The sequence below is a fragment of the Gastrolobium bilobum genome, unplaced genomic scaffold (genome assembly GCF_033153095.1).
Source record: "Gastrolobium bilobum isolate Gb01-03AN ecotype WA unplaced genomic scaffold, APGP_CSIRO_Gbil_v1 utg13926, whole genome shotgun sequence".
NCBI classification, from domain to species: Eukaryota; Viridiplantae; Streptophyta; class Magnoliopsida; order Fabales; family Fabaceae; genus Gastrolobium; species Gastrolobium bilobum.
The window spans coordinates 73,782-145,362 of record NW_026895376.1 but is presented as its reverse complement, the minus strand read 5'-3'; the positions used below and the strand labels follow the sequence as shown (position 1 = coordinate 145,362).

The window sequence follows — 71,581 nt, the reverse complement described above, 5'->3', positions numbered from 1 at the left end:
AATTGCATAACTTTATTGCATTTATTGGCTCCCCGTTTATTTTTCTTTGTCCTTGCTAGAGAGGATTTTTTATCCTCCTTTTTTACTTTGCCCTGCCTTTTCTATCTAATAATATTTTTTATTTTATCCAAAAAAAGGACCTACAGCGATATTCTGTTTTGATCATTTTGTAAAAGATATTTCTTAATGTGAAGTGATTAAAGCCACATGAGTGCTAATCTACTATGATATACTTAAAGATTTCCTGGATTAAAGGATTCTGTAACAAATAAGTATTAGACGAAGCCTCTCAAATAAATTAAATGGATGGTTTTGTTGGTAAAATTTGTTGTTTTGGTACTTGCCTTTTTGTGTGTCCAATTAATGTGAGAAAACTGATTAATGTCTAATAATAGATTTGAGAAATAACACTTGGGGAATGACATCACAATTTCTTGAACATTTTGGAAAAAACTTAGAAAGAGAAAAAAAATTAGAAATCATATAATGCTGTGTAGACCATAGTAATCTGTTAGATGATATGTTCTTGCATCATGATTTCCAGTTACCCAAAAAAAAAAAAACTTTATTTCCAACTTATGATATAGCTCAATAAGATACTATTATTCTATTTTTCATGACTAGTATGAATAAGACATGTTACGTACCTGTCTTTATGCAACATAGGTTCTTGATGACACGAGGAATATTTATTGTACAAGTTTGAGTTGTTACCCATTGGTACGGTCAATGTTTACTCCATTGTATTACCAAATTTTATGCTATATTCTGTATTATATTTGTATGTAGGTAACTTGTCGTCTTCTCGGAGTGATCCTTGAGGAAAGTAGTCCAGAGGAGCTTCAGGTGGTTTGATTTTCCAGTTTTTGTATCTTTTTTAAGACATTAATGTGGACAAAGTTATTAGTGTGGTTCATTCTGTTCTTGGCAGAAACAAGCGACTGTGAGGCCCGCTACGCTTGAAGTATTGTTGGAAATAACAAAATTTTGTGATTTATATCTCATGGAACGAGTTCTGGATGATGAAAGTGAGGTGTGTGTCATTTGTCAGCCTACATCACATCCATCATGTCTTAACTCTTATCTGATGACCTTAATGGGATTGACGAGCAACACTTCATTATATGAAGCTTACTTTTTCCATCTTCCAACTTAGTTGATGGGGAAATTTTTTTATAGCCAAAGATTCTGTGAAAATGAACTAAGAAATTGTATTGCTGCTTGAGGTGAAAACTCTTACACTAGGATTCCTTGTGTGTGCAACTGGTATCGTTTCCCTTGTTGATGTCACATTAGATATATGAATCTCCAATATAATTTTCTTAACTCTTATATTTGAATTTGGCTGGCTTATCCATCTCAATCCCACCATGCAGCACATATAGCAGCTTATTACCATGGGCCTGTTTGTTTGTGCTTTTTTATAAGAGAAACAGGTCTTTTCAATTAAAAAACAGGTCTAAATTTTTTAATAATAATTAAGTAAGTTTTTTGGAAAAAGAAAAAACCTTTAAAAAAGCTGTTTTAATGCTTTTCTCATATGCTAGAAGCCTAGAAATATTAACTTCTGAAAAAAGCTATATCAAAAAAATGCTTTCTTTTCAAAGCTTATCCAAACGCACCCTATATTGGAATTAGTAATTTGATTTTGAACTTGTTGAGATTGTACATTTCTTACAGTTGTTAATGATCGTGTACAAACTAAAACTGCTTCTTGGCCTCCCTGTAGTGTTTCCCATGTTGCCTTTCTATTGGCGCATTTTTTGAAATTTAATACGGTTTTTGCTTTATGTATCATTATTTCTGCAGAAAAGAGTTCTTGTAGCATTAGAAGATGCTGGGGTATTCACTTCAGGTGGTTTGGTGAAGGACAAGGTATTTGAATATGCCTAAAGAAATATACACTTTTGTTCTTTGTAGAATTTAACTATCTTCTTGCAGTGGCTTTGCTGGGCACTTTGTCTGCCAAATGCTATATACATAAGTCTTTTTGCACTTTATGAGGACATTGTTATACGTGCAGGATGCATATTGATGGGCAGCATAAGATTATGTTTTGATAATATTTAAAAATGTATTAATATTAGTTCTGACAGTGAACACTATTGGATTGAAATTTTGTATTCAACCTTTTTATATGGAGACATGTTGATCGAAGATGGCCTAAATGAATTTATGCTAATTTAGAAAGTATATGTAGAGAGAAAAACTTTGTATACGGTTCTTTCCCAGATGAATGACAATACATGTGGGGAGACCCAACACAAACTCAATGTAGAATATTGCCCTAGAAATGGGGTCTCATTTTGTTTAAAAAATAAAAGTGTCAGTGATCATTTTATACTTGTTTCTTAGTGTTCTTTTTAAGAAGTCGTTGAAACCTAAAGTTCTGTAGTATTTGGTCCCGTTGGTTGTGACTTTATCCTCATCTGGTGTGCAAAATTATAACTGTTTGATTATTATGTTTGGTTCAACAATCATGAAAAAGGATTGGAGAAATGTTGCAAAATCATATGGTAACAATGTATATTCACTGGATTCTGATTTGTTGCACATATATATCACAAAAAATTTATCTACTTTTTCCTCGGATACCTACATGCAGGTCCTCTTCTGTTGCACAGAGAATGGACGGTCATCATTTGTTCGGCAATTGGAACCAGATTGGCATATCGACTCAAATCCTGAAATTATCTCTCAGCTAGCTGTATGCTACTATACATTCTCAACTTTGTTTAGCAATTATCAAGTTCATGCTCTAATATGATAGCCATATTGTTATATTTTTTTTGGTATAAAATATCCTAATGTATATCATCTAATGATTAATACTTATCATGTTGCAGAGATTTATCAAGTATGAACTTCATGTCTCTTCTTTTAGAACCGAACGAACTGCTGCTAATGTGTTCACTGCTCCGTCCCTGGAACAGTTCTTTGGATCCATATGAAATTCAAACAATTAAAATTGGGATGTTATTCATAAATTTATACTAGTTTGTTGCTATTTGCATATTGGATTCCAATGTCACCATACATGTTTTTTTCACCTTAGACATTTAAGAACTAGGTTAGATATTCAAGCTTAGTTGGTGCTCACCCTAGGTAGGTGAAAGACCTGCTGTGTATCTCTGTAAAATGCTTTAAGGAAGAAATTTCTTTCGCTCTCTTTTTTTCTTTTTGGGATTTTGGTTTGAAATTTGTGCTTTGGAGTGGATCTCATCACATGCATACTGTTATATTTTGATCATAGTTACATGATATGCCATCATAGACAATTGTTAATGATCATCCTCCTAACTTTACCGGAAAGTTTATTGGTTCTTGAATCTTTGATTGTGAAGTTACGAAACCTTTGTTCTTGTAATTGGTCCTCTTTCAGGTTGTTGCATTTCGATATGTCGAAAGTTTGTGATGGCCAATCCATAATGCATGTTCAGTTTGTAAATTTTTTTAGTAGTTTGTGTAGGTTGTAAAACTCCAAATTCAATATCTCATTTTTTTTAGTATTTTGTAGATGAGTTTGTGAGTAAAGTGTATGTCCAAACAATCTTTAAAGATCACATTTATTGTCTTTCTTATTTCTTCTGCATAATGTAAGGGTATGAAAACCATTCGTATCTCTTCATTTAACAATTTAAACTTTTGGGAGTTGGTGGTGTACTTGTTCACGCTTCATGTATTCTTTCGCACTCAACAACTTCATATTCTGAGAGTTTCTTCACGGCAAATACAATGATTTTAAATTTAGTCACAAAAAATTTGATTGGGTTTTTACCATTTGAGTTTTTGTGGAAAACTTCTGATATACTCGTTGGAGTGGGAAAATACTGACATTTTCTTTTAGAGGTGGATTTTTCATCCTCTATAAGCATAATAATAGGGGAGTGAATCCTAAATTTTACTTAACTTATCAACAAAGCTCGGCATAGTTGTTAAATGGTTAGCTTTTTTTACGTATGTTGATAAGGATTCAAATTTTGGCTATGTGTATGAAAAATGTTTTGTTGGTAGAGGTAAAATTTATTTTGGTGATTTCTACGCATCAAAATAATTAGTCTTTGGTTATCGGTGGAAGGATATCTTGAGAAAACTATAAAAAATAAATAAAAAAATTAGGTAATTTGGTAATGTGAAATTTGTGTTTATCTCTTTGGCTCATATATATTAAATTGGTGGATTTTAATCATCATTAATGAAGAAAGAGATAAATACAAAATTTTTATATAATTAAATAATATAAAATTTTAACATAAAGAGTTCATTTTTTATATTTTGAGTGTTAGCATATGATTCACAAATAAGTATTTAACGCAGCGATTCCATGGCTAAGATACTCTTAAAAAAGATTCTTCTAGGATGAAGGAGTACGTAATAGAACATTTGTCTAGAAGATAAAGATACCTCTTATTTGCAAAATATTAAATCATTTTATTATGTAAAAAATAAAACTGAATTCCCTTATTATTCAAAAAGTCTTACACGTGGGATACTTGGAAATCTACAATCACAACATATAAAAAAATAAAATAAATTACTGACAATAATTATTGACCGAAAGTGAATAATTATTTCATCTCCAAGCCTAATTATCATTTCAATAATTAAAGGATCTAAGGTTTCAGCTATTAAAAAAAAAATCTAAGGTTTCTCATATTATAAAAAGATAAATTTATTTATAAAAAATACGGTTTTATGTACTTTTATATATGTACACAGAAATACAATGTGAGAAAATCAAAAATATACCAAATGATGGTAATTTACTTGGTATCAGAAAATTAAGTAAGTAGAGTAAGAAAATATGTTCGATTTTTTCTAGTACTATTTTTGAAAGGAATTTAAAATCTTAAGTTTGAAACCTGTCCATATAAAACTAGTCGCGAAGGGACGAAGTAAATGAAATATTTCAAAAATAAATAAATAAAGAGAAAAATGTTTCTTATTTTAAATGACAGAAATTTATGTCATTTTAAGAGAGATACAGATACAGAAAATTTGAATTTTAAATTAAAAAAAATCACCTACTTTCACTCTCCCATGATTTTCATTTTTCTGTGTCTATCTCTCTACTAAAATGACATAACTTATGTCATTTAAAATGACAAACAAGATACCCATAAATAAATAAATCAGAAATACATAAACACTAAACCCATCATTAAATTAACATAGCCCTAACATGAGTCAAGTCGTTGAACCCTCTGAGTCTCAGGGACGGAGCTTCTAAAATTATTTCGTAGTGCGAAGTGATACTTCTCACTACTTTACACTTTTCTCATTCAATCTTCTACTTCAAGGTAACTTTGATTCCCCTCCGGTTTGCGCAGAACGTGAGCAATTTTCTCTCTCTCTCAAATTTTTTATATTTTTACGATTTTTTTTCTTATTATCTGGTTCGCATTTGCTCAGCAACAACACAGTTGGCACGATTTTTGGGAAATTTAGGATTTAGGGTTATGTCTTTTACGCGAAGGAATTGAAGGCTGATATTGATTATTTTTCTATCGAATCATTGGTACACAGCATTGTTTTTCGCGTTGAAATAGTTCAAGATGGTTGAACGAAAGCAGTTCAAGACGAGGTTATGTGTGCTCTATCAGAGAGGACGCTGTACGCGCCAAAATTGCTCCTTCGCACATGGGAATGCCGAGCTTAGACGATTCCCTGCCTCATATAATGGTATAATTTTCTTCTTTGCATTGCCCATTTGTGATTCTTTGTTTTTTTTTGTTTCTGGTGGGTTTGTTTTGTTGAGTCTATATCTTGTGGATTGAGGTGAGTGGGACATTTGATATATGGTTGATGTTTGTTGAGGGATGTTTGATGTTTGCATAATGCATTGGAAGCAAGGCACGACAGTTTGATTTTTGTTACTTGGATTTTGGGTGGCAGTGCCTTAGACAAATGCATAGCTTGTTAAGGCCTTTTGTGTGTAATAGTGTATGATAACAATTTTCCTGAGTGAAGAAAGAAGGTTATTTGTTTTGTGAAGGTGTCGAGCTCTTTTATTTGAGTAGAATTTTATCACCAGGAAAAGTGGGAAACCACATCAAAAATAAATAAATAATGGACAAATTGGTCTGTCCGCCAGTAGTTAATCATTAAATTTTGTAGGGCATTTTAAACTAAAGGTTTCTTATTGCAATTTATGTTGCATGCGGTCTGCTTGAAAAATAAGGTGAAGCTTAATAATAAAGACTGGATTAACAGAAGTTTTCAGAATGTTAAATATTGCCTTTGAAATCATCACATTCATCGTTCTCCTTCTCGGTCACTATAGTTGCTTTATATATATGTAATACTGATTGTTGATATGTTACCTATCAATTTTTTTCTATTTATGACTTCTTCCACTCTTATGTGGCTTTTTTGTCACCATTAATGCCATGCTACTATAAGCCCGTTATAACAACAGCTAAGACTGAAAACTCACACCCATTACATTAGGTAGTTCCCTGTCTACAATTCTTATTGCTCGCTCATAGGTAGAGAAAAATATTGGAGATGCTTTTAGTATTAGTTCATTGTTATTTTCTTATCATTATTTTGTCCATTTTTCTTTTGGGAGGAGGAATCACGAAAGAAGTAATTTTATTAAAATGGAAAGGCGGAATGGAATGGAATTGATATACCGAGGAGTATAACACTTCATAATAACCTATCTTTAGCTTTTGGTAATTCGTAATCATAATCCTTTATTTTTTCTTTCCCATTTTGTTCTTTTCATAGTTATCAATTGTGTAGCGGCCCACCCCAAAATCAATAGAGGTATAACCTCTATAGTGAAGTCCACGTAAAGGCTACTACACATATATAAATGCTCAAAAATAAAAATTACCCAAAAATTATGCTGCACATAGGCATCATTGGATGATGCCATGACTTGAGTGGGCTTGCAGCCTTGCTGGAAATACTGGAGCTGAACAAAGAGCTAGAAATTCTGGGCAGATACTTGCTGGAAATTTGAAAAATATGTTAATTCGACAGCTCGGGATAAATTACAAGCAGACGATGAGTCCAGCTTTATCTTCACATATGGTATGGGTTAGGTGAAAATAGAGGAACTCACCTTAGCTAGTTGTGTGTCATTACCTACATTGATGAGTGGGTTGCTGGAAAACAGAGGAGATAATTCACCGATGTTGATCTGTCGTAAAAAACATAGCCAAAGAGAGGAATGAGTGGACTTGCTGGTAAATCACCGAAAATGAGTCACAAGAGTGGAGAGAGGTAGGAGAAAGAGGGAGAGAGGCAAGAAATTCGAGATCGAAAGAGAAGCATACTACATAGGATTTGCAAGTTAAAAAGGGGGTGAGTCGAATATATCCCCGTAAAATTGATTATTGCCCTTCCTTCAGCGTAGCGTCGCAATTGTGTTGCTACGGCTGTGATCTATTACCCTGTGTTTGCAGCCTCTACTAAAAACCATCGCGCCACGCAGCGGAAATAGCAGTTGGGTGCATTACCTGCACTTGTAGCCATAGATGAAAAAAGCGGCGCAATAGAACGCAACAATACTGCATCGGTAGTGGATAGCAGGGCTTAACCACAACAAACCGCACGCAACACTACATTTTAATGTTGCTTGCGGCAGTAGCAGCTGATATTTGCAGTAGCATTTTGCAGGAGTAGCGGCGTGATTTCAGCGCTACTGATGGAGGAAGAGAAATTTCTTAATGTTAAGGGTATTATTGTCCAATACTTTAATTTTCTGGGTAGAAAAGACTTTTACCCCTTTTATTTCTGAACCCTACCTTGTTTACAACTTCAACACTCCAAAATATCAATCTACAGCGCCGCCTTTGTTTCGTTCTCTCTCTCACCCATTTTCTTGCTTCAATCTCTCTCTTTCACCCATTGTCTGACAAGTCTATGGTGACACAACCTCTTTGACTAAGGCAGAACCTCATCTTGCAGATTCTGTTTCAATCTCTGGCATCCATCATTCTCTCTTACTCTGTTTTTTGTATTTATCACCAGTGTGAAGGAGCAGTTCTCTCTCTCTCTCTCTCTCTCTCTCTCTCAATTTGTGGCAAGGGAAACCCAAAAACAATATTTATTCTAATCTCCGATGGGTATTATTACTATTATTAATATATGTGATATATCAGTCTGAAACATATTATTAATCTGTTTTTATATATATATTATAGAATATATTATTAATCTGAGTATATTATTGATATGAATATATATTAATGTTCTATAATATATAATCTGAATATATTATTGATACGAATATATATTAATTTATTTATTATTTTATATTGAATGATTATAGATAATCAGACGGTCAAACCCACACCATCACAATTATATTAATATTTTAATATTAATATTTTAATAAATGTATTAATATTATATGTGTAGCATAATTTAAGTATACCATTTATGCGGACTTTCCTGTAGCAGTAACGCTGCTACCTGCTATAGCATTTTTGAGGTTGTCGCTACCGGCTGCTACCCGTTATTAATAACTATGCTTGTAACGGTATAATGAACGATAGTGCTGCTATTAATAACCTAGGTTCTTTTATAGAGTTTTACAAGGTAACACTTTTTTATCTGCTAGATGTTACTTTTTCTCTCTAAATTTAGGCATTTAGTGGATAATTTGATATGCATTATAACCATAATTCAGTCATTAATTAGTTCAATTATTCTTTCGATTTTGATTCACTACTATTATAAGTATTGCATCTGCTTTGATCACATACTACTCTTGTTTTTCCTCTTAGGAATTTTTCTCGAATAACTCCACCCTTGAGTGGAGGGCAATCAATCAGAGCAGAGCATATAATATATATTTTTTAGCAAATTTTATTTCCATCAAACCACCCGGTTTTTGTTATATTTTCTTGTCTCTATGTCTTTTAATGCAATTTTATATCTTCACCATTTAACCTTTTCCTTTTTTTTTTATTACTTCCTTCCTACAACAATGTCATGCTATATTTCTTTTCTGGATGCCGAGTTCAAAAACATGTTCTCGAATGAAATATTTACACAATTTTGAAGAGCTCACCATGTTTCTTCTTGCAGATATAGGTGACTTGTAGATATGTCCTTAGACTATTTGTAAGCCACTAGTCCTATGTCTTTCCTTGTTTGTGGTGTGGCATCTACATAAACCTAAAACTATTATTCCTGTGATACAAAGCTGTTTAAATGTAGGGCAGTCTAAATCTCATCCCATATTTCTGATAACATGCTGTACTTGCATGGGAAAATTGACTAACGATAAGAAAACAAAGCACTGCATGAAGAGAATATCCTGAAAGAGAAAAATGGGAGGAAATAAATTATTAAGAGACGTGTTAACACTTTCACTGAATTTTGTGTAAACTATTTATTCACATCCCCAGCTTCTTTTGTTGACACACTGTTATTCCATTTGTTTATCACTTTAGCTGGATTCCATATTCTTAAAACACTGAGGATCTGGATACTTATCTGATAGACTGGTCCGTATGTCAATTGATTCTGTGTAAGCAGATACAGAAGCTTAGATATGCAATAACAAATAGCCTGTGGGATTAATTTTGGATTAATTTATTCAATGTGAGGACATCTGATCACATTATCTTGTTGAGACTGTTGCATTTCCAGCAATATGGATATTTCATTTTAATTGAGAGATTCTTCACAATGGATTCTGCTGATTGGTTTTTCTTAAAGACAATGCTGGTGTTGTTCATGACATTGTATTTTCTTGGCAATGTTTTTTATGCATCATTACATGAATATGTGGAACTACAGTGCCTTCTGAAGAATCATGATTAGGCTTACATGGATATGGCTGCTAGCATTATATTTTGATCAGAAGCAAGTTCAGTGAATTTCCCAATCATTTCATATATAAATTCTACTGCTTGACTGTATGGAGCTTATGGTATTCTTTTTGGCTGATACTTCTGGATATGGTATGGCTACTTGGACAAAGGCAAAATGGAATTATTAGTGGAGATGATGTCAGGAGAAACCAAATCTTATATCATGGGTGTGGATTTTTATTTCTTAAGCATCTTGGATATATCTCTGAACTTGAGAATGTATTATATCTTACTTCTCAACAAGATGAGGATGTGAACTGTTCTTAATCCATTGCTACCTTGATTACACTTCAAAGATATAAGCAACATACGTGGGTTTTACTATATCTGTCATAATATGAGGGTGCTAGTTTCTATCGCCTTTTTGCCCTTACGTGGGAGGAACTATTACTATTCATTATTATGTTTCTCTTGTTATTCCAATTAATGGTAAGCTTGGTCTCATTATCATTTTATGTTTTCTGTTTGTATCTTCTGAAACATTTGTTGCTTTCGATTTTAGTCTGCAATAGTGGAGCTTCTTTTATTATTGCAGGTAGGAGAGACTATTTAGGTAATGACTTGAGGGATAAACTTGAGAGAAGGCATTTATCACCTCGAAGGTACTCACCAGCTCAAGATGCAAGGAGCCGCCAGACCACTCGTGGTCAGACACATCTCTATATTTCTGCTTGCTCTCATTATTTTTAGTATCATTTATTAATGGGTAATGTACTTTTGCTGTCACTGCAGAAGGGAAATTTTGCAGTAACACATAGAAAGCTAGGATATGCCGACGGATCCTGGCTTTTTTGTTTTTTTTTTTAAAACGAGTGGGTCCCACTTTTTTTGTTTCTGCCACACCAAAAAAAGTGGTGCAGTGACAGCAGAAAAAAGGCACCCTTTATTAATATTGGTGAACCATGGAGGTGCAGTTTCACTATCACTTAAAAGAATGGTTTTTATTTCCATGATGGCAATTTTACTTTTCACATTCTGTGAGACTGATGTCTACAAAACCTTGAATGTTTCTGATATAACCTTTTTTTAGGTTTTAAGAGATCTGTAAGAGATCTTCAGAGACATAGCTTATTTCTATATATTTTGTCGTTGATTTTCTGTAAGCTATGAAGAATATTCATTGCTTCACTATGTTATGAACCTGTTTACCTGTGCATAAATGGGAGTTTGCATTTGTATATGTGGTTTTATTTCTCTGTGCACAGTATTATGTATCTTTGTGCTGATACACACACACACAGAGATATGCACATGCTGTTTTAATTAATGATTTTGTCCCTTTTATCTTTCCTAATGTTCCATGAATTAAAAATTGCAGAATTCAGTCCCTCAAGATCTTTGGAGAAAAAAAGGTGAATCAACATGAATCACTATTGATAATCTTTTGTTGTTGAATGTAAATGTACATTAAAATGTGCTATATTTGAGAGAGAAAACTGAGATTCATAGTTCTATTTAGAAAGAACGGATCGGCATTGATTTGGGAGAAACAACTGTTGAAAGGGGGATGGAGACTGGAAAAATGATGGGGGGAGACTTGATACGAATAATAAATAAGAGATGAACAAATTCAGAAGAAACATGCTAAGCACTCCAAAAGTGATAATATGTACTTCGTCTGCCATGAAATTTTCTACAGTTTTTAATCATGAGCTGATGAATATGAAGTTCCAATATCTTTGTTTTTTTTTTTTTCATTGTTGTTGGCTTTTGGTATTAATCTTCAAAATTATCCTTCATAACAGCCCCATGCTGTTAGCATGACAGCCTTATTGTTTAAAAGTGTTTTTTTTTTTTTTTCAATAATTACAGTGTTAGCAAAGTTTAAAATTTGATACCAAGAACTTGGTGAGGGAATTTATTGTATTGAAATTCCGTCCTCACTCCCCAGACACTTAATGACTGTAATGTGCCTCTCTTGGGCAAACCTTTATTTGTTCCTCTAATATATTTCATTTTGTTTCAGATCCTTATCCATGTTTTAGTCTAAATATCAGTTATGGCTGTTGCAGTGACAGAAGACATAGGAGAAAGCAGGGCATTACTCGCCAAAGTGATATTTCTGGAAGTTTGAAAGCCTCAGATAGAATTCAAGATCAAGTTAAAGAAGGAAAATTGCTTTCCTCTGGTTCTAGAAATACTCTTGAAGAGCAGGTTTATAAATTATGTTTAATCTCTATCACAAATATATGCAAAATATTCCTTTGTTTGTTCTGTGGAATCTCATGTTTGTTTTTATTCTTGGAACTGTGTGCAGCTGAAGAAAGTACATTCAGATATCAACACTCTTGAGAACCGAAAATTCCAACTAGCAGTTAGTTTCATCTCTTGCAGTTGCATTTCTTATCTTCTTTCTGTGTTTTGTCTTTGTTATCATGACATCTAAAAACATTGGTTTTGTAATGTAACCTAATTTTTTCTTTAGTTTGTGGACTTCCAAATCATTTGTTGGTTTTACTGAAACATATTTCTTATATGGTTGCACAATGATGCTTCCTGTCTTTTAAGGCATTGACTAGGTTTCAGCTTTCAATATGTGGAGTTTTATACTCTACAATCAAAAGACGTCTTGGCTTCATTATTTCTTAGTGTATATAACTATCATATGTTGTTAATTAATGATCATAGGGTGTCTTTTGTTATATTCTCTCTCTCTCTCTACCTAGTTTATTGTAAGCATTAATTTTGATTTACATCCCACTCCTGTAGTGTAATATTTGGTGGCTGAAGTTATGTGGATAGTGTTTTTAATGGAAGGAATATTCATTAGGTTTTTGTGGTTGGTATCTATGTTTTAAATAGTGATAGGGATTAATTAAACCTTAAGGCAGTGTTGTAGAAGCTTAGCCGGAGTGTTTTTTTCAAAATTATACAAACATATAAAATATGATTATATCAGACAAAATTTAATATATAAAATTTAACTTAAAATAAAGCATTGTAGTTTCCTCTCTATATTAAATACACTATTATGATTGATAAGTGAAGTGAACTTTTTTCTTAAATTAAAAATATGCTTTGAGAAAAGCAGTAACTATTAGTATCAAATGCAATTAAAATAGGGCCCAAAGGTGGACTGATAGTCATAGGCGACATCTGTAGCACTGCAATTAGCTATGGCTTCAGTACATTGTTAACTATGTTTTATTATAAAATAATATATCAAAATCTAAAAGGATGATAATAGTTTAATACATTGGAGTTTTTCTGGCAAGCTACAAGGTGTGCCTCTGTGCACTCCTTGATTATGCTTTTTAAAACAGGTTGTTACTTGCCCGCTGATGAAACTCAGAGTACGTCTTAGAATTTTTTTTTTTATTTTTTATTTTATGATTATTGTTATTTTTCCCACTTCTAGATAGCCATATTTTGCTTTTGTTGTGGAGAGTTTGAGCAAGTTTGTGGAATTAATTATTATATCCCCTGTCTGGTATAGTTATCGATGGGAAGTTGGGATGGGATGGCAGAGTACTTGCTTTGTAAGTTTAATCCCTGTTCAGAGAGTACAGATTGGAGTACAAAGTTATCTTCAGTGGTTTGATGCTTAATTTTGATACTGATATCGAAGTGTTGTTTGAAATGATGTCTTGAGAATATTAATGAAATTCACCCTCCAATCCATTGGAAAAAGAAAATGTGTTGTTTTTTTAGTTGTTGCTAATTATGCTGTTGGAGTTGGAATTAAATTCAAATCACATTTTTGACTTGGGATATACAAATGCATCTTTTTAAAGGTCTACCTAGATGAGAGTGTTCAAGAAGTGGATAGCCTTAATTCTAGAATTCAGGAACTTGAGGCTCAATTGTGCAAAGAGAATGAGGAGTGTAAAAGGTACTGGAATGTTTCAAAATGTATATGGTGATAATTTTTATTACCCCTCTCAATTACTTTGACCTTTCTTTATAATGATCTCTTTCCTGGCATTTCTTTGTTTCTTTGCTCTCCCTGGAAAACTCAGAATTACTTCAAGAATAAGGAAGTTTGTTAGAGAACACAATCATAACTCACAGTTACAAGATGAACTGAAGAGGCAAGTTACCATTTTCCCCAACTTTGTGCTGTAGTATGAATTCATGTCTTTTGATGTTCTTTGTTTTCTTGAATGCATTCTTTGTTTATTTATTTTTTGTAAACTCATGTATTCAATTCGCTTGTTTCATGTATAGGTCACAGGTCCGACTCCAAAGGTTTGGAGATCAGCTTGTCTCGGACATTTCTAGAATTGGTGCCAATGAAGAAGATTTAAGCATTGATATTGTCAGCAATGGTGAGAATACTGGTCTTCCTGCAATCATCAAACATAATGTGGAGCAGAATGATGTATCTCCCCACATGAAAAGACTGCATGTTGAACAAGATGCTGTAGAAGAGTTGAAACAAGGTATTAGTTTTGAAAACTATTGTGATTTTGGCTGTTTCTTGTTTACAGAAATACTGTGTCCTTTGTAATAGGGACTGAATCAGAAATTGGAAAAAATAGGAAGAAAAATGGAAATTTTATTGTTAATGCTCCTCCCCCTAGCTCTGAATCAGTGAGATTCCAGAGTCACGAGGACAAGAAGGAATTACAATGGTATCTCACTTGACCCAAGATTTTGAGAATTCTGGTCTCTACCTCCAAATCCCAACTACCGTAAAACAAAATCCCCCAACATTCTCTCTCAATCTCTTTGTAAATACAGTATGATTTTATTGAATGAACCTCCTCTGGTAATCCCCCAACATTCTCTCTCAATCTCTTTGTAGCCTGTTGATTGGAACCAGTCTAGAATAGCTGGAAAATACAGTATGATTTTATTGAATGAACCTCCTCTGGTAATCCCCCAACATTCTCTCTCAATCTCTTTGTAGCCTGTTGATTGGAACTGGTCTAGAATAGCTGGAAAATACAGTATGATTTTATTGAATTAACCTTCTCTGGTAGCAAGAATGAGTCTTGCTTGCGGAAGAGATAGCGGCTTATAGTATTATCTCCCTAACAAAAGCCTAATTGAATCTCTCAATCCCGTCCTTTATATATTGGTCCAAGTTATTCACTTGCTGCACTGACTGTCTAATAATTATTTTGCATTTCAGTTACAAGTCAGTTAGAATAATTCCAACTTCTACAGCCCGCATGCTTCTTATTCCTTCTAATATAAGTTGGGTTATTGGGGGTTTACTAATTGTAAAGAACCAATTCAACCCAAAAGCTTAAGCTATTGGGTGAGGCTACATCAATGGTTTTATATATATCTCAACACGCCCCTTCACACGAGAGTCCACTGGGCTTGAAGGGTGGACAATGCACTGGCCCACCTACCTGTGCAAAGAAAGAAATTCCACTAGAAAGAAAGTGGAGGGCGGTGAGGATCGAACCCGAGACACGAGGCTCTGATACCATGTAAATAACCAATTCAACCCAAAAGCTTAAGCTATTGGGTGAGGCTACATTAATGGTTTTATATATATCTCAACACTATCACCTGTCTGCCAAAATCTGTTTTCTAACTAATAATCACTCACTCACTCTAACTCCCTTAACTGAGAGTGGCCTAATCGGCCCATTGGTCTCCCGCCCTATGTCTCCTAACATATACTTTCCTAATTCGGGTCTGCTGGTAACAATTTGCTAAACAAAAGACTTGGAGGCTCAAAACTGGAAATTTCTTCCATCTATATGTGGGGATGTATCTGTCAGACCGCCCATACTCAAGCAAGTATCTGTGACCTTTTCTATATTGTGAAGAATAATGCAGAGTTGTCCGTTAAGGGCTTATGTTTTATAACTCATGATTTTGGACCACAAGCATTTTGGGGATTGTTATTCAGTGGTTAATTATAAATGGACTAGTTTCACCCAATTCTCATATAGTCATATGCTTGTTTCCTGTTAATATTCAATAAGAACATAAAAGTATACATGTGTACAGGCTGTTCTAGCTTAGTCTGTGTTGCCTTGGTAGTAAATATTCAATTTTTGCTGGCCTTGCACTAGAGATATGGCAGACTGCTTGATGCTGTTGCAGATTGCCAAAATCATATCTTCATAATTTTATCATGGATTTTGATTGTCCTGTCAAGTGAATGTATCTGATAATTAAACTTGGATACTATTTTGATCGTTAGCTTGCTTAGGTATCATTTTACAATAATTTCATTTGGAGATAAGCACATTTCATTTCAGCTCGTGATTTCTTTATCATCGTGTTTTGCTGAATATGTTTCAATTTTTCTTTTAATTTGGCCACCAGTCATTTTACAATAATTATCATCGTGATTTTTTTTTGGGTTCATTTAGCACCGACCCCAACTAATTTGAAATAAATGTGTTGTTAATTTTGGCCACTAGTCATGGTTATTGTAATTGCACTTTTGATATTTTTTATGATGTATCTGTAACATGCAAGCAGATAGATTGAAAGATGGGCATTTTGTTGAGACAGCAAGAACCAGAAAACGTTCTCGTTGGAATTTGGATGCTGAATTGAATGACAGGGGTAACGAGGGTTTTGAGGCCCCAAACAACGGAACTGAAGTTAATAGGCCCCCAGATCTTGAAGGCAAGCACAAGAGAGGAAAATGGAATTCTTTTAACAATTTTGGTTCAGAAAAGGTACAAATTCAATTAATTTCATGGTAGCTCTGCCTCTGCTCTCTCGATAAAATAAACCTTGTTTTGATGTGTTGCATTCTTCATGTTTTTGTTTCTTTGGTAATGCCCTTTTCTTTTGTTTCATACTTTCATTCACACATTAAACAGCTGTATATCTTGCGTGTCTTAAATAAGATTTTCGAAAGTTCACCATTGTCATTGCAAATGACCTTTTCCATTCTTAACCATCAATATGCAGTTGAAGGAACCCAGGATTGAAGTACCATCAACCAGCATGGCAGCTCATGTGGTTGATGAGGAAGTTGAGATTGAACTTGATGATGGAACTGATATCAATGAAACTGCAAACACAGTGAATGAGAATGGGGTGGCATTTGAAGTGAAGGGCGTATCGCTTATGTTTCCCCCAGCTTTGATTCCTCGTACCAATTATTCACAGGTTAGTTCTTCTCAGGGGTACATTTTTCACTGCCTTAAAAATTAGCACTTTTAGCAAGCATTTGTAAGAGTGTTTTAACTTCATGTGCAGTATGAGGGAAACGACGAGCAAGTGGATGTGGGTGTGGATGGTCGTGATGAAGAGGCAGCGGGGGCACATGTGGATATAGTTTAATTAATATTAGTGATTTCTAACTTCTTTTGGTGGCTTAAAAGTAGTTGTTGAAAGGGTCAATATCTTGAACATAGTATTTTCAAATGGGATAGGATGCAAGATAGTGGAACAAGAAAGAAGTAACTTAAATATTTTTTCTATGTTGGATGTAATGATACATTTTGTATTAGTGGATATAAATTGTTATCCAATGCTTTCGTACATGCCATATTTATGGTTTTGCTTAAGCTGAATGTCTCTATTGATTGTAGGACTTGATGATGCTATATACCATGTAATCCTCTGATGTTTATGCTCTTTTTTCCCCCTGTTCTTTTAGGCATTGGATTTGTTTTTTTAGTTACAAATCCATAACTTGCAATTTTTACATTTTCTAAAGGTTTTTTGGTTCTCCGTATCAAAAAGATTACTAGGGATTTTAGATGATCAAATTCACATATATACTGCCCCTTTCTATTCGGTCCGTTATATCTTTGTAGGGGCTAGTGTCCAAGATCCTGCCATGATTCTTGTTTCGGATGGCCCAAACACTGTAGCGGCCCAGCTGTTCAGGCCCAGTCCTTAGCTCCAACCTGCGTCAGCCCTAAGGGCTGACGTGGACCCTCTCATCTCCCAACGTTGCAGCACGTCCAAGGGATACACCGAAGTGTCCCATCTTGGGACGCTAGCCCCCAAAAGCGACCGCCACAGGCACCTTAAAGGGAAACTACCCTTTTGCCCGGTGCTGACATCGCCAGACGCAGAGGGCGCAGCGCTGCCACAATGGCAGCGCCAACACGCCTAACACTGCCATCATGAGAGTAAACCCCAAGGAAGGTTGACCCCCTCCTCACCAACCCACACCATTTTCCCTATAAATAGCCCCCAAGGGCACACCTTGAAGGTATCTTATGTATCGTTATATTGTCCATTTACTTAGAGTCATATTGTCATCTTTACTTATCCCTTGTTGATTAACTGCTATTACTTGGCACAATACTCCTTAGCTTGGTCTGTACCTGTGCTAAGGGTATCATCCATACAGTGACTCATCCCCAAAGGGAACATAATGAGCTTATAGATCCCAACGGTGCATTGGCGCCACCTGTGGGGAACTATAAACTTTTATTCTCATTCTCCTACCAAAGATCCGTCTATCGGATTATTCCCGTTTTTCTACCAAACAACCGCAAGACGCATTTTACAACTAAACATGGTTGTCACCACCAGGAGAGCAGAACAAGCCAGTGCCATAACGCCAGAAGGGCACGTACAAACAGTACGCTCAAACTCCCCGCCATCCATGCATTCAGCCCCAGCTGAGCGAGCCGTTGGCGAGGCCCTTCCCCTGGTGCTACAGTCTGTCGGTCCACAATTACCAACAGCTGGCGCTAGGATAGCACAGCAGAATCATCACGTCGCCATGCGTGAAATGCAAGGGGAAAATTTGGTCTCAAACCATCCCCCACCCCCGGGAGTTCATTTCGGAATGCCATTTCCCACAGCTATTCCGCAAGCTGTCCATCTCGCCCACCGTCCACTACCGGCCCAAAGTCAACCCGTGGCAATATACAATGACCATCGGGATCCCGTGGTCGCCCCGTACCCCCCTAGACCTTACACACGTAACATGGCTGCCCCATTCCAACAACCTTACCAGGCTGGCTTTCCATTCCATGGTTACGCCATGCAACCCCATAACCTAGTCATTCCTCAACCCCAGGCATCTTGTTCGAATCCTAATCGGCAACCGTATGGCGCTCACCAAGCCTTTCAGCAAGCCCCAGTCCTCTTATACTCAGTAGAAGCCCCACAAATACCTCATCCTCAACCAGACCAACATATGCACAACCCCAATATCAGAATAACGCCTGCTCACACGTCAGGGCGTAACAAACCTTTGACCGACAGCTTGAGGCTGACCCTCATACCCCTCGGGTTCAAGGGTCCTTCTAACATCACCACATATGTTGGCGACACCGATCCTTTTGAGTGGATCCAAAAAATCGAAGCAGCAATGACACTTCATGGCGAGACGAATCTCCTCATGTGCAGGACTTTCCCAACACTTCTGGGAGGGAGAGCGCTGACATGGTACACCACCCTACCAACTGGTAGCATTGCGTCCTGGGACGATCTAGCAAGCAAGTTTCAGTCCCATTTTGCAACCAGCCGCCCTGTGCCAAAGTCCGTCCATTCCCTTGAAAAGATTCGACAACGATCTGGTGAGTCCCTCCGATCCTTCCTAGACCGTTTTGATAAAGAGGCCCTACAAGTGCAAGGCTTAGATCCAAAGGTGCAGGTGCACATACTCCTGTCAGGCTTGCGATAGGGAGAGTTCGCATACGAGCTCGCCCGCCATGAAATTACTGACTTGGAAGAAGTCAAGAAGAAAGCCCAAGAATTCATGAGAATTGAGGAATACAAAGGGAGTCGAGTGGATGACTCCCACAATCAAGAAAAAACGGTCAGTAAAGGAAAGGAAAAAACGGTCAGTAAAGGAATACCAAACATCCACCCGTTCCAGTCGCCCTTCAGGGCGAGACACATCAGAACGCAGATCACACAGTGTCCTGCAAACCGAATACAAAGAAGAGCCCAAGAGTAACCAACGGCCGCAACAGCCAACTAGAGAAGCCACAACATACTGCAAATATCACCGCAGCAATGGCCACAACACGGAGGAATGCAGGCGCCTCAAGGATGAGATTGATGAACTCATCAAGGGCAGTACTCAAAGGCGTGGAGGTGATAGTGCCCGTCCTGCCGGAAATAGAAGGCGACACCGTGATCGTAGCAAGTCGCCAGAAAGGAGGAGGACCAATCAGCCCAACGCTCGATCCCACCGCGAACGAGATAGCAGAGAAAACTCGCCACAAAGAACCAGAGCCCAAGCAAGCCCCAGCCGTGGAGGAAGGCGCAGGGAAGAAGAAGAAGACTCAGCTGTCATCAAACATTGAGTGATTAACATGATCTCTGGTGGATTGAGCGGAGGGGGAAAAACGTCGAACGCCAGAAAGAAACACTTGAAACAATGCTTGGCGGTTGCAGGCAATGTGATCAGCAAAGTAAAAGACGATTGTGGTCCAGCCAGGCCTAAAATCGTTTGGGATAGTAGCGATTTGGGCGACGTTCTCCCAGGACATGACGACCCACTCGTCATTCAAGCAATAATCGCCAACTTTGGCATTAATCGTGTATTTGTTGATCACGGCAGTTCTGCTGATATCTTGTTCTTACCATGTTTTAAGGCGTTAGGATTTACGGTTAATGATTTAACTCCTGTCACAGGTGAACTCTCAGGATTCAATGCTACCACCACCAAGCCACTGGGAGTGATAAACTTACGTCTCTCCCTTGGAACACCGCCAACTTCGCGGTCTGCAGACATCCAGTTCCTGGTGCTTGACACGCCATCAGCTTATAACGCCATTCTCGGCAGAAGGATGTTCGCCGCCTTTGAGGCAAGTGTCTCACACCCTCATTTGGCGATGAAGTTCATAGCCAGAGATAATAAAGTCGCGACAGTGCGAGGAGATCAAATAGTAGCCCGGAGCTACTACAACATATCCTTGAGACCAATGATCAAGGTTACCTTCAAAGATGAGATGGCACCCCAACAGAAGACAACCCCACCAGCAGAAGGAAGTCCTGGCGAGATGGGGAAAGAACACAGCCAATGCTTCTTAGTGGAATTCGACGCCAGGGACGATCCTAAAGTGGAACACGCCAGACCCACGCCAGATGGAGCGTTGGAACACGTTGTGTTAGGCGATGCGAATCACCAGACTACAACAATTGGGGCGACCATTGATCCCGAAGTGAAAGGCATGTTGATCCAGCTGTTAAAAGATAACAAAGATTTGTTTGCTTGGAAACCGTCAGATATGCCAGGTATTGACCCAGAAGTATGCTGCCACCGTTTGTCGGTGGATCCTAAAGCAAAGCCAGTTTCACAGAAGAAGAGGAAGTTTGGTTTCGATCGCCAGAAGGTCATTGATGAGGAAGTTAAGAGACTCCACGACGCCGGGTTCATCAGGGAAATCAAGTACACAACTTGGTTGTCCAATCCAGTATTGGTAAAAAGGCCGAATGGCGCGTGGAGAATGTGTGTTGACTACACTGACCTCAACAAGGTCTGCCCCAAGGATGCCTATCCTTTCCCCAACATCGATCAGTTGGTCGATAACGCATCAGGTTTCAAAATGTTATCTTTCATGGATGCATACTCTGGCTATAATCAAATCCCGTTACTGGAGGAAGACCAAGACAAAACGGCGTTCATCACCCAGAACGCCAACTACTGTTATACGATGATGCCTTTCGGATTGAAGAACGCTGGGGCCACGTATCAAAGGATGATGAACGAAGTGTTCAGAGACCTGATCGGTAATTGCATAGAAGTCTATATTGATGATATGATCGCCAAATCAAGAATGCCAGAACAACACTTGTCAGACCTCCAAGGCGTGTTCGAAAGATTGAGGAAGTATAACATGCGCCTTAACCCCAGCAAGTGCGCTTTCAGCGTTCCCGCTGGCAAATTCCTAGGCTTCATGCTTACGGAACGAGGCATAGAGGTCAACCCTGACAAATGCAAGGCAGTCATTGAAATGCGAAGCCCGCAAACAATCAAAGAGGTTCAATAACTGACTGGAAGGTTAGTAGCTCTCACCCGATTTCTGGCAAATTCGGCACATAAGTCTCTTCCCCTTTTTAGCTTGCTTAAAAAAGGGACCACCTTCCGGTGGTCGGAAGAATGTGAGAAAGCCTTCCAAGAGTTCAAAAGGGCTCTCTCTTGCCCACCAATACTCGCCAAACCAGACCATGGAGAGATGTTGCATTTGTACCTCGCCGTAGGTACCGAGGCGATCAGTGCAGCCCTAGTCAAAGAATCGAAAGAAGGACAAAAGCCTGTCTACTTTATCAGCAAAGTTTTACAAGGAGCTGAGCTTAGGTACCAACAAGTTGAGAAGGTTGCATTGACACTTATCTTTACCGCAAGGCGATTGAGACCCTATTTCCAATGCCATCTAATCACTGTCAGGATCAATCAGCCAATCCGTCAAGTTTTGCATAAGGCCAACTTGGCCGGAAGAATGATGTCCTGGGCGATAGAGTTGTCAGAGTACCAAATTGCCTACGAACCAAGAATCGCCATTAAGGCTCAAGCCCTTGCAGATTTCATCGTCGAAATGACGCAAAGCCCCCTTCCTGAGAATCAGACAGCAGAAATGCCTTCATCTGGGATATGGAAACTATATGTCGACGGCTCGTCAAACACCAAAGGATCAGGTGCAGGGATGATAGTAGAAAATCCAGAAGGCGTGGCCGTCAAACATTCCTTGTCTTTTGAATTCAACGCCACTAATAACCAGGCAGAATATGAGGCCATGATAGCTGGCTTGCTCCAAGCAAAAGAAATGGGAGCCCGACGTCTCAAAGTCTTCAGTGACTCCCAGTTGGTAACCTTTCAAATCTCCGGCGAGTACCAAACCAAAGGACCATTGATGTGCAGATATCTAAAAAAGGTTAAAGAACTAATTGAAAGTTTCGAAGGCGTTGAGGTGGAGCATATCAGGCGTGCTGAAAATACTCGGGCAGATATTCTCGCCAAGTTGGCGAGTACCAAAAGCCCAGGTAACAACCGATCAGTAATCCAGCATAACATGCCAAGCCCATGCATCGTCATGAGCATCTCAAATTCGGCCTAAGAGGTCGCCGAAGAAACCTGGACAACACCCATTGTCAACTACTTGGCTGAAGGGGTCCTAACCCATGATCGAAAAGAAGCTCAAAAAATAGTGCGACGAAGCGCACATTTTTGCCTAGTACAAGGACGGTTATACAAGCGTGGGCTCTCAACCCCACTCCTGAAATGTTTGAATCCTAGTGACGTTCAATACGTGATTGAAGAAATCCATGAAGGAATCAACGGCCACCACATGGGCGGTCACTCGCTAGTAAAGAAAGCATTGAGAGCGGGGTTTTACTGGCCGACCATGGAGCGAGACGCCCATGAGCACGTTAAGAAGTGCGAAAAGTGCCAGAAGTTTGCTGATATACACAAAGCACCACCTGAAGAGTTGACGTCAATCACCTCGCTATGGCCTTTCTACAAATGGGGAATTGACATTCTGGGCCCTTTCCCTATAGCGGCTGGCCGAGTCCAATGGTTGATTGTCGCCATAGACTACTTTACCAAATGGGTAGAGGCGGAACCTTTAGCTACAATTACGTTCCAAAAAGCAACGAGGTTCTTCTGGAGAAGCATCGTCTACCGATTCGGCATTCCCGGAGAAGTCATCACAGATAATGGTACTCAATTCACCGACGCCAAATTCCGCGAGCTGATGAGCAGTCTACAGATCCGACATCATTTTGCCACAGTTGAACACTCTCAATCCAACGGCTTGGTGGAGTCGGCTAACAAAATGTTAGGGAAAGGAATCAAGAAGAAGTTGGAAGGGAACAAAGGAGCATGGTTAGACAACCTTGACAACGTCCTATGGGGATACAGGACAACCGCCCAGTCTTCCACTAGAGAAACGCCTTTCAGGCTGACTTACGGCACGAAAGCGCCATGATTCCTATAGAGATCGGTGAACCCTCATGGCGACGAGAACACGTGACCGAGGTCGCCAACACCCAAAATTTAAAAGAAGCATTGGACCTGCTGGACGAACTAAGAGGATATGCCACTCAATCCGATCGCCAGACGAAAGAAAGATCAGCCACTTGTTACAACAAGAAGGTCATTCCTCGAAGTTTTGAAGAAAAAGATCTAGTTCTTAGAAGAGCAAACGTTGGAAACAAGAACGCCTGAGAAGGAAAGCTCGCCCCAAATTGGGAAGGGCCCTATCAGATAACAAACAAACTGGGAAAATGAGCTTACTCCCTCGAGACACTGGAGGGGAAAGCGATCCCAAGGGCGTGGAACGCGGACAAGCTCAAAAAGTATTATAGTTAAAACGACATGTAATATTGTCTGCACTCTTTTCCTTCCCTACGTTTTTGTTCCAATGGGTTTTACGGGGAAAGGTTTTTAACGAGGCAGGTTTGCAAGTTTTCAATAAATAACAACGCCAGTTCACAAATTCTATGTCAAAGCAAAAACGCCCAACTAACGGGATGGTTCTCACCCCCCGCCACGGTTGGACTGGGATGGTTCTCACCCCCAGCCAACGCCCAACTAACGGGATGGTTCTCACCCCCGCCACGGTTGGACTGGGATGGTTCTCACCCCCAGTCAACGCCCAACTAACGGGATGGTTCTCACCCCCGCCATAGTTGGACTGGGATGGTTCTCACCCCCAGCCAACGCCCAACTAACGGGATGGTTCTCACCCCCAGACAACGCCCAACTAACGAGATGGTTCTCACCCCCGCCATAGTTGGACTGTGATGGTTCTCACCCCCAGCCAATGCCCACTTAACTAGAGGAAATATAAATGATTAAGAAGTCAAATCAAAAGCACGAAAGGAGAGGAAATTCATTAATATTTTTAATGGCAAGAGTACAAGCCCGCGGTTGACATACCAACCACAGCAAAAAAGCAGAGAAATAGCAATGTTACTAAGCCTATGTATTGGTCGTGACCATCTCAGCATCTTGCGCCTGATCAGTCACGTCCTTCTCAACTGCCTGTGTACCCACCACCTGAGCTGGAGCGTCCACCGCGTGCTCTGACCCAACCGAGCCAGTAACACCACCTCCACTCGCCATACCAGGGTCAATCAAGGTCTCGCTGATAAGCTCGATTAGCATGCCACGCCCAGCATCCTCCTCCTCGTGATCATCATCACTACCAGCATCAGTGGTTGGAAGCATTCCTCGCGCGCCTTCGTCGTCATCAGTCTCCGGCGCCACCTCGACCACCCTGATGGCGTCACCCCCAAGGCGCTCAATAATCTTGCCATCCTCCACCTCATAATCGGGAGTGAAACCGGTCAAATCGGCGTCAGGGTACCTGACAGAAACCTGCTGAAGGGCGTTCTTAAAAGAATGGTACATCAAGTTAGCTAGAGCCTCCTCAAGTTTTTCCACCTGCCCTGTGGCTTTCTTGAAGTCCTCATCTTTGGCATGGAGGCTCCCCTGCGCAGCAAACAGGTTGGCAGACAATTGATCCCTCTCAGTTTGGAGAACCTCCTTCTCTTTCTTGATGGCTTCCAGTGACTTACTCAAGTCATCCTTCTCGTCAGACAATCGCTTGACCGCTCCATCCGCCTCCTTCAGCCGTCCAGACAACGACTTGATGGAAGCTTTCTTGTCAGCAATCTCTTTGCCGAGGCGCCCAACCTTAGCAGTGAAAGAAAATGGCCTTGAAGGTCATAGGCATGTGAGGATGAAAACAAAATTTTCAAAGAAGAATTACACATACCATATCAAGAAACATGTTTTAGGACATAGATGTTACCTTGTTTGCTTTCCAAAACTTGAAGATGATCAAGGTGAGGCTTGAAGATACAAGCCCTCTAATGTTGATCCACACCACCCTTTGTCAAGACGGAAGAACTCTTCTTCAAGGCCACCAACGAACACCAAGGGAGGCAAGCTAGGCGTCCCTAAGGGAGAGGTAGGAGGCAATGTTTCAAGGTGTTTAATTGAGTGAATTTTCAGCAAGAAAAAACACAAAAGTGGCGCATGGAATTCACTTAGAAAGTGCTAGGTAATTTTCAAAACTCTATTAAGAAAAACCTCACAAAAGGATGACCAAAGGACATGAGAGAATGAGTGAATAAAAATCTGATTTCTTCACCTCAAAAATCAGCCCTATGTAGCGCACACTAGGAGAGGAATGAGTGGAGTTGTTGCAAATCAAATCTTACCAACAACCTCCTATCATATCCTCATGATATCAAGTGCATATCTCAACAAAAGTCTGACTTAACAACCATCATATGGCCAGCCATATGGTGCGCCCCATTTAGCCTCAAAACAGTCAAGATACATTGAGCAGTTGCATTCAAACTTGAGCCAACTCACTCACTTATTCTCTCAACAAACCAAATCTGATTGGAGCTCATTTGGTTGATCCTATGACCATCACAAGTCCCCAAAATCAGCGCCCCAAATCAGCCTTAGATGATGCCCAAAGATCTCCTCTTGATACTTGGGATTTGTTCCAACAAGATCTTATCTTTTCCTTTTGTTATGAAACAACTTTTCATAGCCAATTCAAATTCAAATTCAAACATTTAAATTCAAACGTTCAAACATTTAAATTCAAAATTAAAATTCTAAATTTAAATTTAAATTCAAAATTCAAAATTCAAATTCAAATTTGAAATTTCAAATTCAAAATTAAAATTCAAAATTCAAAATTAAAATTCAAAATTCAAATTTCAAATTCAAAATTCAAAATTTAAATATTTGATAATTAATTTAACTAATTAAATTAATTAGTAATGTCTTGGATCATCAAGCCCATTACATGATCCATGCGCTCTTTTCCCTTTCGGTGGGCTTCCAAACTTCTTCTTGGGCTAACAATCATTATTAGGCACAATACCTTTAATGCTATATTATCATGACAATAAGGTGTTAGTGTGTGACCCATTAGGCCGCTGACATAAATGGGCTTGGGCCCAACAAGCCCACAACCCATCTAATGACAACACAGAGCACTAGCAATGTTTTGTTGCCCCAGAGCTAATTAGGTTAATGACATTGTAACACCCCGTTCTAGAACCGGTTTGTTAACATTGCATTATGATATTAAGCGCAGTTACAATCACATGGGTTCAATAAAAATCCGGTTAAATTTTTCTTTTTAAAACATGCCGAATTTATAATGACCAATTGCGTGACCATAACCATATTACTTTGCGGAATAGTGAGACTAAGCTTAACATCATATTCTCATTTTATTAGACCATGCATCGTTAAATGTCTTCATCTCTTTTATTATTAAACTAATTCTATACTTCCTTTATTATTATAAAAGATGACATACATATAGCAATTGGCTTTCAAATGAAATCCTATACATGGTACAACTACATGTCATGTATAACCCAAAAGAATGCAACATCTTCATGCATCTACTAATCCAAATATGGCCACTTGCCACTGGAGGCTTGTAACACCCCGTATATATCCGATAATGTTATCATACTATCGTATTAAGCAGCGCTTAATAAAAAAATGTGGAATATCTTTTTCTTTTCAATTATGATGTCATTATCATTACCAACTTGCTTATTAATCAATTAATAAAACATCGCCTGTATGCAATTGCAATAAAACAGCTAACTGAAAAATACCTCATAACATAGATAATATAAGTGTGGCTCTAGTCACGGAACTACAACAACGTAGACCGGACCATCTAACAGTTTATACAACTCCAATCTAAAAGTACTAACATAAAGTGTCATGGACAATCCCCATGCTCACTCAAATAAGGCAACACGACCAACATCAGTCTCAACAACCACATAATCATAAATAGCGGAAAACATAAACAGCATCCATATCCAGTCATGGCAGCAATACAACATAATATCATCAACTAAGCTCTGGCCTCCTGCCGCCAGAGGCATCAGTCACCAAACTACCGGAACCTGAAATAAGCATTCCCCAAACGTGGGGTGAGATCTCTAAACAAGAAATCTCAGTAAGACAAGGGGTCCTCAAGGATCTTCCACCCCAAGCTCACTTACATGTGCAATATAAGCTTAAAAGCAGTTCATCAATATCATTTCTAAAACAGTGCAATGCAGCAGATAATCATGCCATGTATGTCAATTCTATTCTACTGGCCAGAGAAATGCAGGATTTATATACGTCTAATACCCACAAATAGTGCAAGACGCTACTTGCATCCACCCCGGATCACCGTCTTGTATGACGCTACATACTCAGGCTTACCGTCAAGATGGAACAAGACATGCATATTAAAAGTCATTACACATAAAGCTCAACAACATTTCAAATATCCAAAGCATGTAACACAACATGCATATAACCATACCCCCATGGGACATGGTGGAACCACAACATGGCTAAATCGAGGACACGAAAGCTTACCTTGTAAGCTACTATCCAAACCAAGAGTCCACACAGCTCAAGGCCCACAAACAGCACAATCACAATCTGCCCATACCATAATTACTCATCAATAATCATAGCTCAGATTACATTAAGTGATTAAGTCTTTCTTACTCATTTTAACTCATTACATGTTGTTTCTGCAGGAAGTATTCGAATACTCCACGAGTAGTATTCGAATACTCCAGCTCTCCAGAAAGTATTCGATTACTTTCACTTAAGTATTCGAATACTCACCAGTATCCGAATACTTAACCCCCCAGTATCCGAATACCTCAGTATCCGAATACTAAACTTTACTGTATTCGAATACTTTCCAGTATTTGAATACTTCTTCAAAGGTAACCGAATACTTTTCTTCCCAGAAAAGTATTCCAATACTCCAGCAAGAGTATTCGACTACCTGATGAACAAGTATTCGAATACTACACGAAAAGTATTCGAATACTTCTTCAACAGAATGCAGAAATTCGAGCCCACTTCTGCATAATCCCAAATTTAAGGGTCCAAACGCGATTGGGAGTCCAATGACTCCCTAAAAAGATATAACCCAACATGTTATGAACCCAGAAACACATTCTTTTACTCAAATGGTTAAAGTTCCTCTTTTTAATAGATTAAACAAGCTTTAGGCCTCAAAATGATACTTAGGTGATCATGGCTCGCCTCAAGAGCTCAAAACTTCGAAAATGAAGCAGAAAGGAAGCCTCTAATGCAACTCCAAGGTTCTGACTTCACAAGGCTACGAAAATACACTTCAAGCTAGACCCTTTGTGCCAAAAGGTGGCTTCTTGAAGCTCAAGAAGCCAAGAACAAGGTCACACAACCCCAAACCCAAGAAGACAGCCCCAAAGTCAGCAATTTCACCTCACCACAGAGGCCACAAACTCAGAATAACACACTCCACACCCTCCCAAGGCCAACACTCACAAGCTACAAGTGTTCAAGGTGTAAAGCCTCTCATAAAAATGGTGTCTTGAAGGATTTTTGTGAAGAAAACTCAATGGAACAGTGAAAAGGGAGAGGAGGCAGCAGCCACACACACAACCCACGCATAGAATGGCTGAGTATCAGCCTAGGGTTGTGTGCAAGTGACTATATAGTCCACTTAACACTAACCACACAGTATTAGCTTTAATTGCTACGCTTAGCATTTTAATCCCAAACTTTGGATTCTTAACCTACTCAATTTTACAAGAATTTTCATATTTTTATTATATTTTTCCGAGCACCTTTCCGGTACGCGCTTTTCAAAGCCAGTACCGGTTTCTAGCACCAGTTCTCATTATTTGGACTTGAAACTCGTTTTACAAGTCCTACATATTATTCTAGTAATTATCAGGCACTTATTATAATTTTTCGGGATACTTTTTCGGTACACATTTATACCGACTAGCAGAACCGGTATCTGCACTTTTCTTTCGAAAAGCGACTTTCAGCATTCGTATTCACTTACTATAATCATTAAAGCCTCATAATAATTATTAGGGTCAATTATGGAATCATTTCCTATTTTCTCATAATTTATTAATTAAATTCCTTAATTAACGGTGCGGGTTCTTACAAGGCTCCTGCAGCATCCTTACCTAAAAGGGGGTCCCCACAACACGGGGTGAGATATACGAATATATTACAGTAAACCAGGGGTCCTTGGAGCATCTCTCCACCCCATAGTTCAATAACAGTGTAATAGCAATAACAATAATAATGCAATACATACATATCTATGCAAAGTGTAAATAACATCTCCAGGAGAAATCCCTCGAGCTCTCAAGCTGTCCTAAGGATACTCAGATGCAAATAGTCCTACTGGCCAGCTAAACTACTATGTATGATTTACGCATCGTCATGCAACATACCAACATAGGGAACCACCATCTTATGCCACACCAAATGCATACAAATACGTATAACAAAGCATTAAACTATTTTATTGCATTTATATACACAATCACAACCTCTACCGATTCAGGGCTTGGTGGAACAGTCAAGGGAATTACACCCAAGGTCCGAAGGCTTACCTCAAAGCTTCAGTCAACCTTTGTTCTTCACCAACAGGTCCAGCAACCAATAAACTTTGGTTTCAAACTATAGCTTACAAGGTACACACCTACACCAAGGTGCCATAGCATCAATCATGCAATCCAATGAATATTTACATATATCCATTAATACCACAACAACTCTACATTATAACTTAGCATGAGCTTACCTATTCCAAGGAGCTAATCAAGCTCCATTGCTTGCTCCAACGGTTGGTCAATTAAGGTTGGTCCAATTGCCTTAATCCTAGACAACACAAGGATACAATCAATAACCAACCAAGCAATGGTTCAACAATGCAAGAATTTCCACAATTCCAAGCATGACATTTTTGCAATTCTCAAAGTATTAATCAATGACTACCTAAACTCATTTTCACCGATTAAATGCCATTACTAACATCTTTCATAACATACATTAAGCTCCATTCTTCCTAGAACGTAGCTAATTTACTCACACTATCACAAACCCAAAACACTATTCATCTAAACCCTAACTCATGCAAAATCAAGGGATTTTGTGTGAAAGAGAGTGGAACTTACCACCAATGATCACACAACAATGCAATGAGCGTTCCTCAAGCTTCTATGGAGGTAGAAGCCAACATATCTCTCAACTTTCCATATGGGTCGAAACTTTGGGGAAAGAAATCCCACACCACAATACTCCCCACTAAGAACCAAGCTAGGATTATGAATGAGAGCGAGATTCTAAGTGATTTAGGCTTTTGAATCAAGGAAAATGGTTGACAATCACTCACCCAAGGTTTTCTCCTCCCACTTCTCTTCCCTTTCTCTTTTTCTTCTTCTTCTTCTCTTCTTTCTTCTCTTTCTGGCTTGACGGGAAATGGGGGGGGTTGGGTTCTTTTAATAGGTTAGTCACTTAACATAGTTAAGTGGAAATCAAGTGGGTACGGGTCCATCTATCTATTCAACTCCATTAATTACCAAACTTTACCCAAAAGTCTGGAATATTTTTCTAGAAATATTTTCACTTTTATTTTTATATTTTGGGTACTTTTGCCTGCACCCATTAATACCCCTTAATTTTCACCGAGTACACTTTTTACCTCCAAAGTGACTCCAATTCATTTAATTAAGTCTTATACTTAATTTTACCCACTAATACATACTTAATTATTTAATTACATGTAATTTACTAATTAATTAGGCTAGGGCTATTATAGACATAATCATCATATTACACATATTTGGTTGCCGTATCATATGTATTTCCTTTCGTCTCGGTTACCTTCCTCATTAAACCTAGGGTAAGGAAACGTATCAACCCTTGCAGTTTAGGGTAAGCTTTATTCGAAATAGGGAATCTTCAATTTACTGACTCTAATAGCAGATCATCTCATGACCTCTTTTACTATGCATAGATTCCCGAGTCCTTGTAAATGTCATCCTGATTTCTCCGGTTTACAGATAACCTAATCTCTCACAGAGATTTGACGAATTCCTTCAGCTTATCACCCTAGCCTTGTGCTCTTTCAGGACAAGCCCAACAGTGTACCTATGAGTCTCCATGTTTCAGTCAGACGAGGTATACAGTCAAAGCGTGCCTTCTAGAACACAGTCTAGGTAATAACTTATGGTCTAAGGAAAGACATACCCAAATATAAAGAGACTACTCTAATGATACTCTCTGTGAGATTTCCTCATAGAGTCTCTTTGTGGGTCTGTTCAGTGCGAGCTATACCCTTATAGGCCCACCCACGACTTCAGCTAAGACATATCCATATCTGTAGCAAATGAGGTCTTTACCTTGTATCCAAATACAAGTAGATAAGTCGTGCTAGCCTTACCCGAGATCATTGATCCCCATTCTCAGTGTCTCTAGACTAGGAACATAGAATTAGGAATAAACGTGCAGTATCCTTGAATCCTCATAATCATGATCTCATCACAGATATTCAAGAAATACATGTTCTATTCCAAGGGATTTATCCAGTTTATTCGTAATATATTAACAATAATATCGAGACAAAATATGAAACAGGATAAAGAGTGCTTATTATTTATTTGTGACAAAAAGGTCCACATCTTATGTCCTTATTTAATCAAAAAGATTGTCTCTAGGACACATATATACTAACAAGCAGTAAGACCATCCACCTGTCGCCCAAACTCATCAAGGGGATCCTCTTGTAAGGAGTATCGTTCATCAACTGCAAGGGTGATTCATAAACTGTTGACGATCAAGGCGCTCAGGCACCACCATCTTAGGACGCCTGATGTTAGGAAATCCATTGACAAGGTCCCTCTCAGACAAGCTAAGGGCCCTGCCAACGGGAATTGCGGCAGGAGGAGGAGGAGAATCTTCAGCCCCAGAGATCACATGGGGTTGATCGCCCTCTCCAACGACCGAAGCATGGTTGACCGCCTGGTCACTCTCACAGGTACTACCACCAAGATGTCCACCCTCTGAAGGTTCGTGGCGTGCTGCCTTAGAAGCTCGAGGCGGTGTCAAACTTGCATCTGCGCCCTGTTTCAAGCCAGACCCCCCAAGGGCAGACGATCCGGATCCCAGCGTCGACTCGCTGGCTGAAGAGTTACCCGCCACACCAGTAGGCTCCTTAATGATAGGGTGATTGGCTCTTCTCTCCAATTCTCCAGCAGGAATGTCAACAGCTGTACGAACTTTCTTCTTCTTGATCGGAATTTCTTTATCCTTTCCCTTGCCCGTATCCTTCCTCTTCGGAGCAGGGTTAGGCTGAGCTTGAGGAGTCACGCCTTGCCGGGCTTTCAGCTTAGCAGCTGCCTCGTGTGCAAGTTTCAGCATTTCCGCCGCCATGCTTCCAACTGCAAACAGTAAAGGAAAAGTTAGTAAAGACCGCCTTTCTGGATTAAGTCAAGCGTTAGTAAAGAAAAAAAAAGATCATCACAGACGCCAAAAACACAGAACGCCACCACACCTCCATGGCACAACACTTGCTTCGAAGGCCACCGGTCAAGACCTTCCTTTACCTTCACAAACCTGTCAACCACTCGTATCTCCTCAGGAGTCAAGCTTCCAAGAGCAAAAGAATACTAACCAGCGGGCGTCTCGTAATGAGTCTTAGTCCAATACAGGGGAAACCGACACTCCCTACTCGCCCGGTCAACAAAAAAAGGAAGCTCTCCCTCGCCCAACACCGGTTCGATCCAGAAAAAAGTGTGTCGCCAGTTCTTATACAAATTGGCATAATGGGGCAAATATTGATCCTAGCACGTTGCCCGCCTTCAACGAAACCCAGCCAAGCTTCTTCTTTGAAGGAGACACTTGGAAGCAATAAAAGAACAACCGTACGGATTATTCCCATCTGATGTATCGGCATATACTCTCAAAGACTCGAACAAACGCCCAAGTGTTTGGATGCAGTTGCGAAGGCGCGACCTGTAAGTGGGATAGTACCCCCATCTCAAACTCTGTTAGCGGAAACCTCACTTTTTAATCTGTGAAGTGAGTCTTATATACCATGAACCGCCATCGAGATTTCACCGTATTACTAGGCGCGTCACAAGCGCGACAATCACTCCTGACCGCGAACGGTTGCCACATAGCCTCATTGGCGCCGTTTTCAGTAATGGTGAAGCTAGGTTTAGATTGGTAGTGGCGACGCAAAATGTCCCGGTCAGCGTAACTTGATGACAAAGTAGCTACCACTGTGTCGACCCAGTTCCTCACCTCGAGACAATCGTCCGACTGAGACATCGCCATAAGTCAAGAAAGTATCTTTAAATCCTACCTGGGAGCGACAAACACACAATTAATCCTCAATACTTCACCAACGCCAAGAAGACCATTGCGAAGGAAAATGAGATTCCATCTCGCCCTATCCCTCACCCCTGTGACTGCCAACACCCTCCTTACCAGCTACTATAAGAAAAAATAACTAACACAAATAACTTACCATCAGAATCAGAAGTTTCTGAAGAGCTTGAAGAGTAAAAATTCGAGTAGCTTAAAGAAGAAGGCCACCAAGCAGGCGGTATTTTATAAAGCCCCAGATCTTCATATATGGCGTCCTACACACCATACTTCACAAGTCGCCCATCTTCCGAGTGAAATCTACCTAGTTGGTTGTCTGTGGACTCGTCATATGTACGGTGATGGAAGGACGGGGAAATATTAGGAATATGGCCCCGTGACGTGCTCAAAGCAACATGGGAGTCAACAGTCGGGTGGGAAGGCTTATAGTAATACTCTATGGGACGATTTTGTGGGAGACGGTTAATAGAGGACAATGGCCGAACAAGTCACCCTGCTCCAAGGGCAGAACGCCGTGAAACGTGGCGGTGAAAACCTTTCCTTTGTCCGCAAGTACGAACAGAAGACCTTGAACCACGACGAGAAGGGCGAGTCCTAACCCCTTCACTGGAACCTCCTGACCGTCGCCTACCAGACCCAGTAGGCCGACGCCTACCAGACCCAGAAGCGGTCTCACCACCTGACACTTGGCCCTCACCACGCGGTCGAGAGCCAGATGCTTCACCCAAATAAGGAAGCACAGGCCTTAAAGCCCATTCAGGCAAGAGACTCCGAATCTCCTCTTCAGAAAAACCCATAAGTTCCGGAATTCTACCATGGGGCAAAGACTCTACCCCAGGGACTAAAGAACGATAGAAGGGAAAGCTGCTGCTTTCCCCACGCTTAGCAAGATATGCCTGCATAGCTGGCCCCACCGTACAGCCTTCGAGTGAGCCAAAGGCTTCATCAAACTCTTCCTCCTTAACCTCAACCCCCAACTCCGGTAAAACCAACCCAGGAACATCCATGATTGTTACCGTGCCCAGAAAAAGAAGAGGAGAAGCTATACAGAAAGAAGCACAAAGGAATATCAAAGGAGAAAGAGTGAGACACTATACCTGAGATAAATGCAGACAGTGAAGAAAGGAAGACCAGCTCGAACGCTATGGCAAAGAGAAAGGAGCACAACGTAATGATAGAAACAGGAAGAGTAGGAGTTAGCGTGAAGAAGGCCCTCAGGAGGGAACAAATCTCCTTTTTATAGAAGGAAGGAGAGCAAGATGGCGTACACGTGTACTGCCTTTTGATATTCCGACCATGAGATGTAGTAACCGTCAGTCGATGGGCGGTTGTGATGAGGGGCTGGATGGTAATTTCAAGGGGATAAGACACCCTTCACGTCGCATTAATGCGTCGTGCCTCGAAACAACGCAGTTACTTGCAATGATGAGGAATCCATCATTATAACTCCTCGAATTCCACTAAACACCCTTCGTGTCAGAAGGGCGAAATACCCAGAGTACCTCTGGAAGAGCGAAAGACAAAACTGTTGCTATTCCCGCAACCAGTCAAGGACGACCAAAATCCCTGAATGGGCGACACCAACCGGAGGACGCCCAATGATTGCGACTTGGCACCAACGCAAGTCTGCTACTATATTTGAGTGGCGACACCACGTTGATATCGCCCAACGATATCGTCTGGACACCAGCTAACAAAGATTACCAATCACGGAGATCGCCGAAAAGGTAACGCCCAAAGACTATAACTTGGCACCAACCTACGCATGCTACCAAGCTGGGGGGCTCCTGATCCGGATGGCCCAAACACTGAAGCGTCCCAGCTGTTCAGGCCCAGTCCTTAGCTCCAACCCGCGTCAGCCCTAAGGGCTAACGTGGACCCTCTCATCCCCCAACGTTGCAGCACGTCCAAGGGATACACCGAAGTGTTCCATCTTGGGACGCTAACCCCCAAAGGCACCTTAAAGGGAAACTACCCCTTTGCCCGGTGCTGACATCGTCAGACGCAGAGGGCGCAGCGCTGCCACAATGGCAGCGCCAGCACGCCTAACACTGCCATCATGGGAGTAAACCCCAAGGAGGGTTGACCCCCTCCTCACCAACCCACACCATTTTTCCTATAAATAGCCCCTAAGGGCACACCTTGAAGGTATCTTATGTATCGTTATATTGCACATTTACTTAGAGTCATATTGTCATCTTTACTTATCCCTTGTTGATTAACTGCTATTACTTGGCACAATACTCCTTAGCTTGGTCTGTACCTGTGCTAAGGGTATCATCCATACAGTGACTCATCCCAAAAAGAACATAATGGGCTTATAGATCCGAAACGTACAATTCTAATTCGAAAGTGTTCCATCTAGGCTATGATGCTAATGCAAGAATGTTTAATAGTGCTGATATAATTTTGAATCCGATTCTTTAGCTGAAAATTATTGCATCGAAGAATTTGTCAAGTTTTGACTTTTGACAAGTAGCATTGGACAATCTTTGTTTTAATATTAAGTTGTTATTATACTCGCAAGCTTAGAAACAAAGTTATTGAAATTTTGGATAGATGAACTTAACTTCGATTATCTACACAATTATTATAATAATTTTTTTGTTTAGTCTTTATGCTTGCTTACCAACAACAACTTCATTTGCACTACGCGAATCACCACTTGCGGTTTAGAATTGCGTGAATAATTGATAAAATAAAATAAAATAAAAATCTCAAAATAAAAACTTTTTTTTCTAAAAATAAATAAATATTGTTACTATTAATTAATGTTATTAATGTCATTATCATTTTGTTTCACTTTTATATCAATTATGTTGATATAATGATTTTATTTATTTTTACCGGTTATTATTTCTCATATTTAATATATTAAATATAGAAAATCATAATCATACAAAGATAAAAATAAATATAAAGTATTAAATATAAAGAAAAAAAAATTGTTAAAAAGTTAAATTATAACTGTTGAATCAATATAATTGATCTAACTGTAAAAGAAATGATAATTACATTAATAATAACACTAGTTGGGAGTAACAATATCCTATCTTCTTCTAAATAAACAATTCACACGTCATGAAGTAATTCATTTAAAGAATCTTATCATTTTTAAGAAAACAAGAGAGTTACTGTCAAAAGATTTTTTAAGAAAAGAAAGAAAAACTGTTTGGAATAGCAAAAACCGAAGCATTTTTTCAGAGTGCCATTCAGTAGCTGAGAACCCACATTCAATTCAAGTTTCAATAGCGCATGACTCACCTGGTCACTCGTTCTCAACTCGCCCGAGTCACGCCGTTCATTCATCCTCGTCCCAAACCTTTACCCAAAACAACAATCCTTCGTTCCCAACCCAAAACCTTCGCCCAAATCTCAACCAAAACCCTCGCCGTCCGCCACCGAACACAGCCTCTCCTTCGGCCGGCGATGGACGCTCAACCGCCGGATTCCGGTGCGCCCGCCGTGGAGGGCGAAGACTTCATTCACATCGAGGATCTGAGGATGGAGAGCTTGTCGGAGAGCATGGTTCGAATCGATGAGCCCTCGGATGCCGCCGCTGCTTCGCTTTCTCCTGAATCCCCGGCGGACTCGGATCGCCGTCCGGCGGTGCTTCCGGATGAGCTCTCCAGAAACGTTCTGGTCCTTTCGTGCGAGTCCACCGCTGACGGCGGCGTTTGTGACGTCTACGTGGTCGGCACCGCTCATGTCTCCGAGGTGTTTCTTCTTTTGATTTTGGATCGCGTTTTGAGTTTGATTGCATTCTACATTCTCACTACTGTCTTCAATCAGAAAAAAAAAATTAATTTTTTTTTAAATTCTTTCTTTTCTTTTTCGCATTCGTTTCAATTGGAATTGTTATTGTGTCGTTGCTTTGCAGAGAATAAATGGCCTTGTTTCTATACTTCTCTTCATTGTATTGGTTGTGATTGTTATAATTATATATGGTGAATTAACAGAGTTAGAGCTTAACATCTATGCTGAACTATGTTGCAGGAATCAAGCAAAGAAGTTCGAGCCATAGTGGATTTTCTGAAACCACAGGTGTTGTTTCCCTTTTGAACTCAGTAACACTTCATTGATGGATAGATCATCCACATGCTTAGCTTCCTGCTTTTAATTTCTCGCTGTCCCTTCACCTTTTAGATTTTTAATGATGAAACCCTATGGCTGACCTTTGTTTGCTGCAGGTTGTCTTCTTAGAATTGTGCTCGAGTCGTATCGCAGTGCTTACCATTCAAAATTATAAGGTTTCCACTCTTTTAGTTTTTTTTTTTTTAAATAATTATTTTATCACTTTGTGTCAGCTTCCCCCCTCCTCCCCTTTTGTACTGTCTTGTTTTAAGAGCATAAGTATGCAAGAAAACATTTTACTGTTAGAGAATATCATCATGGTTCAGGTTTGTATTGGATGAGTTATCAGATTTCTGTATATTTTTATATGGCTTACTGGTGTTTTACTAAAGGGGGGAAATCATCATTTTCGTTTTACATTTTTTTCATATATATTGGCTTATTTACCTTGATGATTTAAACCTTTTACTTATGAGTAGTTTATTTTTCCTATTGCGTAAAGGAGAAAACATTCATCTTTTCTTTCAGCAGGAAAATGATAATTGTAATTATATTTTTTTAAGGGCCTATATGTTATTATTCAAATTTTGCGTCAACTGATTTCATTGGTTCCATCATTACGCTTCTTCCAGGTACCCACTGTGGGAGAAATGATTACGATGTTGAAAAAAAAGCATAACATGTTTGGAGTACTCTATGGCTGGTTCCTTGCCAAGGTATGCTTGTTTGACAATCATATTTATCATCCCTATTAGATTTTGAAATGCTGAAATTTGATTCCTTATTCAAGAATACTGTATTTCTCATTTACCATGCTTTTTCTCCCCTTAAATTTCTGACAGATTGCTAGTAAGCTCGAGGTCTTTCCTGGCTCTGAGTTTCGTGTGGCATATGAAGAGGCAATCAAGTATGGTGGCAGGGTGATACTTGGTGACCGCCCTGTAGAGGTTGGATGAGTTTTTGATTTTAAAGTTTGCTGAATGCTAGGAATAATTGTAGTTCTCTTTTAATTTAAAATATTACTCTATTATAAAGACTCGGTGTAATTGAATCTGTTATTCCCTGAATAGTCTTCAACCTCATTAAGCCATTTGCACTGAAGAATATATCTTACACATTTCTATGGAAGCAAAATTGCTGATATTGCTTATCGATATTGTAATATTGCTAATCCATAATGTAACTTATTATCCTTTATTTAGCATGTCTTGGACTCTTGGTATTCTATAGATGATAAATTCATGTTGTATCATCACTAGAAAGGCTAGTAGTAATATTTAGTGGCTGGACAGGGAATGCTACATCTTTGTCTACACTTCATCGTAAGAATGAGGTGGCCTACTGCATTTGGCTCCCACCATTATGGAGTCTAGGGAGGGTTAGGACTCGTACCGCCATTTCACCAGGCAGCATTCTTGCTGTTGCATGAAGGCTTACCCTCTAAAAACTCCATCCTACATCATAAATAAATATATGGTTTTTTCCCCTCAAGTCCTCAATCTCCTAAATATTCTCACTGGAAAATGTTCAATGCTTACAAGTTTACGCTTAATTCTTTCCCTAAGCATGGGAGAAATGTTGAAATGTACTAAAATATTATAATTCAAGTAATTTTATTTTTAATTTTTTACATTGGAAACCATGTAAATAGTGTTTAAGTTTATTAATTAGAATGGTCTAATTATGGTAATTAGAATAATCATGATCTCAATATTTATTACTTTTTGGTTATATAATCTAGTCTCTATTGTATAGTTCAGACACAGATTTCACCAAATGTCTCTCATTTTCACTTTTCTTAACACTGTATCTAGAGTCTAAAAATAGGCAACCATATTCCATACCTACATGAAAGACCCACTGCCCATTGGTGCCATTTTTTTTTGGAAATCGTATTTCAACTTTGGTTTTCGGTCACCCTAGCCACGTCTTCTTTCTAGCCACCTCGGTTCTCTGTCTAATTGTTGTCTGCCATTTCCGGCCGTCGTCCTCTTTGGCTAGTGACCCTCGGAAATGGAGTGGCGCCTCATCTTGCTCGGCCCATGCTTGGAAAGCTAGTGTCTGACAGACCTTGGACACAACAACACATGCTCCATCTCCGGTCTACCTACTCCTTTCTCTGGTGCCTGCTTAGCAGCATTTGGAGACTTTTTTCAGTCCGCATCAGGTTACATTGTGCTCTCCTAGGCCTCCTCTCGGTTTTGGTGTTTTCCTCCTTGGTTCACTCTTTGGTGGTTCCCATCCATACCTTTTTCTCCGCTCCCCTGTGAGCCCATGCCCACCTCTCCTCAGATCAAGTCATGTCCAGCCTTCTTCTCCATTGCCCAGTGTGAATCGTGGCTGGATCTAGCTCCTCATAGGTCCTAAGGATGTTTTGAAGGCTGAACCCCTTCACCAACTACGTCAGTGTCTCTCTATGCACAAAAAAGTTGTGCGGTACCAATTAGGACACTTGGGTATCTGATATCAAGCTATGGATCAACTTTCAAGAATATGTGGACCACCTCACTACCAACTCGATGCTAGTTCAAAACTGTCCATTTGGGCTTAAATTGGCGCCCAACTTTGGAGCATCATTAAAGCTACTATTCATCTTTCCCTCAAACAGATCCTCCGTGCCCATGTCACCTGCTGGACTTAGGATGAAGTACTCTATACCAACGACACTCAATGTCTCCTCTATGGGATATACCAAAACTTCATGAGTGTCATTGCTCCTTAGAGATTTGATGGTTCTATGTCCGCCTATTAAGGCAAGATTCATACTGCACTACATGATTTTAATGAACTTCTACCCCCAATTGCAACCCCTGCACAGGTTCTTGAACAGTGCAATGCATTTTTCATATTGTTGGCCTTGTATGGTTTACTTGCATATTACTCCAATAGAAGTAATCGAATTTTGGGATTCCTTACTATCACAACTTTGAACGTGTGTGGTCCATTTTGCTGTGTGTTCCAGCTGAACAACCCCCTGCTTTTGTTTCAGTCGATTCCTTTGCCCTTGTATCTTAAAGCGGCAATCATAATTGTTCACACAGATGTAGTCAATCTTGTCCTCAATATGATAACTTCCATTGGCTAGGGCACAACACTGACAAGTGTTGGACTCTTCTCCTTGCTCAGCTAATGTTTCCCAAACAGGTTCCTCTAACACACCAAACCTCGTTGAACCGTCCACTAGTCCTGCCGCAACACCAGCCTCCTCTGCTCACTTCCTTAAGTGATTTCAATAGTGTTTGGCCTCAACCTCCACTACCTTTGTTGTGCTGATCAGTAATTTTTCATTGGTCTCTTTCAATTGCTATCCCTTGGTCTTTGGGTTCTTAATTCTGGTATCATTGGTCATATCTCCGGCAATCAGTCCCTTTTCTCCTCGCTTTATGCATCTGGTTACTTGCCTACTATAACCTTTGCAAATAGTTCCAAAACAGTCCAGGAAGATACTGTCACTCACTGCCAATTCAAATGATCAGTTAGTGTTTGTCTTCATTAAGTCTTTGAGGTGTACTCGAATAAGTTATATATATGTAACAAGTTTGGTGCACATAACTTATATGCTACTACTTGAGGAGGAGTGTTAGAAATCATGTAAATAATGTATAGGATCATTGATTAGAATTGTATATTTAGGTAATTAGGATAACCATGATCTCTTTTATTTATTATTTTTTGGGTGTATAATCTAGTCTCTGTTATGTAGTTTAGACACACAGATTTCACCATATGTTTCTCATTTCCTCTCTGTTAACATTTACTATTTTGTTACATGTGCTTTCAACTTGGTTTCCATTGTGCAGGGATGCTTAAGCAACTTTTTTGTTACTGTATTTTGATTTTGATTGACACAGATTACATTAAGGAGAACATGGAGTAAGATGCCACTTTGGCATAAGATAAAAATTTTGTACTCTTTAATCTTCCAAGCAGTTTTTTTACCCAGCTCTGGTGATCTTAATAAACTGGTAAGCTTGAAAATTCTCATGCGCTGGTGATAAGTGTGGATTGATTGTGTTTGTGCTATGGTTTTGTCTGTATCCTAAATTGGGTTTGCTTTCTTCAGCTGAAGGAAATGGATGACAGCGACATGCTAACTTTTGTTATTCAAGAAATGAGCAAGGAGTTTCCAACTTTAATGGAGACTCTTGTGCACGAACGAGATCAGTAAGTTCTACTGCACTTAATTCAATTTACAGTTTACCTGCTTCGCTTACTCCATAAATGATGATTCAGTTAACATTTGTCGCCCTAGTTATGCTACCATTTAGCAAAAGGGCCCCTGGAGGGTATCCTGGATATGGTTCTGGTCTTGGCTTCTCTCCATATTCTAGCCAACCTCTCAATATCTCAATCCAGATGCCTTGGAGGCTTGGACTTCTTACCCCTTTTTCTTTCCGAGGATAGAATATGGAAATGCCTTTAAATTGACCAAACTGTAGCGTTTTTTTTTGGTTGATATCATCTAGTTAGGCCTTTGGATTAGTGCACTAGAGGATTCCGGGAATTTAAATGAAATAGCTTCTTCACAGATGCAATCGGCAGTATATCGTAATCACAGCATCACGAGGAACAAAACAATGTTGTCCGAGAAAGTGTTCTCATTATCTATGATTGTGGACTGTATATGTTTCGTTATCTTTTGTATGCCTTTCTTCCTTTTGATAACTAGAGTGTTCTTGTAACTTTCATAATCCTACAGTTTCTTCTCCCATCCCATGTCTTGCTAAACTTAGACCTTGCCATTACTTTGAAAAAGACTGTTATGGTTTTAGATGTACTTCGCAAAGTAGCATTTCAGGGTGACTGCACTAGTTCAAATGGACTCTGCTTTGTCTAAAAAAAAAAAATATCATTTCCCGTTAAACCCGACTAGCAAGTGTGTGGTGGAGGAAATCCTTGTACGCAGCCTTACCTTTGCATAAAATTTGTCTACAATTATGTATTTATATTTTGTCTATATATTATAGGTTATTTGACTTATATTGCGTCTATTCAGATACATGTCCTCCACATTATTAAAAGTGGCAAGTGAGAACAGCTCAGTTGTTGCTGTTGTTGGAAAGGGGCATCTACAAGGAATAAAGAAGCATTGGAAGCAACCTGTCGTGGTTGGTGAACATTTAATTATTTCTATTAATATAATTGTGATAAACGCTGTAGATCATCCTGTGTGCGCTTCAAAGCGGATATACTGGAATTTAGAAGTATTTTTAGCACAAAAAACATTACTGAGCTGCACCCATTTTGAAATTCTATTAAGAACCGGATCTTTTTCTTGTTTTGCAATTTTTTTGGTTCCAAAATCATAGTATTATTCTTTTATTATCCATTGTCAGATTTTCTTACCTCAGTTTTCCTTGCTGTTTCTCAGATAAAGGATTTCATGACAGTTCCATCTCCCAAACAGGGTATCTCTGCGCTAAGAATCTTTACATCTGTCGGTGTTGCCGTGGCTGGGGTGGCCATAATATCGGGCATCTATCTTTCATGCAAGAAATGACTTTCCTAGGAGATACTGTCATATACAGGAACGTTGGTATATGAATTGAAATATATAACAGTTGAGTCAAATGCTATTATCATCAACAAAGATGGTGCCTAAGCCAATTAAATTTTCTTACATATCAAAAATTGCAATTTTTTTCCTAAATCTTTCCATGGAGTTTTGTGAAATCTTGTTAATTGTAAAACTAACATCTTGCTCTGTACTCTGACGCGGTTATTTTTTGGAGGATTCCCATGGGGGGTCGAAAATTTTGCAAATATCAGAACTGGTAATGCTATTCTCGTCCCTCGAAGATAATTTGCAAAACCTCTAGTTAAGATGAATTAATTTTATATTTGGTAATGCAAAAATAATTCAACTTTTTTCACCCGAATCTATATTACATCAATCATGTTTTGATGAACGGAAGTTAAGAATTTTATTAGCTCATGCTGTACGTTGTCGCATTGTTATTAAACTAGGCTCAGAATGTGACTGGTTGGAAGGGGAAGACTGATGTGTTGATGCCATGGCTTGGAAGGAGGAAGGTGATGAGCCAATGATAGTTGGGTTCCTCGCCGCACGACCATGGCTCCTGAAAGGCGATGGGCACATAAATTATGACTAATGTGTTGAGGGAATATCCAAATCAAACTGATGTGCTACAACATTATTATATTTACAAATTTTCTGTTTACAAACTTAACTATGTATTACTTTTAGTATATAGTTAAGTTTATTATATTTACAAATTTTTTGTTTGCAAACTTAACTATGTATTACCTTTAGTATATAGGGAAGGTTCTTTTTACATCCGTGTAAAATTAATAAATCTTACACCACTTCTTAGTCGTTAATGGACGGAAATCATCGGTTGGTATTTGTAATTAATTAATGATTAATTAATATTAATTAATTCGTATGTCTTTTTAAATTATAACTGTTGGATGTCCGAAAATCAACGACTGAGATGTGGTGTAAGACTTATTAGTCTTACACCGGTGTAAAATGATCCTGATCCATATATATATATATATATATATATATATATATATATATATATATATATATAATTTTAGGTTAAATCATTCCTTTAACTAGTCAATAACTATTTTAAACCTCTAATCCCATTTGATTGTTATTTATCTCAATTTTTACATTTTCATTTATATTTAATATTTATATTTGTGTTATTTTATACAGTTTAACTTAGGATCCTGATCCGAATAAAATACAGGCCCAATAATTAGAGGCCCAGGAGGGACCCAGAGGTGATGGACGTAACTTCTTCATTGCGCAGACCATCCTCATGGCGCAAACCACCCTCATTGCGCATACCATCGCATTAAGCCGCAGGGTAAAACTTAAGGACTAAGGAAGGCCATAGAGATTTGATAAGGTCCACCGTGCATAAGAGCTAGTATAGACGGGATGACTCTAACTTGTCACTATTCTAAGGAGACAGACTAGCATCTAGACTTGTTCATCAAGGAATAGCTTGAAGGGCACCAACTGTGATAGGAGGGCAGCCACCCTAAATCACCAATAAGAAGAGATGCCGCCTATGAAGGATGACACATAACACACTATAAATATAGAGGGTACAAATCCAGGTACAAACATCTCTCAGTTAAATATTATACACCTCGTATTGATACTGATTTGAGCGTCAGAGTATCTTTGCAGGTGCCCTCCCCAGTTATTTTCATTGCGCCAAAGCTACAACATAAACACTTCAAGGTGAAGCCTATTCCACCATTGTACCAGACTATCTTGCAACAACCTTAAGGCCCACAATCTTTAACCTTCAATCGTGTGCGATTTGGTCCATCCTATCTTGGACTGGACTGATCATTGGCACCGTCTGTGGGAAATGATAAATTTTGAATCCCAATTCTCTACAAATAAAAAACACGGTTGATACCAGAAGCAAATCTCAAAATGGCTCTAAAGGAAAGAAAAAAAGGGACAAATTTCTCATAAGAAATCCGCGTCATCTGTTACCCCAGTTTCCGTGCGCAATGAAAATCCACCCACCACCCAACAACTGTTAGAGCTTATCACCCAACAAAATAAAAAAATTGCACAACAAAATCGGGAATTAGGTCAGTTAAAAAAGTCATAGAGTGAGAAAGAAAAAAGAAAAAGAAAAAGAAAAGGAATTGGAAATCGAAAAATCAGATGAAAGTGAACCAGGACCAGAGTATTTAAAAAGAGATCTCGGTCCTTCAAATAAAGAGAAAAAGAAAACTGATGTGCAGGAACTACATGAAAACTCCCAGGAAAATTCGAAAACACTTTCTCGAGTAGCACATCCTTTCACTTCTCAGGTGATGAATTTATCAATTCCAAGGGACATCAAGATTACTATAGAGAAATACAACGGGAAAGGTGACCCTCAAGAACATTTGGAGCAATTTCAGACCAAATGATGGAACGTGATGTTTCAGATGCAGTTGCTTGTCGTTTGTTTCCAACGACGCTTAAGGAAGCCCTTAGATAGTATTCTGCCTTACCATCAAATTCAATTCATAATTGGGAGGATTTCGCAAATCAATTCCTTGTAAGGTTTGCTACCAGTAAAGTGCAATACAAGTCAACTCATATCTTGAAGAATGTTAAGCAAGGCGCGAGTGAAAGTTTGCGCGATTACCTTAATAGATTTTTTGATAAAGCTCTTTTGGTGAAGGATCTTGATCCTCATATTTCATTGCATTTTATTACTGATGGTTTATTAGATGGACCATTCTCCACATCTTTAGCAAAACACCGCCCAAGAACTATTGAGGAATTATGAGCGCAATTCGAAAAGTTCATAAATTTGGAAGATTATAAGCGGTCTTGTGATGACCTTGTTGAGAAAATAGATTTCAATAACTTTGAGAAGCGTTTTCAAAGAGATTACCAAAGGTGCTTTAAAGAAAATAAAAAATGGGAGAAGTTTGACAACTATACCCTTTTAAATACTTTTCGCAGGCGCATTAAGAAGTCCTTTAGACTGGTTTTGTTAATATAACAAAACTTGCCCCACTCAAGAAAAATGGAAGACGCGATGAAACCAAGTTCTGCGAATTCCATGATGATGTTGGCCATACTGAGGAGTGTTACGACCTTAAAAACACTATTGAGGCACTAATCAGAGAAGGGAAGCTTAAGGAATTTATTGCTACGTGTAGAGATTACAAGGCGCATAAAAGGCGTGCTAGAAACCCCGATATTGATAGAAATCCTGATAAGAGAAGGCTTCAAGAAAGGAGAGATTACAATTGGACTAATACCCGAAGGGATGAATATGCTCCTTACAAGCGCAATGATAGACAAAAGGAAGGATCTCCTCATGAAAGACAATGCGATTAGAAAATGAGGATCCATAATCAACCATTATTGCCCAACAATGCAGCTATAGTTTTAGCAACAATAGCTGGTGGGGCAGCAGGAGGAGGAGAAACTTCCTCATAAAGGAAACGACACTTGAAAGCGATAATGACTGTGAGCAACCATGTGAGAGACACAACTTATCAAAAGGATCGTGAGTTAATAAGCTTTGACGATGATGACTATGGAGATATCATACCCGGACATGATGATCCTTAGGTGATTTCTGTATGCATGGCAAATCTGTAGGTAAAGAGGATTCTTGTTGATAATGGAAGTTCAGCGGATATTTTTTGCGAGGCATTCTGCGCAATGAACACCCCAGAGCAACAGATAGTTCCTGGTTGTGCGGATTTACTTAAATTTTTTGGTGAATGCGTACAACCTAAAGGTACTATTAAAATGGTAGTAACCTTTGGAATTTTGCCTAGTGAAAAAACTATCAAGGTACTTTTTTATATCATAGATTGCCCATCAACTTATAATGTTATTCTGGGTCGCCCATCCACATTGGCCGCAATTATTTCCATGCCCCATATTTTGTTAAAATTTAGAAGTTCTTCTGGAAGAATTATATCAGTTAGAGGTTATCAGGAGATAGCGCATAGCTGTTATAATACTAGTCTGAGAGTTACTAGTAAGTCCATTGTTCATCAAACCGTAGAGGTGAATAAGGGAAAAACTTCTATCAATATGATGGACTTTGACGTGCGCGAAGATTTGCACGTTGATGTTACAAAATCAGATGACATATGCAAGAAAGTGAAAAAACTGCGCTTATTGCAATTTTACTGAAACATATAGGTTTATTTGCTTGGACAACCGCTGATATGCCAGGTGTAACAATCTGTTACGTACCGGTGTTGTTAACATTGATTATGATATTAAGCGCAGTTACAATCACATCAGTTCATTTAAAAATGCAAGTAAACTTTTTCTTTTTCATTACGTAAGCATTTAAAACAATAATTAAAACGTAATGATGAAAGCTGCAATCATAACTGAAATATAAATGTGGAATAATTAAAATAAATGCCTAACTATGATACATTGCTTATCTTAAGTCACTAAGGGGTTCCCATAAACCCACTGAGTATAAATCTCACTTACGATTTTTACTTAACTGAACATGGTTCAATCTTCTGGACACTGTGCGTAAAATAATGGTTACAAGCCTCTCATATTTTAGTATTTTATTTTAGACTCAATTACCTTTCCAACAAAGTATTACACGCCCCATAAAGTTCTCATTTGCTCTGGTTATCACCGTTTGAAGTTGGACAAGCAAAACTGCCAGCCAACCCAAAACAGGGCACCAAACATACCTTACTATTTCTGCGATTCTGAACAAACCACTAAACCAATTTCTCTTAAATTTTTATACAGTAAACTACAAACCTTAAGATTTAATTTTACATATCATGAGCCTAATTTGAGTAATAATTGAGGGAGGAATAATTTTTGCAAAACAGTGACCCAACAGCCCCCATGTGCAGGGCCCTTTGGGTAGTCTCCACTCAAACGCTTCTATAAGTTGCTACACATCCTCAAATGCTACCAAATTTTGACACAACATAGTTGACATCTAAAGCTTAAAAATGATGTATGGCAAGTCCCTATTGGACCTCTGTGGAGGGAGATATGCTCTCCCAAAGTTAGCCTAAAAATTGTCATTTAGTATAATTTTGTCTTTAGGCCAATGATCTCTCTACAAGGATCCCCATGCAAAACTAAGGGTATCAATGTGTTCCTCTCAAGATTTTACACAAGTTTGGCTTTGGAATCAATCAATTTGGTGGCCTAGAACTCAAGTTATGGTTGTTTGAATTTTTTTGAGCTTTTCTTTTTCACTAACAATGGAGGGCCACGAAATTTGCAAGGAGGAAGATGATCCAAAAATATGATTTCTCACATGTGCTTATAAGTCATAAGTCACTTAAGTGGGGGAGGGCCCCACAAATGCCATCTCACTTAAATTCACTTAAACTCACTAATCACCAATTAATTTATGAACTATCCATTAAATCAAAAATTTAACATTCTCCAAAAATCCTAATTTTTATCAAAGTTCATCAATAATCACAATTCTTAGTCCTATGTACCTTTTCTAACTTACTTTCAAACCTAGAGCTCAAATTTCACTCTGCACATTTTTCGGTGCAACTGTACCGCTATATTTTTACCCGGTAAAAATATTATTCATCAAATTTCTAAAAACTTGCCTAACCACTCAATTTTTCGTTCTGAAACCATTTCCATGGTTAGTTTTCCCATTTGAAACCTTTTACTAATTTTTTATTGTTTAGGGTTACGTGTAGGGGTGGCAATACAGGTATTGACCCGCAGGTTGACCCGTGACCCGACCCGCCAAATCACGTGTCGTGTCAACCCGCAGGTCAGGGCGGGTCGTATCAGGATTGTGTAAATGTGACCCGTTTTTTTCGTGTCGGGTCACGTGTCAACCCGCGGGTTCGCGTGTCAACCCGCGCAGTGTCATTTTTTTATTTTTTATTAAATATTTTATTATCTTATTATTTTTATTCATTTATATATTGATATATATAGTCATTGTTTAGTATAGAAAAGAATAGAAGGAACTAAAAATCTCAAAAAACAGAAGCTAATCTTTTTTATTTTTTATTGTTTTTAATTTATTTATTTTTCAAAAAATCCCACTTTTTTTTTTAAATTTTAAATTTTGCGGGTCGTGTCAGAGCTTGTGTTTTACGACCCGTTTACAAAACGAGTCGTGTCAAATAGTGTACGGGTCAAAAACGTGTCGTGTCGTGTCGTGTCGGGTTGACCCGTATTGCCACCCCTAGTTACGTGTTTGTCAAATTATCGTTTTACCTCTTTTATGTATTTTGACCTAGAACTTAGGATTTTCACTAATCATACAATTTAATCCTTATTTAAACTATAATTATATGTTTTAAAACTACGAGGTGTTATACCAGGTCTAGAATCGAATTTTATTTGTCACCACCTTTCTATTAATCCACAGGCAAAACCAATTACCCAAAAGAAACGCAAGATATCTCTTGAAAAACAAAAAGTGTTGGATGCTGAAGTTACAAAATTGTTAGAGATCATCAGAGAAATTACATATTCTACCTGGCTTTCTAATGTTATATTGGTAAAGAAGACTAATGGCAAATGGAGAATGTATACAGATTACACAAATCTCAACAAATATTGTCCAAAAGTTTTTATCCTCTTCTTACCATTGACAAGCTAGTTGATAATTCAGCAGGATATCAAATCTTGTCATTTATGGACGCATATTCGGGAAACAATGAAATCCCAATGTTTAAACCTGATGAGGAGGCAACAACTTTTATTACATAAAAAGAAATATATTGTTACAACATGATGCCTATTGGTCTTAAAAATGTGGGCATAACATACCAGCATATGATGAGTAAGGTGTTTACCGAGCAAATTGGCCGCATGATTGCCAAAACTGTTGCAACTCCACAACATCCAGAAGACTTGGAACAAATATTTCAGCAGTTGCACAAGTACAAACTACGACTCAATCCTGCTAAATGGGCATTTGGTGTTCCAGCAGGAAAATTTCTGGGATTCATATTAACTAATAGTGGGATTGAGGCCAACCCCGATAAGTGTAAGGCAATCTTGAAAATGACCAGTCCAAGGAATATCAAGGAGGTGCAACAGCTTACAGGACGGATAACGGCTTTAACCAGGTTTTTGTCTGCATCTGCGCAAAAATCTTTGCCCATGTTTAAACTCTTGCGCAAGAAACTACTTTCAAATGGACTCCAGAGTGTGAAGCAGGTTTCGTCGAGATAAATAAACATTTGGAAAACCCTCCAATGTTGGTAAAGCTCTAGCCAAATGAGCCCTTGGTGCTTTATCTCACTGTTAGTGGTGAGGCCATTAGTTCAGTGTTATTAAAAGAATATGCAAACAGGAAGCAACCTATTTACTTCGTAAGTAAAGCTCTTCAAGGTCCAGAGTTGCGGTATCAACAGATTGAGAAGGTAGCATTTGCACTAATTATAACATCCCACAGGTTGCGCCATTACTTTCAAGGACACCCTATCAAAGTAAAAACTAGTCAGCCTTTGTGGCAAATTTTGTGCTAACCTGCAGGAAGAATGATAACCTGGTCAGTCGAATTGTCAGAATATTATATTACTTATGAGTCGTTCTAGGCAAAAAAAACACAAGTTTTGGCTGATTTTCTAGTAAAAATGACTCATTCAGACTGCGCGCAATCAAATGGTGAATGGGTGATTTTCGTTAATCGATATTCTAATGTTAAAGGGAGCGGTGCAGGCATTATTGTGGAAAGTCCTCAAGGAGTTACAGTGGAATATTCCATTCAATTTGGATTTAAAGCTCCTAATAATCAGGTGAAATATGAGGTGGTAATTGCAGGATTGGCAATGGCTAAGGACTTAGGTGCAACGAGGTTAGTGGTTAAAAGTGATTCCCAACTTGTCACTGCGCAGGTCCAAGAAACTTACCAAGCAAAGGAGATTTTAATGGCTAAATATTTGGAAAAGGTACGTTTATTTCTAGCAGATTTTGGAAGTGTTAGATTTGAGCATATTCCTCGAGAGAAAAATGCCAGAGCGGATATATTATCGAAGCTTGCTAGTATGAAGAATCCTGAAAATAATAGATTAGTGATACAATAGAATGTGCCTAACCCAAGTATGGTAATGGCCATTACGAAGAACAGAGCCAAGCCATCACGTTATGCAGATCCAATGATTGAAGATGAAGAAGAGGATCAAGAAGGAAAAGCTACTTGGATGACTCCAATTTTGAATTACCTTAATAAAGGCGAGGTTCCACGCGACCTAAACTTGGCTAGAAAGTTAGTAAGAAATTCTTCATATTATACTATTATCAATGGCTAACTTTACAGGATGGGATTTTATTCTCCCATGTTTAAATGCTTAACTCTAGAGCGGGCTGAATACGTTATATCTTAGGTCCATGAAGGATTAAATGATCACCACATGGGAGGAAAATCTTTATCGCGCAAATTACTTCGCGCAGGTTATTTCTGGTCCACGATGGAAGAGGACGCAAAGAAGCACGTCCAGTATTGTGTTAAGTGTCAAAAACACGCTAATATTCATCATGCCCCGTCCGAAGAGCTATCTTCTTTGTTGTCCCCATGGCCTTTTTATCAGTGGGGAATGAATTTGCTTGGACCTTTCACTGTTGCTGTTGGAGGGGCTAGTAATGGCAATAGATTACTTCGCAAAATGGGTTGAGACTGAACTATTAGCAACTATTTCTGACAATAAGATTGATATTTTTCTACCGCAAGATAGTTTGTAGGTTTGGAGTCCCCTAAACCATCATCACTGACAATGGAACACAATTTGCGAATAGAAAGTTTAATGAAATTCTTAAGGATTTGCAGATTAACATAGGTACCCATCAGTTGAGCATCCTTAAACAAATGGACAAGTTGAAGCCGCAAATAGGATCCTTAAAAGAGGATTTGAGAGAAGGCTAGAAAAAGCTAAAGGGGATTGGCCTGAACATATTGCTTATGTATTATGGGGTTATAGGACTACTACTCATTCGACTACTAGTGAAACTCTTTTTAGAATGGTATATAAAAATGAGGCAATGATTCCAGTTGAAATAGGAGAACCCTCTTGGAGAAAGCTCTATGCAAATGGTGAAAGCAATTAGCATACCTTACTATAAAATTTGGACACAATTGAGGAAGTGCGCAAAATGGCTCATATAAATGAGATAGCATTGAAGCAGAGGATTGCTGCAAGGTATAATCAAAAAGTTATCCAAATAAGTTTTAAGATTGGGGATTTAGTTATTAGAAGAGCTGATATTGGCAACAAGAATGCTCGGCAAGGAAAATTAGCTTCCAATTGGGAAGGTCCTTACCGCATTCAATGGAAAATTAAAAAGGGAGCATATGTAATTGACACTTTGTCAGGACTTGCAATCCCGCACACTTGGAATGCAGATAAACTTAAGTTGTTTTATAGCTCAAATTATTAGTTGTTTTAGTATCTTCTACTTGGTGTATTTAGTTTTTTACCATTAATATTATTTCCAAGAGATTTCTAGGTTTATAGGATTATGGATCATCTAAGTACACAACCCAAAAGGAAGGTAAAACCTTAACCGATTAAAACTTGCAATGCGCCAAGAATAAAAGGAAGGTAAAACCTTAACTAGTTAAAACTTCTGTTGTGCAAAAAATAAAAGCAAAGTAAAACCTTAACCAGTTAAAACTTCTAATGCGCTAAGAATAAAATGAAGGTAAAATCTTAACTGGTTAAAACTTCTCTTGTGCAAAGAATAAAAGGAAGGTAAAACTGTAATTGGTTAAAACTTCCAATGCGCCAAGAATAGAAGGAAGGTAAAACCTTAAAAGATTAAAACTTCTGCCACGCAAATATTACAAGAGAGGTATAACCATGACCGGTTAAAACTTCCACTACGCCAAGCCTTAACTGGTTCAAGCTCTCAATCCACAAGGAAGAAAAAAGAGTTACAGCCTTAAAGCTTCCAACACGATAGCAAATGACAAAATTTAACCCACAAAACTAGGTAATAAATAAAGTTTCATACATAAATTGACTTGAACCGTGCATGATATTTGAAGTAAATGAAAATGTTAAGGTTTTCATGGCACACACCGAGTTTACAAAACCAAGGGCATAATATCTTTTCGGTACAAGCCGCACTTACAAATTACAGAGAAGAAAAAATATATGGTTTGTATGGACATGTTGCGTGCCTTATTTCCATCAGTAGCATCAGTCTGAATATCTGCATCACCAACAGTTACATTTTTTGGATTTGTTGGAGGAGATTCGGTATTCATCAAGCTAATCAGCTCAACTGGCTCCTCTTCGTTAGTTACCTCATTGAGCTTCATCAGTTGCTCATTTTTTATGAAATGCAGACAATGGACATTTTCTAGCTTAGTTGTAGGGTTGACGAAGCACACTTGATTGATAATGTGCCGAAAACTTCCTCCTCAAAAAGCTGCTGATATTTCGCGACATCAGCTGCTAAAGTTTCCTTATCTTCTTTGAGGGTGTTGACAGTTTTCTCTAGCTCTTTGATTTGATTTGAGAGGCCAGCCTTTTGTGTCTTCAACGTTGCATAATTCACTTTTAACTCACCAAGATCTTTGGCCACTCTTGTCCTCCCCTCCTCCGCTTCTTTCTTGGCTTTGTCAAGCGCTTTCATAGCATTGTCTTTCTCAGCAATATCTTTGTTTAGCGCAACAATACGAGATTTCAAGTAGGAAACAATACTTATCAAAGAACTTATAATGTGACTCTTTATCAAAAGTAGTAAGGCACGCATTGTGAGTATAACACAACACCTGTTAAGAACGTCAACTGTTGCTTGACATCTATTTTCTTCACCTCTTGCTCCCATTCTGCTTTAGTCATATCCTCAATCAAATGATCGATCTTTTTCCCTTTTGCAAAAAGGTTTTGCGGTATGCCCCAATCGTGCCCCCATCATGCAGTGTCCCCAAAGGAAGATGCAGAATCGTCTGTCTTCCTCTTTTTTCCTCTCACGTTCTCTTTTTGAGACGTATCCTTTTCAAAAAAAAAATTCCTTTTTTGTAGCTTCGCCAGATTGTGACATTTTAGGACCAGGGGAGGTAAGGCGTGATACACCTTGGCTAGATTCCTCAGCAGTAGGCGAGGTGATTGTTCCAAAAGAAGGCTGGTTTATGGTAGAAAGGTAAGATAATCCATCGACCCTTTTTCTTTGCAATCATCTCAATTTGCTTCAATCTATAAGATATTGTGCTATCTGCAAAAGAAAATACACAATTTATAGACAATAAAAGAATAAATAGGCGCAAGCCAAAATCAATAAAGTGGGCAATGGCGCAAAACATTTACCAAGGAATACTCTAACATCCTCTTCTGTGTACTCGTTCAAATAGTATAAGCACTTAACGAGCCATTGTATGATGCCTTATGCGCGATATCACACAAGTAGTGACAGTCACTTTCTCGTAGTCATGAAGGTCATAAAATGTATAATTCAGCTTACATTCATCAGATGGGTATCTAGTTCAATATAAGGGGAAGAGAGGAGAATTGTCTTCTTTCTTTAAAAAGAGAGGATGGTGATCCCTTGCAAGATAAATTTCGAAGTAGTCAGCTTTCCAGTTGTGAATTCTTCTAGGATACACTTCACAAAATATATGGTAGATATTTTTTCTAAATGATACCTAGGTTTTACGAGAACCAAAAATGCTGAACAAACACAGGAAGGATTCAAGTGACATGAATAGGCCATAGGTTGTACAAACCATCTCATATACTCAAATAAATCCTCAGGCATTTGGATGTAGTTGAGATGGCGCCACTTGAATGTGTTGCAGTAATTTCATAACAAAAGGAGAGAAAGGAAGGGGAACGCCAAGAGACAGGAAATAGTAACTGTACATCATGAGAAAATACTTAGACTAATTATCTGCGAGCGCGGAGCAAATGCGCTCATCTTTAGGGACAACAAATAATTTCCAATTATCATTTGAACTCTTATCTTTGGTCTAATGGATAACTTCATTAAGTTGAGACAAGTTTTTAGTAGAACTGTAATAGGATATTATTTTCTTGACGTCATCTGAAACCCAATCTAAACTGGATGCATCTCGCAAACCGGAAGTACTTGCACCGGAATGGCCATAATATCCCTGATATCTGAAGAAATAAAATTCGTGTTAAATGAAGAAGAATTAGAGGAATCTAAAGAGAAAGAACTGGAAAAAAAACTCTTGGGTATTTCCTCAAATTTGCGTTTCTTAAAAGGATACCCTGCAGGGTATATAACGTTAAGGGGAATGGGGCTAAGGTTGGAATCACTTGAAATGGAAATAGGGTTTCTAGGGTTACTTGGCACAGGAAACCTCAAAGGAGGAGGAATAGAGCTTTGTTGAGATGATGTTCTTGATGTACCATGAAATCTTTTTGCAACATGCCTAGCCCCTCGAGAAGAAGATCCTTTTTCATATCCCCGTAGCGTTGGAGGGAGGCACCCGTTAGTCACCATTCTCCGGTTCTAAGGGATTTAGACCTAGTAAATGCTCTCGAAGGAGGACTCGTCGAATCTGATCTCTCAGTCATTCTAAAAAAGATAGTGTATGGGTGTTCTTTGTTAGACATTCTCTTCGAAAAACAATTAAAATACTCCCCTTTGATGACCCAGAAAAACTAGAAAGAATAAAAAAACCAGAAGAAGGATGAACCAATGCAATAAGGAGAAGAATAGATGGAAGCACATACTTGGAATTTATATGCGGGTTAAATGCTTCTTGAAAAATGCCAAAGTAAGACGTGTCGATGGAGCAGATTTTGAGTATGGAGGATGAAGGATGGCACTCTGTTGAAATCCAGAAGAAAGTTCTTGCTCGATGAGATTTCCCTCCACAAGTGAAAAGTGGTAGAAATATGGAAAATCACTGAGGGGCATTTGAGTAAAAAGCGCTAGGTAAAACGATAATAAAGGGGCACGTCTAGAGAATATGAACGTATTAAACTTAAAATCATCCCACGATGACACCCAAACCCCCCCCCCCCACACATAATTGAAATCACATTTAATGCTTCTGATAGTTAGAGTGACATCAACCGTTCTTAAGCGGTTGGCTAATGATGGCACTTAAGTGAAGAAGGTTAGCAAAGCACGATAAAAGTGCAATTAATAGAAGACAATAATAGGTTCACATTACATAGGAGATCAAGAGGTATACTCTTGGTTGGTCGAAAGCATCTCACACCTCATGCTTGCAAGCATAAGTCGCGAGCTGGGGGCTACTGATCCGAATAAAAAATAGGCCCAATAGCTAGGCCCAAGAAGAACCCAGAGGCGATGGGCGCAACGTCCTCATTGCGCGGACCATCCTCATGGCGTAAACCACCCTCATTTCGCAGACCATCGCGCTAAGTCGCAGGGAAAACTTAAGGACTAAGGAAGCCTATAGAGATTTGATAAGGTCCACCGCGCATAAGAGCCAGTATAGATGGGACAGCTCCAGCTTGCCACTAATCTAAGGAGACAAACTAGCATCTAGACTTGTTCATCAAGGAATAGTTTGAAGGGCACCAACTGTGACAGAAAGGCCGCCACCCTAAATCACCAATAAGAAGATATGCCACATACAAAGGACGACAGATAGCACACTATAAATACAGAGGGTACAAAAATAGGTACAGATAACTCAATTAAAAATTATACACCTCGCATTGATATTGACTTAAGCGTCATAGTGTCTTTGCAGGTACCTTCCCAGTCACTTCCATTGCGCCAAAGCCACAACATAAATACTTTAAGGTGAAGCTTATTCCACCATTGTACAAGACTATCTTGCAACAACCTTAAAGCCCACAATCTTCAACCTTCAACCGTATGTGATTTGGTCCATCCTACCTTGAACTGGACTAATCAAATCCATTAGTTCAACAAATGGCTCATTAATCCTGTTCCGGATGGCCCAACCCCTAAGCAGCCTAATGGCTCAGGCCCAGTCCAAGGCTCCAGCCCACATCAGCCCTTAGGGCTGACGTGGACCCTCTCATCCCCCAACACTGCGACGCGTCCTAGGGGAAGCACCGAAATGTCCCGTTTCGGGACCCCAACCCCCAAAGGCAGTCGCCCCAGATGCCGTTAAAGGGAACTGCCCCCGTTTGACATACCTGACACCACCAGGTGCATCACTGCTATCATAGCAGCGCCTGTCACGCCCCACGGCATCTGCTATCAGGAGCGGACCCCAAGAAGGGTTGACCCCCTCCTCACCAACTCGTTGGAGGCTCATACAACCTCCCTATAAATAGCCCCCTTGGGCACACCAAAGGACATTTTATGTATCGTAATTCTGCCCATTTACTTTGAGTCATACTATTGCTTACTTATCCATTGTTGATTGCTTGTTATACTGGGAAAAGTACCTCTTAGCTTGGTCTGTACCTGTGCTAAGGGTATTATCCATACAGTGACTCATTCCTGAAGGGAACATAGAGGGGTTATAGATCCCTACGGTACATTGGCGCCGTCTGTGGGAAACTATAAACTCTTATTCCCGCTCTCCTACCAAAGATCCAGAAGACACATTTCAGACCCTGATAATTAGACATGGTTGTCACGACCAGAAGGGCGGAACAAGCCACAGCTGTCACCCCTGACGGTCACGTGCAAATAGTATATCCCAACTCCCTGCCATCCATGCACTCAGCCCCAGCTGAACGAGCCGCTGGCGAGGCCCTCCCACCGGTACTACAATCCGTTGGTCCGCGGCTGCCAGTAGCCGACGACAGAATAACATAGTTTAACCATCGCGCACCTGTGCGTGAGATGCAAGGGGAAAACTTAATCCCAAACCAACCCCCACCGCCGGGAGTTCATTTCGGAATCCCATTCCCTACCACTGCTCCATTAGCCATCCCATTCACCCATCGTCCACAACTAGTTCGAAGCCAGCCAGTCGCCTTGCACCCTGATATAAGGATAACAACCGCTCATACGTCAGGACGTAACAAACCGCTGACCGATAACTTGCGGTTAACCCCCATACCCCTTGGTTTCAAAGGCCATCCAACATTGCCACATATATTGGCGACACAGACCCTTTTGAGTGGGACCAGAAGTTTGAAGCGGTCATGACCCTTCATGGAGAGACGAATCTTCTCATGTGCAGGACTTTCCCCACACTTCTAGGAGGGAGAGCACTAACTTGGTACACCACTCTACCCAGTGGAAGCATTGTGTCATGAGACGATTTGGCCAACAAGTTCCAGTCTCACTTCGCAACCAGTCGCCCCATTCCAAAGTTCGTTCATTCCCTTGAAAAGATTCGCCAACAATCAGGTGAGTCCCTTAGATCTTTTTTAGACCGCTTCGACAAAGAGGCTTTGCAGGTGCAGGGTTTAGACCCCAAGGTGCAGGTACACATACTCCTTTCAGGCTTACGACAAGGAGCTTTCGCTTACGAACTCGCCCGGCATGAAATCACCGACTTAGAAGAAGTCAGGAAGAAGGCCCAGGAATTCATGAGAATTGAAGAGTATAAAGGGAGTCGAGTTGATGACGCCCAAAACCAAGAAATGACGGGCAGCAAGAGTAAGAACCAAGTCGAATAAAGCAGGAAGAGTCACAAACCATTTAAGCATGCCAGTCGCCCTTCAGAACGTGGTTCATCAGGGCGCCAGTCACACAGTGTCCTGCAAATGGAGTACAAAGAAGAGCCCAAGAGCAACTAACGACCCCAGCAGCCAACCAGAGAAGTCGTCGCGTATTGCAAGTTCCACCGTAGCAACGGCCACAGTACTGAGGAGTGTAGACACCTCAAAGATGAGATTGATGAGCTCATCGAGGGTGGTGCTCAAAGGCGTGGCACTGACTCTGCACGCCAAACAGGTACAGGACAGCGACACCGCGAACGTAGCAGGTCGCCAGAACGAAGAAAAAACAACCAACCTGGCTATCAACCTCGTCGCGAGCGAGGTCATAGAGAAGGCTCCCCACGTGACCGCAGAATGTCTGGTAGCCAAAGCAATGGAGGAAGGAGGGAAGGAGATGACGAAGATTCAACAGTCATCAGGCACGGAGTAATAAATATGATATCAGGAGGGCTGAGCAAAGGCGGAGAATCGGCCAACGCCAGGAAAAGGCACCTGAAACAGTGCTTCGCGATCGCAGGCAAAGTGATCAGCAAAGTACATGTGGATTCAGGCCCTGCCAAGCCCAAAATCGTGTGGGATTGCAACGACTTCGGCGACGTCCTTCCCGGACATGATGACCCACTGGTCATTCAAGCAATAATCGCCAATTTTGGCGTCAACCGAGTGTTTGTAGACCACGGCAGCTCTGTCGATATCTTATTTTTGCCCTGTTTTAATGTGTTAGGGTTTACTGTTAATGACTTAACCCCAGTTGCAGGTGAACTTTTAGGTTTCAACGCAACTACCACTAAGCCCCTCAGAATGATAAACCTGCATTTATCTTTGGGGACGCCTCCCACATCAAGGTCAGCCGACATCCAATTCCTGGTGCTTGACACCCAATCAGCTTACAATGTTATCCTCGGCAGAAGGATGCTCGCCGCGTTTGAAGCAAGCATATCACACCCGCACTTGGCAATGAAGTTCGTGGCGAGGGACAACAAGATCGCGACGATAAAAGGCGACCAGACGGTAGCTAGGAGTTGCTACAGCATATCTCTGAGACCAACACCTAAGGTCACCTTCAAAGACCAACCAGCGCTGCAGAGGACGACATCTCAGGTAACGGAAGAAATTATTAGTAAAAATAACAAAGAACCTGATCAATGTTTTCTTGTAGAATTCGACGCTAGGGACTACCCTCGAGTAGAGCATTCCAGGCCCACGCCTGATGGAGAGTTAGAACATGTCGTTTTGGGTGACGCCGAACACCAGACGATTACTATTGGAGCAACTACTGATCCGAAAATGAAGAAGAAGTTGATCGAACTACTACAAAGCAACATAGACCTCTTTGCCTTGAAATCATCTGATATGCCAGGTATAGATCCCGAAGTATGTTGCCATCGGCTGTCTATGGACCCCGGAGCAAACCCCGTTGCGCAGAAAAAGAGGAAGTTTGGCCCGGATCGCCAGAGGGTAATCGACGAGGAAGTAGAAAGGCTCGATGACGCTGGCTTCATAAAAAAATTCAAATATACAACCTGGCTCTCCAACCCAGTGTTGGTCAAAAAGACCAGCAGGGCGTGGAGGATGTGCGTCGATTACACTGACCTGAACAAAGTGTGCCCCAAGGATGCTTATCCTTTTCCAAACATTGACCAGCTGGTGGATAACGCGTCCGGGTTCAAAATACTCTCATTCATGGACGCCTACTCTGGTTACAATCAAATTCCATTACTCGAAGAAGATCAAATCAAGACGGCGTTCATCACCCAGAACGCCAATTACCGTTACACTATGATGCCTTTTGGCTTGAAGAATGTGGGCGCCACGTACCAACGTATGATGAATGAAGTGTTCAAAGACTTGATCGGCGACAGCGTGGAAGTCTACATTGACGATATGATCGCCAAGTCGCAAACACCGGAACAACACTTGATGCATCTTCAGGGCGTGTTCGATAGGCTGAGAAAGTACAACATGCAGTTCAATCCGAATAAGTGCGCTTTCGGCGTTCCTGCGGGCAAGTTTCTAGGCTTCATGCTAACCGAGAGAGGCATAGAATTCAACCCTGATAAGTGCAAAGCGGTCATCGAAATGCGAAGCCCGCAAACAGTCAAGGAGGTTCAGCAGTTAACTGGAAGACTGGTAGCCCTAACTCGTTTCTTGGCGAACTCCGCGCACAAATCACTCCCCCTGTTTGGGTTGCTCATAAAAGGTACATCTTTTGCATGGTCCGAGGAATGTGAAGGAGCTTTCCAAGAGTTTAAAAGGGCGTTGTCCTGCCCGCCAGTCCTCACCAAACCAAACAATGGCGAGCTGCGTTAGTCAGAGAGCCAAAGAGGGAAGGTCAAAAGCCAGTCTACTTCATCAGCAAGGTGCTGCAGAGGGCTGAGCTGCAATATCAACAAGTTGAGAAAGTCTCCCTCACACTCATTTTTGCGGCACGAAGGCTGAGGCCATACTTCCAGTGCCACCCCATCATTGTCAGAACCAATCAACCCATCCGCCAAGTTTTGCACAAGCCAGACCTCGCAGGACGAATGATGTCTTGGGCGATCGAGCTCTCAGAATACCAGATCAACTATGAGCCAAGAACCGCCATCAAAGCTCAAGCCCTCACAGATTTCATTGTTGAGATGACACAAAACCCTACAGCCAATGCCCAAACCACTAAGACGCCAAACACGGCGGTATGGAAACTATACGTTGACGGCTCATCAAACGCCAAAGGCTCGGGTGCAGGTATGATAGTTGAAAATCCAGACGGTGTTGTTGTCAAACACTCCTTGTCTTTCAAATTCAATGCCACAAACAACCAGGCAGAATATGAGGCCATGATTTGCGGGCCTAGTTCAGGAAAGGAAATGGGCGCCAGACGCCTCAAAGTCTTCAGTGATTCCCAGTTTGTAACGTTTCAGATTTCTGGCGACTACCAAAACAAAGGACCGCTAATGTGCAGGTACTTAGAGAAGGTCAAAGAGTTAATCCAAAGCTTCGAAAGCGTCAAGGTGGAATATATCAGGCGTGCCGAAAACACAAGGGCAGATATCCTTGCCAAGCTGGAAAGCACCAAAAGCCCAGGTAACAATCGTTCTGTAATCCAACACAATATGCCTAACCCTTGCATAGTCATGAGCATTTCAGGGTCAAACCCTGAGGTCGCCGAAGAACCTGGATCACGCCCATTACCAACTACTCAGTCGAAGGCGTCCTACCTCCCAACCAAAAAGAAGCTAGAAAAATCATAAGAAGTGCACATTTCTGCATGGTACACGGGCAATTGTACAAGCGAGGACTCTCAACCCCACTCCTGAAATGTCTGAACTCCGGCGATGTTCAGTACGTGTTAGAGGAAATCCATGAAGGGATCAACGGCCACCACATGGGCGGTCACTCACTAGCAAAGAAGGCGCTGAGAGCTGGATTTTATTGGCCAACCATGGAGTGTGACGCCCATGAGCATGTCAAAAAATGTGAAAAATGCCAGAGGTTCGCCGACGTACACAAAGCCCCACCTGAAGAATTGACGTCAATCACATCACCGTGGCCTTTCTACAAGTGGGGGATTGACATTATGGGTCCCTTTCCTATGGCGGTCGGTCGGGTGCAATGGTTAATTGTCGCCATTGACTACTTTATCAAGTGGGTAGAGGCAGAACCCTTGGCCACAATTACATCTCAGAGGGCAAGGAAGTTCTTCTGGAGGAGCATTGTATATCGTTTCGGTATTCCAACGGAAATTATCACAGATAATGGTACCCAGTTCACCAACGCCAAATTTCGGGAGTCAATGAGCAGTATGCAGATCCGACATCACTTTGCCGCAGTTGAACACCCCCAGTCCAACGGCTTAGTGTAATCGGCCAACAAAATGCTAGCCAAAGGAATCAAGAAGAAGTTAGAGGAACACAAGGGGGCGTGGGTAGACAACCTCGACAACGTGTTGTGGGGATACAGGACAACCGCACAATCTTCCACTAGAGAGACGCCTTTCAGACTACCTTATGGCACCGAAGCCATGATTCCCGTTGAAATAGGTGAACCCTCATGGCGACGGAAACATGTTACCGAGGTCGCCAACACTCAAAATTTGAATGAAGCTCTGGACCTGTTGGATACGCTCAGAGGGGTTGCTTCCCAGGCTGACCGCATTTTCAAAGAAAAGTCAGCCACTTATTATAATAAGAAAGTCATTTCCCGGAGTTTTCAAGAAAAAGATCTGGTTCTTAGAAGAGAAGACATTGGCAACAAGAACGCCCGAGAAGGAAAGCTCGCCCCAAACTGGGAAGGACCTTATCCGGTAGCTAACAAATTAGGGAAAGGAACTTACTCCCTAGAGACGCTCGGGGGAAAAGCCATACCGAGGGCGTGGAACGCAGATAAGCTCAAGAAGTATTATAGTTGATTCATCATGTAACACTTCCTGCACTCTTTTTCTTTCCTAGGTTTTGTCCCAATGGGTTTTACTGGGAAAGGTTTTTAACGAGGCAGGGTCTCAAACTTTCGATAAATACAAGTTCCAATTTACCAACTCTTTGTTAAAATCGCATGATCAACTAGCGGGATGGTTCTCACCCCCGCCAAACGTTGGACTGGGATGGTTCTCACCCCAAAACATCGCCCAACTAGCGGGACGGTTCTCACCCCCGCCAAACGTTGGACTAGGATGGTTCTCACCCCCAGCCATCGCCCAACTAGCGGGACGGTTCTCACCCCCGCCAAACGTTGGACTGGGATGGTTCTCACCCCTAGCCATCGCCCAACTAGCGGGACGGTTCTCACCCCCGCCAAACGTTGTACTGGGATGGTTCTCACCCCCAGCCATCGCCCAACTAGCGGGACGATTCTCACCCCCGCCAAACGTTGGACCGGGATGCATAAGTTGCGGGACGACTTTCTCCCTCAAATAACGCCCAGCTCATAAAGAATAAATCAATATTGAAGAGTTTAGATTGAAATCGCAAAAAGGTAAAATAATTCCATTATGATCGGAAGAAGTACAAGTCCATGCTGGGCATAACAAACACGGCAAAAGAAGAAAAAAGCCACTAGTTGGCCACCAACCCTACTGCACTTATATCTAAATTTAAGTGTCAATTGTGGCGGTCATCAGTAACGACATCCTCATTAGTATCTTCATGGACTGGTTCCGCCGCACCCTCCTCAACGTTTTCCAAAGTCTGCTCAGGGATGCCCGCAACCGCAACACCTCCCCCAGTCGCCATGATAGGAGCAACCAACGTTTCGTCCACAGGCTCTGTCGGCAAGTCACACCTGACTCCTTCCTCATCAGGATTACCATCACTATCAGCATCACTCGTTGGGCCAGTCTCGGGCACGCCTCCGTCGTCGTCAGTTTCAGGCCCCTCCTCAATTACCTTCACCCCACCATCCTCGAGGCGCTCAACTATCTTGTTGTCTTCCACCTCATAGTCGGGGTGAAACCAGTCAAGTCAAACTCAGGATACCTAACACCAACTTGCTGAAGGGCATTGCCGAAAGAAGCATACATGAGGTTAGCCAAAGCCCCCTCCAACTCTTCCACCCGTCCAGTGGCTTTTTTGTGGTCCTCATCTTTGGCATAGAGGCTCCCTTGTGCAGCAAACAAATTAGCATAGAGCTGGTCCCTCTCAGCTTGGAGACCCTCATTCTCTTTCTTGGCCTCTGTTAATGATTTGGTTAGGTCATCCTTGTCGAAAGATAGCCGCTTAGCCTCATCGTTCGCTTTCTTCAGTCTCGAGGACAAAGATTTATTCGAATTTTTCAAGTCAACAACCTCCTTACCAAGACGCCCAACCTCGACTATAAGACCATCTACCTTACGCTCCATCTCGCACAGGCGATCCCCTTGAGTGGAACAATGTCTATCAACTGCTAGGGCAATCTCCTGCATCCCTAAGATGCGGCCAATAACCACTTGGGTGCAATTCATAAATTCCTGACTGTCGAATCGCTCTGGCATCACCATCTTAGGACGCCCCACATTGGGAAATTCGCTGTCAAGGTCCCTTTCCGACAACTTGAGGGCCCTGCCAACTGGGATTTGGAGGAGAACCTGATACATTAGCCGATGGGTGAGGCTCTCTGTCATCACGACCACTGTTTAGCCGCATCTCACCATCGCCTGAATCATCAGCAAACTGTGCACGATCGGATGGCCCATGGCGCGGCGATTTGGAGGCCCTAGGCGGGGTCAGGCGTTCATCTCTCCCCATTTTCAGACCAGACCCCCAAGTGGAAGGCGACCTTGACCCCAGAGTAGATTCACTAACTGAGGAGCCCCCTGTCATGTTTGTGGCCCCTCTGATTATAGGGGCAGTCGCCCTCTTCTCAAGCACGCCAGCTGGAACGTGTGCGGCAGTTCGAATCTTCTATTTTTTTTTATGAGTCTCTTTAGACTTCCCTTTGTCAGTATCTTTCCTCTTCGGCGCGAGATAAGGCTGAGTTTGTTGAACCACGTCCCCCGAGGCCTTAAGCTTGGCTGCCGCCGCTCGTGCAAGTTTCAGTGCATCCATTGACAGATTCCCAACTGCAAGACAATAAAGACAAGTGTTAGTACAATAGGTAATACTGACCATTATTACAAGTAATACTAGACACCATCACACCTTCATGACACAACACTTGCTTCGAAGGCCACCGACCAAGACGAGTCCTTCATCTCCACAAACCAATCTACCACCATCACCTTATCAGGCGACAAGGCCCTCAACTCAAATGAGTAATGACCAGCGGGCGTCTCATAATGGGCCCGGGTCCAGTACAATAGAATCCGGCTATCCCTACTCGTCGAATCAACAAAAAAGGGAAATTCACCCCTTTCAAGCACTGGTTCTATCCAAGAGAAAGTATGTCGCCAGTTTTTGTATGAGTTGGCATACTGGGCAAATATCGATCCTAACGCGTTGCCCGCCTTTAACAAGACCCAACTTAGCTTCTTTAGTGAAGGCAACACCTGAAAGCAGTAAAAGAACAACCGCACAGAATATGCCCACCCAAAATACTGGCATATCTTCTCGAAGACCCGAACAAACGCCCAAGCATTCGGGTGCAATTGGGAAGGGGCAACCCGTAGGTGGGCAAGTACCCCCATCTCAAACTCTGACAGAGGAAACCTTACCTTCTAGTCCGTAAAATGAGTTTTGTATATCGCGAATCGCCAACGAGACCTGGATTCACTGTTAGGAGTATCACAAACACGTTGATCGCTCCTAACTGAAATAGTTTGCCACTTCGCCTCATATGCACCATTTGGGGTAATGTCAAAGCTAGTTTCAGTTTGATAATCACGGTTCAAAATCTCCCCAGAAGCGTAACTTGATGATGATGACGCCACCAAAGGGTCTACCTAACTCCTCGCCTCTATGTAATCGCCTTCCTAGGAAGCCGCCATAAGTCAAGAGATCGCCTTCAAATTCTTAAAGAGAACGACAAACATACAGTCAATCGCCAAACACTGTTCCAACCGACGAGTAGGAGATCAATAATGGGGGAAAGCTGTTGAACCTCCACAACACCCAACCCTTACTCTTGTGACCGTTAATACCCCCCTACCAGCAACCAAAGGAAAAAATAACTTAAACAACTTACCGTCAGAATCAGAAGTTTCTTGAGAGCTCGAAGAATATGAATCCGAGTAGCTTAAGGAAGAAGGCCACAAAGCAGGCGGTATCTTATAAAGCCCCAGGTCATCATATCTGGCGTCCCACACGCCATACTTCACAAGTCGTCCATCTTCCGGGTGGTATCTACCTAGTCGGTTATCTGTAGATTCGTTATATTTACGGCGATGGAAGGACTAGGAAATGTTGGGAATATGGCCCCGTGAGGTACTCAAAGCAATAGAATAGTCAAAAGTCGGTTGGCGAGGTTTATAGTAATACTCTATGGGACGATTTTGCGGTAGACGGTTAATAGAAGACAAAGGCCGAACAAGTCGCCCTGCTCCAAAGGCAGAACGCCGCGAAACACGGCGACGCGAACCCCCACTTGGTTCGCAAGAGCGAATGGAAGATCTTGAATGACGACTGCGTAAAAGGCGAGGCCTAACCCCTTCACTCGAGCTGCCTGACTGTCGCCCTCCGGAGCTGGCACACTGACGCCTACCAGACCCAGAAGCGACTTCACCACCCGACACCTGACGCCCACCGCGACTACGAGAGCCAGACGCTTCACCTAAATAAGGAAGCACAGGCCCTAAAGCCCGTCCTGGCAGGAGATTTTGAATCTCATCCTCAGTAAAACCCAGAAGCTCAGGAACCCTACCGTGGGGTAACGACTCAACCCCGGGAACTAGAGAACGATAGCAGGGAAAGCTGTTAACCTCCCCACCACGCTTAGCAAGATATTCCTGCATAGCTGGCCCCACAGTACAGCCTTCGAGTGTGTCGAAGGCTTCATCATATTCTTCCTCCTTAATTTCAACCTCCAACTCAGGTAAGAACAACCCAGGCACGTCCGTTACTTTAACCATCCCCAGGAAAAAGAAGAAGAGAAGCGAAGCAAAAAGAAGTGCAAAGGAAGGAGGATTGTACCTGAGATAATGCAGACAGTGAAGAAAGGAGGACCAGCACGAGCACTAGGGCAAAGAGCGGAGAGCACAACGCAATTTGCAGAGACAGGAAGAGCAGCAGATAGCGTAACGAAAGCCCTCAGGGGGGAACGAGCCCCATTTTTAAAGGAGGAGATAAACCAAGATGATGTACACGTGTACAGCTTCTTGGTCTTTCAATCGTAGGATATCATAACCGTCAGATGATCAGCGATTGCAGTGAAGGGTTTGATGGTAATTTCAAAAGGATAAGACACTTTTCACGTCGCATTAATGCGCCGCGAAGCGTGATGACACGTCGCATTAATGTGGCATGCCTCGTAACGTTTGAGTCCTGCAGTTACTCGCAATGATGGAAAAAGCCATCATTGTGACTCCTCGAAATTCGAAGAGACACCCCCCGTGTCAGAAAGACAAAAGACCCAAAACACCCTTGCAGAATGTAAGAGGATGGGTACCAAACCATTGCCTTGGCAAACCAGTCAGTGTGACGCCCAGATCCTTTGCCTGGGCGATACCAGTCAGGATGACGCCCAAACCGGTCAGTGTGATGCCCAGATCCTTTGCCTGGGCGATACCAGTCTGGATGACGCCCAAACCAGGTACCTCGGCGACACAGCCAAGGGACGCCCAAAGACCGTAACTTGGCACCAACCTACGCTTGCTGCCAGGCTGGGGGGCTCCTGTTCCGGATGGCCCAACCCCTAAGCAGCCCAGTGGCTCAGGCCCAGTCCAAGGCTCCAGCCTACGTCAGCCCTTAGGGCTGACGTGGACCCTCCCATCCCCCAACACTGCAACGCGTCCTAAGGGAAGCACCGAAATGTCCCGTTTCGAGACCCCAACCCCCAAAGGCAGTCGCCCCAGATGCCGTTAAAGGGAACTGGCCACGTTTGACATACCTGACACCACCAGGCGCATCACTGCTATCATAGCAGCGACTGTCACGCCCCACGACATATGCTATCAGGAGCGGACCCCAAGAAGGGTTGACCCCCTCCTCACCAACCCGTTAGAGGCTCATACAACCTCCCCTATAAATAGCCCCCTTGGGCACACCAAGGGACATCTTATGTATTGTAATTCTGCCCATTTACTTTGAGTCATACTATTGCTTACTTATCCATTTTTGATTGCTTGTTATACTGGGAAAAGTACATCTTAGCTTGGTCTGTACCTGTGATAAGGGTATTATCCATACAGTGACTCATCCCTGAAGGGAACATAGAGGGCTTATAGATCCCTACGGTACAAATCCAATACCTAGGTTAAGTTAAATAATTTGCCATGGAATACACTCTAGTTGATAGTTTCTCAAACTCATGAGCAATAACAGAGATTTGAAGGAGAATTATGGCAAAGGGAAAGTTCAAGAGAAAAGTGAGAAGGCAATAAAAGAAAGCTCAAACGTTGCGAGAGGCATCATCTTATGGTCATGATGGTTAACAGAGTTAACAAGCTATTGAGGAGAAACTGGGAGAGAACCACTCTTATAAGGAAGGCAACATGGTGGCGAACAAATTAGTGTTTTTGGGTCATTCTTTTTTGGATTGGGATTTGCATAATATGCATGAGGTCCCCTCTAAGACTTTGTAGTGTCCTGTTGTATAAGGATTCGATGGGCACTACTAGCCCAAGACTTTGTAGCCCAAGACTTTGTTCTTCAAAGTAGTTTATTTTCCATTACTTGCAACAACAAAAAGAGAGAGACATGTGTTTGGTAAAAAGGAGAAAAAGCAAAGTGAGAAGCCTTTTGTATCTCCCGTTTTCCAACCATTTTGCTAAGCAAAAGCTTAACGTTTGGTACAGGAGAAATTTTTATTTGTCCGGGAATCTCGATTTTCAAATATATGATTTTTACATTCAGTTTACGATAATATCTGAAAATTTAAAATTTTAAAAATTTCAGTTCCCCGAAAATCAGAAAAAAAAATCCGTGTACCAAACAGCCCCTAATGCTCAATTTTAGAAGTTTCTCGAAGTGCTTAAAGAATTCCATGTTCAATGTGCACATTCACACATTTTATTTTAATAAATTAGTTTAAATTTGTATTTGATGTATTTTGTTTGATATTATTATATTTTAATAAATTTGATGAATATCAAATTATAATAAAAAAAGACTGATTTGAATTGATATGTTTTGTATTTTTTGACAAAGAAATTGAATGATATTATAAAATAACCAGTTGAATTGGGAAACAGTGACCAAATTGCCACTTTCTAACAAAAAAAAAATTATTCAAATACCATGCGAACAGTATTTTTTACCAGACTGCCACATAAGCATAATTCACTACGACTGGTAGCATATTATGTTCGTCAATGATTTTATGACATGTGACACATTTTCGCAAAAAAAAAACTAATATGTCATAATTCGCTAGCACCGGTAGCGAATTTGATCTGCAATATAGCCACGTGTCATGAAGTCATTGACCACGAAATTCGCTACCCGTGATAGCATGGCATTTGAATAAAAAATTTAGTAAAACGACATTTTGATCTCAAATCCTTGAATTGGATCGATTATCTTTTTCCTCTACAAAATTACTTGAATCAATTCAGGAAGCTTCGCAATCTAGTTTTTTGATCTTCTATAAATTGGAAAACTGCTCAGTATTTCGAAATGAATTTGGTTTGCAAAGGAAGAATCAATTGTAATTTTCAATTCATTGGTTCCACACAAGAAATTAGCTAAACATTTTGGGAAAAGATATTGTAACAAACAAGTTGTATTACTACCAACTAACTACCAATCAATCTTATATTGATCCAACGATTATATTTATTTTCATCTTTATATGGTCATAATTTCTCAAATTTAATACTTTATATTTATTTTCACCTTTGTATGATTATGATTTTTCATATTTAATGATTTCACTTTTAACCCAAAGTTCAGGTTCATTTCGAAATTTTCATGATTTACATTTTGCACTACATTCCACAACTATGTTTTCTTTTAAACCAATTCAATTCCAATTCGCCAACCTTCGTGATCTGGTACTTAGTTTTTCCATTGGCAAACTGTATGTTATTCAGAAACGAATTTGGTTTCTACCAGTTGCGAGCCCGAAATCAGAAGTTAGATACATGTGAGAAGTTTGAACTTGGTTCATTACTTATTCAATTTTAAAATAGAACTCAAAGAAGGCACTTGGAATCTTTATTTTGAAAGATTGATGGTTTGATTTCTGAACTACACAGGTCTGGTTGCAGGAATCATGCACACTAAGTTATTAGCCCGAAGCCACAAAAAGATGTGCACTTGATGCCTACTTTTGATTTCATGTCATTACTACGTATTTTTTCACAGGAAAAACATACATGCCCTGATTGTGCTTGCTGCACAATTTATCGCCTTCACTCTTAAATATAAATTTCTCTATTAAAATTGTTGAGTTATTAATAACTTAGGAATTCAAAATATTAGTTTTATTAACAAAACAGATTCGATCTTCTATTAGTTATAGAAGACTTCCTAGAATAAAGCTTTGTATTAATTTTAAACTAGAAAGAAAGGAGTAACAATGTTGGTGGCGTTTCCAAGACCAAATGGTATTATAAAGAAACCATCAATCAGGATGACCACAACATAAATATAGCGTCCTAGCCATTATACCTAGAGGAACAACATATCCCCGAGAATTGGTAATGGACGCAATTGATGATAAAAATAACACTAAAAAAACACAACCACCATAAACCAGGAAGGTGTAGAACAATTTCAGCTACTATACAATGCAATTGCAAATCTAAATTGGGTACCCATATAGTGCTCAGTGGAAGGAGAAGTCGTTATAAAACAGGCTCACGGCGCAACCTTATAGATCACGTCCACTGCCCAAAAACACTAAGTGTTTTCATCTCATCATTGCACACATTACGAGAGAAACTCTAGCCTAAGTTTAAAAAACTAACCCAATTAAGGTTATACATTACAAAACAAAACAATAAGCAAAAGGTTTGAAATCAAGAATTGAAATGAAATATTAAATAATGGCTTCAGTGTGTGTAACAATCAGATCATTGATAGAAATCTCACTGAAATCC

General features: G+C 40.3%; 4 protein-coding genes and 3 non-coding genes across 12 annotated transcripts in view; 4 read left to right on the top strand and 3 right to left on the bottom strand.

Annotated features, from left to right (window-relative positions):
- The window catches only part of LOC133307911 (peroxisome biogenesis protein 22-like), a 4,619-nt gene extending 1,360 nt beyond the window's left edge, over positions 1–3,259 (top strand). Inside the window, exons 5-9 of one of the 3 annotated variants that reach the window (XM_061508491.1) lie at positions 790–846; positions 932–1,033; positions 1,810–1,875; positions 2,606–2,707; positions 2,847–3,259. In XM_061508491.1, the coding sequence (XP_061364475.1) occupies positions 790–846; positions 932–1,033; positions 1,810–1,875; positions 2,606–2,707; positions 2,847–2,951 (432 nt within the window). In that variant the 3' untranslated portion in view covers positions 2,952–3,259. The remainder of the gene's footprint in view (positions 1–789; positions 847–931; positions 1,034–1,809; positions 1,876–2,605; positions 2,708–2,846) is intronic. The other 2 variants (XM_061508481.1, XM_061508474.1) reach the window with 2 other exon arrangements.
- Positions 3,260–5,191: 1,932 nt separating this feature from the next.
- LOC133307929 (zinc finger CCCH domain-containing protein 13) lies at positions 5,192–17,266 on the top strand. 3 transcript variants are annotated; one of them, XM_061508510.1, is made up of 12 exons: positions 5,192–5,300; positions 5,527–5,682; positions 10,372–10,482; positions 11,155–11,188; positions 11,849–11,990; positions 12,094–12,150; positions 13,571–13,668; positions 13,796–13,867; positions 14,004–14,218; positions 16,230–16,432; positions 16,671–16,871; positions 16,962–17,266. In XM_061508510.1, the coding sequence occupies exons 2-12, from the start codon at positions 5,556–5,558 to the stop codon at positions 17,043–17,045; spliced, it is 1,344 nt and encodes a 447-aa protein (XP_061364494.1). In that variant the 5' UTR covers positions 5,192–5,300; positions 5,527–5,555; the 3' UTR covers positions 17,046–17,266. The 3 variants fall into 3 exon arrangements, with proteins under 3 accessions (XP_061364494.1, XP_061364498.1, XP_061364486.1); XM_061508514.1 differs by having other exon boundaries at positions 5,196–5,333; positions 16,263–16,432; XM_061508502.1 differs by having other exon boundaries at positions 5,196–5,333.
- A 2,199-nt stretch (positions 17,267–19,465) lies between these two features.
- Positions 19,466–19,984, top strand: LOC133307962 (uncharacterized). The gene has a single exon (XM_061508545.1). It carries the CDS (start codon positions 19,466–19,468, stop codon positions 19,982–19,984), a length of 519 nt encoding a protein of 172 aa, XP_061364529.1.
- Positions 19,985–37,075: 17,091 nt separating this feature from the next.
- LOC133307967 (uncharacterized) lies at positions 37,076–44,081 on the top strand. 2 transcript variants are annotated; one of them, XR_009751108.1, is made up of 10 exons: positions 37,076–37,593; positions 37,873–37,920; positions 38,067–38,126; positions 38,583–38,666; positions 38,793–38,897; positions 41,802–41,915; positions 42,014–42,114; positions 42,947–43,058; positions 43,322–43,515; positions 43,918–44,081. XR_009751108.1 is itself a non-coding variant. In XM_061508557.1 (9 exons), exons 1-9 carry the CDS (start codon positions 37,132–37,134, stop codon positions 43,448–43,450), a joined length of 1,215 nt encoding a protein of 404 aa, XP_061364541.1. In that variant the 5' UTR covers positions 37,076–37,131; the 3' UTR covers positions 43,451–43,692. The 2 variants fall into 2 exon arrangements, 1 of the variants encoding a protein (XP_061364541.1); XM_061508557.1 differs by lacking the exon at positions 43,918–44,081 and having other exon boundaries at positions 43,322–43,692.
- Positions 44,082–71,056: 26,975 nt separating this feature from the next.
- LOC133307994 (small nucleolar RNA snoR80) lies at positions 71,057–71,181 on the bottom strand. Its single transcript, XR_009751113.1, has one exon. It is a non-coding gene; the product is annotated as a small nucleolar RNA snoR80 (small nucleolar RNA).
- A 121-nt stretch (positions 71,182–71,302) lies between these two features.
- LOC133308019 (small nucleolar RNA Z152/R70/R12) lies at positions 71,303–71,409 on the bottom strand. Its single transcript, XR_009751117.1, has one exon. It is a non-coding gene; the product is annotated as a small nucleolar RNA Z152/R70/R12 (small nucleolar RNA).
- A 119-nt stretch (positions 71,410–71,528) lies between these two features.
- The window catches only part of LOC133308006 (small nucleolar RNA R11/Z151), an 84-nt gene continuing 31 nt past the window's right edge, over positions 71,529–71,581 (bottom strand). The window contains exon 1 of the small nucleolar RNA XR_009751115.1: positions 71,529–71,581. This exon is cut by the window's right edge and continues 31 nt beyond it. This is a non-coding gene — a small nucleolar RNA (small nucleolar RNA R11/Z151).

Coding starts and splice junctions, on each gene's coding strand:
- LOC133307929 (XM_061508510.1), top strand. CDS start 5,556: ATGGTTGAACGAAAGCAGTTCAAGACGAGGTTATGTGTGCTCTATCAG. Junction 11,189..11,848: donor AGATCTTTGGAGAAAAAAAG/GTGAATCAACAT, acceptor TGGCTGTTGCAG/TGACAGAAGACATAGGAGAA. Junction 16,433..16,670: donor ACAATTTTGGTTCAGAAAAG/GTACAAATTCAA, acceptor ATCAATATGCAG/TTGAAGGAACCCAGGATTGA.
- LOC133307962 (XM_061508545.1), top strand. CDS start 19,466: ATGACTCCCACAATCAAGAAAAAACGGTCAGTAAAGGAAAGGAAAAAA.
- LOC133307967 (XM_061508557.1), top strand. CDS start 37,132: ATGACTCACCTGGTCACTCGTTCTCAACTCGCCCGAGTCACGCCGTTC. Junction 37,594..37,872: donor GCACCGCTCATGTCTCCGAG/GTGTTTCTTCTT, acceptor ACTATGTTGCAG/GAATCAAGCAAAGAAGTTCG. Junction 38,667..38,792: donor ATGGCTGGTTCCTTGCCAAG/GTATGCTTGTTT, acceptor AATTTCTGACAG/ATTGCTAGTAAGCTCGAGGT.